The sequence below is a fragment of the Silene latifolia genome, chromosome 7 (assembly GCF_048544455.1).
Source record: "Silene latifolia isolate original U9 population chromosome 7, ASM4854445v1, whole genome shotgun sequence".
NCBI classification, from domain to species: domain Eukaryota; kingdom Viridiplantae; phylum Streptophyta; class Magnoliopsida; order Caryophyllales; family Caryophyllaceae; genus Silene; species Silene latifolia.
In genome coordinates, this window is record NC_133532.1 from 15,763,924 (window position 1) to 15,836,012 (window position 72,089).

At 35.5% G+C, this 72,089-nt stretch overlaps 5 protein-coding genes and 2 non-coding genes across 8 annotated transcripts; all 7 read right to left on the reverse strand.

Moving 5' to 3' along the window:
* Positions 1–6,057: 6,057 nt before the first annotated feature.
* LOC141591844 (putative inactive histone-lysine N-methyltransferase SUVR2) lies at positions 6,058–16,750 on the reverse strand. 2 transcript variants are annotated; one of them, XM_074412327.1, is made up of 11 exons: positions 16,533–16,750; positions 16,215–16,272; positions 14,672–14,880; positions 14,519–14,560; positions 13,646–14,171; positions 11,366–12,453; positions 10,915–11,174; positions 9,859–9,925; positions 8,443–8,493; positions 6,441–6,534; positions 6,058–6,355 (listed from the first exon to the last, which is right to left on the reverse strand). In XM_074412327.1, the coding sequence occupies exons 3-11, from the start codon at positions 14,852–14,854 to the stop codon at positions 6,327–6,329; spliced, it is 2,340 nt and encodes a 779-aa protein (XP_074268428.1). In that variant the 5' UTR covers positions 14,855–14,880; positions 16,215–16,272; positions 16,533–16,750; the 3' UTR covers positions 6,058–6,326. The 2 variants fall into 2 exon arrangements, with proteins under 2 accessions (XP_074268428.1, XP_074268429.1); XM_074412328.1 differs by having other exon boundaries at positions 16,529–16,612.
* Positions 16,751–31,243: 14,493 nt separating this feature from the next.
* On the reverse strand, positions 31,244–33,293 carry LOC141589778 (uncharacterized). Its single transcript, XM_074410402.1, has 4 exons — positions 33,084–33,293; positions 32,479–33,018; positions 31,401–31,659; positions 31,244–31,314 (listed from the first exon to the last, which is right to left on the reverse strand). Exons 1-4 carry the CDS (start codon positions 33,291–33,293, stop codon positions 31,244–31,246), a joined length of 1,080 nt encoding a protein of 359 aa, XP_074266503.1.
* Positions 33,294–33,519: 226 nt separating this feature from the next.
* On the reverse strand, positions 33,520–34,933 carry LOC141589779 (uncharacterized). Its single transcript, XM_074410403.1, has 3 exons — positions 34,745–34,933; positions 33,825–34,465; positions 33,520–33,703 (listed from the first exon to the last, which is right to left on the reverse strand). The coding sequence occupies exons 1-3, from the start codon at positions 34,931–34,933 to the stop codon at positions 33,520–33,522; spliced, it is 1,014 nt and encodes a 337-aa protein (XP_074266504.1).
* Positions 34,934–41,927: 6,994 nt separating this feature from the next.
* On the reverse strand, positions 41,928–42,019 carry LOC141593412 (small nucleolar RNA Z101). The gene has a single exon (XR_012521496.1). It is a non-coding gene; the product is annotated as a small nucleolar RNA Z101 (small nucleolar RNA).
* A 74-nt stretch (positions 42,020–42,093) lies between these two features.
* LOC141593415 (small nucleolar RNA snoR14) lies at positions 42,094–42,173 on the reverse strand. Its single transcript, XR_012521499.1, has one exon. It is a non-coding gene; the product is annotated as a small nucleolar RNA snoR14 (small nucleolar RNA).
* A 3,831-nt stretch (positions 42,174–46,004) lies between these two features.
* LOC141589780 (uncharacterized) lies at positions 46,005–47,366 on the reverse strand. Its single transcript, XM_074410404.1, has one exon. It carries the CDS (start codon positions 47,364–47,366, stop codon positions 46,005–46,007), a length of 1,362 nt encoding a protein of 453 aa, XP_074266505.1.
* A 52-nt stretch (positions 47,367–47,418) lies between these two features.
* Positions 47,419–48,545, reverse strand: LOC141589781 (uncharacterized). The gene is made up of 2 exons (XM_074410405.1): positions 48,517–48,545; positions 47,419–48,274 (listed from the first exon to the last, which is right to left on the reverse strand). Exons 1-2 carry the CDS (start codon positions 48,543–48,545, stop codon positions 47,419–47,421), a joined length of 885 nt encoding a protein of 294 aa, XP_074266506.1.
* Positions 48,546–72,089: the final 23,544 nt, after the last annotated feature.

Here is a 72,089-nt window from a genome sequence, read left to right on the forward strand (position 1 = left end):
ACACCTCCAGGAACAGACGCAGCAAGCGCTGCGCCTCTTCCAAGAGACGCAGCTCTTGCTGCGCCTCTTCCTGGTGTTCCCTCCATACGAGTTTTCAAAAATTCGTTATGAGTTCGTTGTTTATGGGCCCATCTTTGGTGCGCCTCTTCCTCGATGCCATTTTATCTTTTTGGTCCGTTTGACGATTATCTTTCGTTCAGACCCGCGTTTCCAAGCCAACAACAGACTGTTATACATTATTTATCGCTTCCAAGACTTTGCTTGTCACAATGAGCAGGTATTTCGACACGCCTTCATTATATTCCCCAGCGAGAGTAAGCGGATAGACTATCCCTCTCGAGACATGGAGATAAATTCCCGATTATGTTCGCCAACGAGATTTCACGACCGACAGTCACTTCCTCTCGAGACGTGGAGATCAACATCGATCCCGAATTCTTCCGAAGTTTGTTTGAAGCTGAACACGAGCAAATTTCCCCAGCAGTTCCAGACTGTGTCCTGCCGTCTTTCCTCAAAATCATTGTTTCCTTATAATCCTTCAAACACCAAGTTATCTTCAGACCTAAGAGTTTCGCCGAAGCGTCTTCAGTCCCGTTTCATCCAGAAGTCACAGGTATGGTCTCTTCTTATGGCTGTCGAGCCTCCTTACGTAGTCTAATGGACTTTAAACGACCCTCCCCGATAGTCGACAGACTCTAAAATGTTCCCGACGACAGGTCCTTGGCTCAGACCCCTTGAGCTGCCTCGCGTCACCATAGTCGTCAGGTTGTAATCTTCGATTGACCTGATGGCTATACTTTGACTTTCGCCTTGTCCAAGCCTCAGTCAAAGTGGTGGCTCTGTAGATACCTCATTTCTGCACCTCTCGCAAACCACCCGGTGATGATTAGGCCGCATGTTTGGTACGCGGAACGATTTGTGACAGTTCATAAGTTTATCGTCAAGTGATTACTCAAACACTAATGTCTACCTCTTAGTTGTCATCTACGCGCCGATACGGTCGTTTTGGCAGTAATTAGAGTACATTTGGAGTCCGGGCCTAAAACCGTCTTCATTTTCTGATAACCGTTAAATCCCGAGTCAGAATGTTTTGGAATATTCCGGATATTTCTATTCCATATTTTATAAATATTTCACAATCTTTATTCTTTGGTAAACAATTTCCCGTAATATTCATACAAGATATTAAGGAAAACCAAATTATCCCGTCCTTCCATAACTTAAACACGGAAATCTTTCTTCCGCAGGAGGAAACCACTTGGGAACAGACGCAGCAGGTGCTGCGCCTCTTCCAAGAGACGCAGTGACTGTTGCGCCGCTTCCCAGATCCTTTTCTGCGTATTTTTCGTATCTTTTTCATATCTTTCCGAGATTCACTTCCAAAGTCTCTCCGAAAACCCTATTCCTTCACGTGATTAGTATAAATAGGAGCCTTCGCTCCTCATATTTCTCACGCGAGTGTCCGCCCTTCTCTTCTCCCTTTGCATTCTAGACCTTTGTTCTTACTTTTTGGCGTCTACGTGCTTGAACATTCGACCACGTAAGCTCGGATCCTTCTGAGTACCAGCCTCGTTTGCATGACCGGCCAATTTGACCAACTCCACAACTAATCAACTTAATTAATCTAATCGTTTTTCCTCTTACGAGGGCACTTTCGTCTACATTCGAGTCGAGCATCACTAATCGATAACTTAGTTCATCTCGTTTCGTCAAACATGTAAGTCTGAGGGTGTAAATCTCTCTTTTATTTATTGTTCTTTACTTTTGTATCATCATTAATGTAAGGTTTACGTCGAAAACACCTCTTTAAAACCGATTTCTAAAACCGTGTTTAAAACCCTTTTTACAGATTTCCGAAGAGATGTATCGTCGAGAAAGGACGCAGCAATCGCTGCGCCTCTTCGAAGGAGCGCAGTTCCTGCTGCGCCTCTTCGTGAGGCTGCCGCAGTTCCTGCTTCCTTTCTTCTTCCTTCGTCCTCTGTAATTCGTCCACTTTTCTTCGTTTTCGTTTGCTTTCTTTAATTCTTTGATACAATAGCATAATCATCACACCTGTATATTATTGTTCATCATTAATACGTTTAATCCATCCTTAAAATTCGACTTAAATCCCTTATAATCTCACATTTGCGGGTTTTCGTCATTAAACTCAATCCGGGTTGTAGGAATTCGATTTGTTCATATCGGGTTTCTGGAATTCGATCTTTGATATATCTTCATCTGTCTTTTGTCATATTCGTCATTAATTTGTCGTTAATTCGTCATATTAAACCTATTTTGTTCACCCATGTCATTAATCAATCGTTCATTCATGTAAATAATGCGGCTTTAATCCATCTCATCCATGTTTTATTGCTTTTATGACCTTCATTCACATGTAAATAACGTGTTAATCACTTTCATCCGAGTAAGTATATTAATTAACCATTAAATTCACCAATTTACATTAACGATTTGCGTTAAAACACGGCCCAGAACTCACCCCTTGGAACAGACGCAAAGAATCGCCTGCGCCTCTTCCAAAGGGCGCAGTCCTACTGCGCCTGTTCCAGGTTGAATTCTGTCTCTGAACTCCGTTGTTGCTTGACCTAGTTTAATTAGTTTATGTATAATTGACTATTAACCGTATTATCACCTACTGACCTGTTCGTTGATTCTTTCTTTTATTATTTTTCTCAAATTATCCGTTTTAAAGGTATTTTCGACATAAATCGCTAAACCCGTTGTAATTATTGTATTTTTCATTATTGTAATTTTATTTATTTTATTTATCATATTTCTTGTATCATTTGTATGCCTTCACATGTAATTGAACATTAAATCCTACTTCGACATTAATTGTATGATTAAATTACGTGTTAACTGACTTAGTCTAATCTTCACATGCTAGGATTAAAACTTGGATGTTGCATTGCATGCATATAATCGACGATATATCGAGTATAGATGATGTCCCTAATCATTAGTAGAGGCCGCTATCGAGGCGGGCGGGATTAGGTGTTCGATTAAAAGAGCTTCCTAATACGTACTCTCACCCCTTACTCCAGATCTCTGTGAACATCCGTGTTCATTGGCATCCACGAGAGTCATTCTAGACATAGAATGCTAAGGGTAACGAGTTCTTGGTGTTCATGTCTCTGAGGGGTAATATCCGTATAATACCCTTAAATTATAGGACTATAACGTAAATTTAATATGCAATTTATTGTCATAAACGAAAAACAACAATGAAACGATAAAGATTAAGAATCAACCTCGGGTCCTTTGTAGTGCGGCGTAAAGAACAGAAATCAAAGTAGATTTCCTCCTAATCGTTGCACCCAAGACCGTCTGAGACTATGCCCTTGTGCTAGAATTACTCTCTAATTGACTTGCAATATTGAGAGAGTTGTTATGTGAGTTTTTCCGATGTGAGATCTGAATTTTGAGAGGCAATGTTCTCAAAACCCTAATAATTTTTCAAATGAATAACAATTAGGTTACAAAAGAGAGAGAGCTCTCTTTTGTTTACTTGGTTCGGCCAAACCGAGTGGAAGAGGGGGAAATGGGCTTTCATTTTCTCCTTATTTTAACTCGTGGTCCGATGCTAAAATGTATATGACGCGGTCTTTATTATAAATCGTCTTCGGTTATCGGTTATTAAAAATATCAACTAGTAACATGACTCAGTCGATATATTAATACTTGTCCGACAATGACAATATTGTATAATTATATTCAATATACATTAATTAAATATAATCGTTTATATTTAATTTACGAATTAACTGTTTAATTCGCCTTAGCCCATTTTATTTAATCCGTATTAAATAAAATATCTCAACATCGCATTTTGACTAATTACTAGTCAAATAACTCGGACTAACTGCTTAGTCAATTTTCTGGCATCAACATGACTGTATTTTCATACCGTCACATCTCTCAAACGTATCCTATAGGTGTGACTTTTAGGGACCAGTTGATCACCGCCATCTGTATGACAATAACGTCAAACTTATCTAGCAAGCCAACCGTTATTGATAAACGTGGACCAACTGATTATAATACAAAAGTATACCCTTTGATCCTTTTAGAGATTTAAATGTTATTGCACTACTTGTAGAGGACACCAGCCCCAACAGTCTCTACTTTGTGTCTTGACATGGCACGAGGTATTCGAACGGTTCCAATTTCCCATAAAAATTGGTGGCGACTCCATGCACAAAATGCAAACGCTTGTTCTCCTCCCAAGCGCCCCCGTGAGCCCATTGTCCACAGCCTCCTTAGAGCACCTTTGTTGGATTCCTCTCCTGTTTTTGGTTTAGCTAAGAGAATTAGAAACTCCTTCCCCTACTGGACTGTTGGTGGACATGGGTGCGATAATGTTTGCACTATCAAGTGTGATGCTGCCTGGAGGGCCGATAGAAGTTCGGGCATGGAGTGGTGCTTGTTTGATGGTAATGGGACCTTAAGGAATACTGTTCACGCTCGCTCGTTTGCCTCGTCTGCTCTGCATGCCAAAGGAAATGCAGCTATCATGGCACTCAAATGGGCCTTGGACGAAGGGTATCTTCATGTTAGACTTGTTACGGATTGTCTCATCTTGGTTATGCAGGTTCCTGGAGCGGAGAAGGCGAATGCATCTGTTAAATGTATTATCCATGATTTAAAGTCTATTGCGTCTCATTTTCATTGTTGCTCTCTTAGTTTCTGTCCTAGAGGGTGAATAGGATAGCTCATAATCTGGCTCAGGAAGCTCTTTTGTAAGCTATGCTATTTGTTGCTGTCAAAAAAAAATTGTTTTTATGTTCTAATAATCTCCTTTTATTGGAGTTCTTATGGTAGTCTTGGGGTGCGTTCGAGGTTCTTCGCTGGGAGATTGATTGGGGTGCGCTTTATAGTCGTATTTCTCAGTTTGCTTGGTTATTTTGGTTGTTGGTCTTTGGACTGTTTGGGTCGATCACCACGGTGTAGGAGATTCTTCTCCGCTGAAGACAAGCTTGTTCGGCTCGTTCTTCCCCTTTTCTTTCTACGCTCTTGTGGCGTAAGTGCACCTGGTCGGTCCCGTTGGCCTATGGGAATTTTTAGTAATGCTGTTGGCGTGGACTATTTTGCTCGTGTTCAAGTTTTTGTTCATCAGCCTCCCCTCATTGCCCTCGTTAATCTACTTTGCTTTATTGTATTTTTAGTTTTAATAAAAGTTTATGTAATATTTAGTTTAGGCTTCGTTGCACTAGTTTTGCTAGTCGGGCTTCTACTGCAACCTAGTCCAATAGCTTGTTTTGTAAACTTTTAGGGTACTATAATCACCCTTTTCATTCTGACAAAAAAATAAAAATAAAGAAACATTGAACTTTTTAAATAAGGCAAAAATGACTTCGCCCCAGAAATAATAGCGTAAAAGATGTGTTTGTACATCACGCATACGATTTTAGATATAATCTCAAAAATACTGAAAATAATCTTGACGAAATTGACCTCAGCCCTGATCCCAATAACAACAACCTTTATCGACTTGATTACATGATTTGATTCGAATGAACAAATTTAGATATGGGAGAAGAGAGAGAAAGGGAAGATCGAAAAGGTTAGGCGAGAATGCACGAGGCAGAGACTACCCATCCATCAAGAATTCTCCGATACTACCTGTGGTATACCGAGGCAGCTAACACTGGACAGTGCAAATTGGAAAGGAGGGTGAAAGGAAAAGGATTTTAATTTTAACGACCAGGATTAATCTAATTACCTCGAAAGAAACAGGTACTAAAGTCTCTTGAGAAGCCATTTGATCGTTTTGTACTACTTGAGAGAAGCATGCGTCCTTGCGTCCATATTCCCTTCACTTCATCGAAAAACAAGCGCAATATTTCCCTTTATTCATTTGAATTCGCTACATTTTTCAAAATCCCAAAACCTTTCTCAAATACTCGGTATTTTGAAAGATCATAGTGATTTCAATTGAATGCTCTTTTGTGGTACATACGAAAACATATAGTTGTGTGAACACCGATGGAATTTGACTAAAATCATGAGCATCATCTTTCATGACATTACCGTTAACTACCTTACATATACTAGTGGCCACAAAACAAGTTTTATGCACATAAAATATATGCCATGAGCACATGCCATACAATGCTTTACAAAATAGACAGCTTCTTGTGCAGTTATACAGAAGCATTACATGTCACCAGAGAGATATACACAAGTTCAAAATTCTACCATCTAAACACCATTAGTGAGTGGAAGCTCTAAAAGTTATGCTCCGACGATCCAAAAAAAAAACACTAGTCAGGTGTCAAAATGCACAGCACTTCTACCTTGGCTTTGTACGGCTAGTCAGATACTTACTGCAAGGTTAAGGCGGATCTAGGTCCTGAAATAAATCGGAAAGTGTCAACATTTGGGGACTAAAAATAAAAATGTCTAGGGAATAATGAGAGATTGAGAAAGATTACTACTTGAACGTTTCATGTTGCGGCAAAACTGGCTACCACATAGACAACTGAATGTTTTCATGTACTGCTCATTGTCATCAAAATCCACTCCATAATCCTGCAGGCATTTGAAGCAGGCGCTTATTAGTTACTATAAAACGTCCAAACAATTACTAACAATTAAGAATAACCCTACTCAAATTCTATTATGAATGGTAAAAACCAATGCTCAACGGCTAACCAAAACTAATCTTTTATTAAGGGAGTAGAACACGTTCAAACTTGGATAGCTAAAGTACGTCAAAGATGGCCAATAAGCACGTGTATGGTTTCATGCACAAAGAAAATCATGTATACTTTAATATCACAGTAAATACTTCATATTCCATAATCGAACTTGTCTGAAAAGGCAAATCCGAACATGACCCGAGAAACAAATTAACCCTACCCAACAACGACCTTGTTTGGACTTAACATTGGCATGACCGGAACCATCTGGACCAGAAATGACCGACTAAATTGACACAAAGTAACTAATTTGAAAGTTGAAACCCAATATGGTTAATACATGACAGAATGGCAAACTTGAAAATAACCTGATGATATCATGGTTCATGGCCCAAAACAAGCCAAAATGATGCGATCTGAACCAAGCCAAAGTGCAACACACACCCTGAAGTCCTGAACGACTGACCCAATACCAAATGACCCATTTGCAAGACTGCAAGTTCTACTTCGCAACTGAATCAGACCGCATGGAAGTTACTTATGCGGCAGCCATTAAATAGCTTTTGCTTTACTAAACCACAATTTCAAATCTGGTGGGTCAGTTATCAAATTTGTATCTCATAATCATAACCCCCAGCTTCAACGGCTGAGATTGTCTGTCTACATACTAGAGCAGTTAAGGCATTTGCTGAAGGACTAGATGAGAAATATCCATACAATATCGTTACTTCAAATCAACAATGTTTACAAGTAAACAAATTCTCAAACAAGACTACTTCAGGCCTTATAATGACTTGTACGGTTGTACCTTATTTAATGATAGCAAAAAGTGAGTTGCTCAAGTTATTATAAGACTATCATATGCCCTGCAACGGTCTTAAGAGGACCCCAATGGATACATTAGATTCTTCAAACATCTAATGAACCTAATATCATTGCTTCATACATGTGAACCAATATGCTAAAACCTGCCACATAGCTAGATAAATGTATATATGTGAACCAATACTTCATATATGTTGTAAACTTTCATCAACCAGCTCAATTGGCTAAACAAGTGTCATAAGATAGTACATAACACAGTCAGATAACTTTGACACCTAAAGCAGAAGCATGACTTGACATATTTCATTATGACGAGGAGATCTAAATCCACGGAAAAGTCGAGTGTATATCAGCTAGCAGCTAATGATATTCTTTTTCCCATTTCTTTTTTGGTAGGAACTAGCAACTACTGTGAAAGTCTTCATAAGGTATGCCTAGGCTGTCAAAAGTAATATCACATAGAATAATAACAAATGCATTAAATCTAATGGCATGAAAGACGGAAATGAAACCAATCCAAGCCCTAGCCAACTAAACAGAGTTTTGGCAACAACATTTGGTCAAGCATAAGCCATGTTAAAATGTGACGAGCCCTAGCCAACTAAACAGCATGTTCGTCTAACTTCAAATCAAATAATTAAATATAGTCAAAATCAAAATCGACACAAAAGGAATACTTTTAATTGGACGGCATTAAATCTAATGGCTTGAAAGACGGAAATGAAACCAATCCAAGAGATCGGAGTGTATCACCGCGATTCAGCGTAAATGCAAAAAGTCTTTTACGTTAAAAACCGTTTAGTTTGGGAATAGTAGAATAAATAACGTTGTATACAACATGAACCTAAGCACGGCTACCACCCATTATGGCTTCTTTGAGCAAGAAAGAATTTATTTTTATTTTTTTGCATAAAAAGAAAGGACTCTTCCTAAACGATTGATAGTGCATTCGAACGAAAACAAAAGTACATACCCATGTTAACTCTTCAAAAGCATTCACATCTCTGGTTGTAAATAATGCTATCTGCAAACAAGAACATGAAAAAAAATCCATGAATTATCTGCAACCCTGATATCAGATCCAAACAGCTTTCAAAAAAATAATTTTTTTTCAAAGAATGAATGATTCCTCAGTGAGTACTCCATCTATAATTACATGTTCATCCCATTTGACTTTTACACTTCCTCCTATGTCACACTTTGACCATATCTTTTACCATTTAGTTTTCTCCATCCAAATCAACTGTATACAATGATATTTACACAAATGTTACGGCCCAAGATAAAACTTGGACCTAGCTTCGTCCCGGCTTGGATGTATCCACTAAAATGTGCAACAATCAATATGAGCATTTAGGCAAATACTTCTACCTTTTCATCCAAGCAAGCTACACATGCTGTAGGGCTGGGGGCAAAGGCTTTTATGCTTCCATTATTATGCCAATTTTTTAAAATTTTCTTTTAAGAGGTTTTGGATTATATTTTTATCTTAAAATATCTTATATGACATCAATAATGCATTTCTTCGTCCTTTCACCTTTGCTAAAATAAGGTGTTAGGACAATTTTTCTTTTTTGATAAATCATAATGAAAATTTTCTTAAGACAAACTAAAAATGTAATATGGGTAATTCACTGGCCTGTCACGCTTCTAAGTTCTAACTACTCGTATCATCTCAAAAGCATTCATATTTTTCAACAATGTAAGGGACTAAGATCAAAGTTTTCGAACTTTGACATCAAAAAGTCAAAAGAGGGGGAAGGGGGGGGGGGGGGTTACATGACATTAAGGAGGGAGTAGATAGCAGAGAAGCTTCGACACTCCAGGTAGGTGGCGTGTCGAGTGTCGACACAACACTTCACCAGACACGAATACTCCACAGTATGACACGACTCCCGACACTTTTGCACAGTGATAGTCAGAAGTATTTCAAGGAAGATGGAGAAGAGAGAGCGAGAAAAGATGAAGAAATAACGTGGGGAAAGGTGAAAAGGATTAAAGAAGAGAGAGAAATGTGGGGAAATGTTAAAATATAAAAGAAGAGAGGCAGCAGTGCATATTTAATGGTCTATTAATCTATTTTATTTCCCCATAAAATTACTCACATGCAATTGAAAACTGAAAAGTTGGACTTTTGAAATAAATTTGTCCTTTCCCATGTAAAAAAAAATGATATTAATAAACTATATTTACTATTTGTTTGTAAGCTTTTAATTTCGAAGTGTCGTATCGGTGTCTCTAAAGTCGGTCAAGACACTTGTTTGACCGCATAGCCGTGTCACTTAAATTTTAGAATCACGTGTCCGACACTCCGATACGCGTCGGATACAACACTTCTCTGCCGAGTCTGAGTAACACAGGTAGATAGGAAGAAAAGCATCCTACATACATGATAGTAATGATGGCTAGGAGTCTCTACTTCAACTGGAATTTCAATTAAGTTTGCATCTGTGCATCTGTAAGAACAAGGAAAACCCATGAAATCAGAAAAGATATATATCCATGCAGGATGATATGCCGAACAATTCTTCGGCGAGATACTTCTAATTCGCAAACTCATATGGAACATCTTTTTACCTTTTGGTCAATCAAGTAATTACATACTCCGTATCTTTTGGCAAGCAATGAACATTATAGATATCGCAGTGCAGTTGTCTCGAGAGCAAAAATCAATAAGAATGAACATAATCACAAAGAAAGAAAGATTACTGACATATCCTAGCTAGAGAAAGTAAAATGCAGAACTACCAAATATTAAGGGTGTAAATATGCCAAGGCTTCTCAATGAGCTCTAAGAATCGGTTCGGTCAAAACTCACCTTGCTTAGTCAAAGAGGTCGAGCCCTGTTCCAGCTTGACCTAAATTTAGCCAAGCTCAACCTTAGTAATGGCAGATCAGAAAACCTTATTTTAGCTGCTTATTAACTTTTTAATTGATTTTGGGGATTCTATAACTATTATTCATTATCAATCACTCCCTCTACTTCCCTTATTTGCTTTTAATGGGGGTTAGAAAATTGAGATGGAGTTATGAAGGACAATAAATTATTTACATGAATTAGATAAAGAATGGTAAAACAAATAGAAAATAATGAATTAAACAAAACTCGAGGTAAGCTCAAGCAGAACTTGAGCCTTTTTAGACTCAGCGGTCGACAAACATTAAACTCAGCCTGAGGTTGGGCTGAGATTTCCAGGTAGGCTGGATTAAATGCCTAAGTACGACATATGTTAGAGACAACAAGAGCTTTTAGGGTACTAGCTGTTTTTCCACCAGTCTTATATTAGAAGTTAAACACGGAAACTTCATTAATAATTTATAGTTAGTTCAACATGAGCCATATAACTTAATTCAATAAAGTAAGAACCCAAAAGCAACAGACAGAGTAGAGCCATGGGAACCAGAATAACAACAATACAACTATACACAGCACTCGTAAAGATACCTGTGATTGATAAACCTCGCAACATTTCCATACAATGTGGCATCCAAGCAAAGAAATTCTTCCTCTTTTAATGCCCGTGTACCCCAATCGGTATCAAGTAGTAGTGAATATGAATGTTTGTCATTGCTTCTACTCAAATTTCTCTCACGAAGCTCCATCATAGTCAGTATTTCTCCGACAAATTCACAAACAAAGGCTCCTTTAGGGAGATTGTCCAATGCCCTCAGCCCCCAGCCCTTTCCTTCAGGAGTCCAGAACACCTACAAGCCAAAATCATTAGAAAAATGGAAATAAGACTAGTCGACAATGGAGCAACCCTACTTACACAATGGCCTAATTTATGAACACGTCATACAGCCGTACAAGCAACTTCACACCGCCAGTATAACTATCTACACAACTCTAACTTGGAATAAAATCATGAAACAAAAATAAAAATGAAAAATTTTACCTGCAAGTTACACCTTAGGCCTCCTTGTACAACTCGATTTCCACAATTTTGGCTGCAGCCACATTTAGTATAACATTCTTTCAGAAACTTCCTCTTCAAATGGCCCTTACATGGATCTAGTATATCCTCATTTTTAAATAGCTCTAGTTGGCACACCTCACAGAACGTCAGGTCATGCTTCTGGGGGTTCCGGACCAAAGAAACACACTCATTAAGAAATTGTTCCTTGACCAGACCGTCTGCTGTGTATGATAATTCTCCCCCATTGTGTCGTGCACAGTTGCAAGATAGGGATGGTGACAAACAATCGGCATGACATGAAAAACAACAATCTTGATCACCAAATTGTGCAAGAGAAAACTTCACATCAGCATTATCCAAAATGATATTTCGAGAAATATAATGGAATGTAGGTAGAAACTCGCAGTTAAATTTTTCCAAGGAAACCTTAACCATTTCTCTGCCCATTGTAATATCACTCGTATCATAAGGACTAGCAACCACTATGCTCTTGAGATTCATTTCAGCAATCGCATTTATTTCAGATTGCATGTCTATCTCTGGACTAGTAGAAACTAATGGTGGAGTCATATTATTCGCCAAGGTCCTATTATTTGTAACAGCAACATCACCACAAGCTTCTTCGTTTAAAGAACTACAGAGAGGAATGGTACTCAATCTATTATCCATTGAATCATCGACAATTTGGCCAAGCTCCTCAACACAATCACAGAACTGTTTCATCAGCTTTGTTACAGAAAATTCAGGGTCCATAATTTTGTAGGTTTTAAGACAGTTATCATTGACTTTCTTCAAAACTGCTTCCAAATCAGGCATGTGCATCTCATGTTCTTCGGAAACCGGGTTGCAGGTCAGAGATATCTGAACCTTTCCTAGAGTTGAGGCTGCAATGTTTAGTTTTGAAGAAGCTCTGTCAGAAACATCAACCTTTTGCAACTGCTTCTCTTGTGCAGTTGATGCCAATGATCCCATGCCTTCATCAACTCCGTCCATAGTCCTAGATCTTTGGCTATCTTGCTTACCAACTTGATTAGCAGATTTTGAAGGAGCTTTATTGTTTAAGGATTCTGCACAATCGTCCACAGTTTGTAATTTAAGAAAAAGAAAGGCTGAAGATGAAAATCAGAAAGCCTTACATTGCACAAATAATATCATTAAATGCAGAATTCGCATGCTGAAATAACGCTGATATAATATCACTAAAGACTAAAGATTAAAATCAGAAAACTAGTATGAAGAAATAGTGAAGATAAAAAAGTCATGGAGCCCCCTTTTTTTGAGCAAGCTTGACATTGGCTTTCAGACGCAGTTTCAATTTCAGTCTTCAAGTACATATCTATTGGTCTCAAATACACATAATGCATACATGTTGCTACTTCTCAGTCATTTTACCCTTGGACAAACATAAATGCAGTTCCAACTTCTATCAGATGTAGAGGTCAATTGCCGAATCAGAAGCACTGTCAGATTTGGCTTAACACGTCAAACTTGCCATTAGTCAAATGAATAGGTAGTTTGATCATTTACAGTGAAGGAGCCCAAAAGCACAAGTCGAACCAGTAGCACCATTGTGGAAGACATATCAAGCCATTTAATAATGCAAATTAACCACCAAATTTTTCGCATATCATCCTATTTCCAGTAACACCTAAATTTACAGCTTTTATTACAGAAAAAGTAGCCCTATCACAATGAGTCCATACAGCCCGGTGAATTGGAGAACAATTTTCAAGTAAGATTATGATCCCATTAACAATACAACATGAACGGAAAACAAAACAAACTAATATTTCAGTGATTCAGTAAAGACAATCATTTATATAATTATATAGAACCATCATAATACTTACTAATAGCTCTGAACCGTATTACCAAATTCGCTCGAACTACTCGCCAATCGCAAAGTAGTTCGTGTATTTCAGTATTTTTATCATGGATTCTGCTTAAGATCTATGTCTCACATACTCCACCAGATGCATATTGCATATCCGATACCACATATTTGTAGCGAGTTACGCCAGCGCCAGTTTTGAAAAGAAACAAAAGTACCAAGTAAAAAGGCCTTTATAAATGGGTGGCTTATTCAACAGCACCATAGATCAGATGGCAAAGGATAAACCAAATGAAAAAACATGGTTATACCAATTTGTCTGCTACATTCTAGAACTAGAAGCTGTACTTAATTAAATTATATGGAGCATCAGACACACTTGGCAAATAATTCCACAATCAAGAATGAACTACAGGATTGGAAGGTACCAGGAAGGACAACAGCAAGAGGCTCAATAGACACCACATCATCGGTAATTGGCTCATCTTTGGGTGTTATCAATCCGATCATTTGAGCCTGCTTTTGATTTCCATAAGTAGCAGTGCCTTGTTCAGTCCTTGACTCTTTTAGCCTCAATGCCTGGGAAGGTTTCTCCGATGGTTGTACTATCACTGAGCTAGGCTCGTCATTATGGGATGTAGCAGGTTCCTTCCCCTTGCGTCTCGGAAGAGATTGTGGTGAGACCAGCTGAGAATTGGCTCTTGTATTTCGTCGAGGGGATCTTATCGTAAGCTGAGCACATTGGCTAGGAGAAGTGTCAGGCTCCCCGGGCTCTGCTTTGGGTATCATCAAAGCACTACCGCCTGCTGTTGGGCTTAGTTGGCCATTGGAACCAGCGCCATGGCCTTGGTGTTTTAGACGCAACCTTTTCAAAGGCCTTTCTGGCTCATCCTGCATAGTTTCATCCGGTATAGAACCATCCTGCCAGACTGCCATCTCAGATGCTTCCTCTCGCTAATAAATAACAGTTTGAAAGATCAGATTAATCAAAAATAATACTAACTCCATCCAAATTTAGTCCCATTTGACTTTGGTGGTCACTCGAGGTCAACTTTGACTGTTAATTTCTCCAAATCTATACAGCATATAATCTAAAATTTGTCAATTTGATTTATCAAATCGACAAATTTTTCAAAAGTATTTACAATTATTATTAAAGTTTGAAACTATTCTAGGTCTGAGTCAATATCAATCGACCACCACAGTCAAATGGAGAGTAATATAAATTGAGTAGAAAGAATACATGACAACAGGAATAATTCAGAAAGCAGGTGCAAAAGTCGGCATAAAGAGCCACATACGTCAGCATTTTCTGGCTTCTTCTTCTTCTCTTTCTCAGCCATCTAACTCAGCATAAAAATATGAACACGTCAGTTCATGTAGATTTACTTGATGATAATTATAAAAAGCAAGGAATTTGAGGGGAAAGGTAGACAAAGGACTATAAAATACACCTCAGCTTCCTCATATTCAAATATAGCATCAGCAAGAACCCTATATTCTTCTGCTTCTATTGCATCCCAGTTCTTGTCAAACACGTTAAGAAGCTTTTTCAAGGCCGGTTTTGTTTTTTCTTGCGAAATCCCAATGGCCTTCATAGCAGCGAAAGCTTTTTTAACTCTAGGATTTGGTGCCATGTCTAATCACAAGATCTTTAATCCAACTACAAAATACAAAATGCAAATACTCTAGGTGTAAATATCAGAAAAGATACACAAATGTTTCTTTCAGAGTACCTATAAGTAAGAGAAAAAGTACCAGCAGTTGCTCAGGAAATTTAGATTATTCAAAAACGCTCAAAAAGATCCCTTTTCTCTAATTTCTATATTCAAAGTTTCGGGTAAGACCATCATGTGAGGTGAAGATAAGCTGTGACAAGGATCGAAGGGTCAAAAAGAGCCTTTAAATGTCAAGTTGAGAACCCATTCCAGTAACTTAAAACATAGCCACATAACAGCCAGTGATCTCAGCCTCAACAAGTATTCCAGGCACAGAACACTGCCAAAGCAAAAATCATAACATAACTTCTGCTACTTCAATGTTAATGGCTGCTATAGATCTTCTATGAGTTAAGGTTGGCCTAGAGAATTAGAAAGTAAGTAGGTTATTAAAATGTAGCACGATAATACAACTCCTCGGAAAACAAACAACATCTTTGCGGAAAAATAACCTTAAGGTATATTTGGGTAGCATTTGCGGAGGTAAAAGGTAATGGAGCATGTGAGTTTTCCTCTGTATCTTTCTTACTCCCTCCGTCCCGCTCATTTTTATTTTAGGATTGCATTTAATGAGCAATTTAATCCTTCACACTCAATTTGGTCCATTTGTCATTTAGTAATTGGTCTCCTACCCTTTCCTTGGTCTTTGTGTCAAAACAAAAGGTCTAATAGGAATAAATATAATAATTGGGCCTCAACCATCACCTTTGGGTTTTGGTTGAAATGGTTCATCTGTCAAGGACAACAATTGACGGGACAGAGGGAGTATTTTGGAGAGATTTGGACAAGACTCGGAGGTTGGAAAACTAATTTTCCCTCCAAACCCTATTAGCTACTCAAACAATGGAATTTGTATCCCTCTCTCCCTCCCCTCCGTTTCCCTCCACTTTCCTTCATCCAACAAGCCCTAAATAACAAAGATCAATGTTCCAAGTAAACAGCCAAAATGGTCCGCCCTTTCTAGACATGCCTACAAATAACAAGTACCAAGATTACAGCAATTCAACAGATTTTAACCCAATGCCTCGATCGGTAGGGCTAGCGCATTCGATAACACGACTTAACCATTTACTAGAAACACTAAGACCCATGATGAAAATCAGGACACTCTGCTAGTGAATGATACAATAAGTACAAAGATTCATTCAGGCATTTTAAAACCTTCAGACAAATTCTAAAGGGTCAAGAAATAATGAGTCTTTGACAACAACTAAAATCGAAATGTGTGAAGAAAACAACACTCCTACTGAACTTGATCAAAAAGTACAGATGCCCTCACTTGTATTTTCACAGATTGTCAGGACTACGCTTGAGTTCCCCAGAGCACAAATTTACGCCTGTGGTAACACGGAAAGTAATTAATTAGTCAATTGTGAGACGGTTTTACGCTAATATTTTATGTTCCTAGTAATAATTCAAAGTACCCATATGTAAAAACAACATGCAAACAAGAAAAAACAACACAATGTAAGAAAAAAAATGCAACGTAGAAAAATAAAGACAAATGGAGGTGGGTAATTAGTAAATACAGGGAGAAATTGAGAAGAAGAAGAAGAAGTTGACAAAAAAAAGAACTAAAGAAAAGAAAATTACCCACATTTGGGGGATTCAAGAGGAGAGAGAATGAAGAGTAAGGGTTTTGGGGGTTTGAGATACAGTAAAAAAATGAGGACTGACATACGGAGTATTTATTTGAGGGAATTTGAAAGGAGTGGTAGATTTATGTGCATCAATTTCAGATTTTGGATTTTTTTCTCACTGTGGAAATGGGGAATATTTGTTGTTTTTACTTCAAAAAGTTCAATGATTCAATCTATGGGTAGAAGGTTAAGACGCTTACTACTACTAAGAGAATAAAAATCTCTTAGTAATTTCCCGCCAAACTCCCCCTACTTTAATGGGCCCGTACTTTATGTACTTAAGTCACCACAAATAAGATTCTGATTAACGAGCTTGTGCTTTATGTATTTAAATCACCACAAATAAGAAGCTGAATTGAGCCCACTATCTAATTAAGAATATAGAAACATATTGATTTCCATTGATTACCACCATTCCAACGCATAACCAAAAAATTCTTTTGACTTTTCTAATTAAGAATCTTATATGGAAACAAAATGATTTCCCATTGATAACACCATTCCCACGTATAACCAAAAAAAATCTGACTAAGATAATACGGAGTAACAATCCTATATGGAAACAAATTGTTTCTACATAATTTCGTAGATCTCATTAGAACCAACCAAAATAGTTCCCCTTATTTCGTATATTATTTTGACCGTTTTTTATATAAGGCTAACAGGTTTTTTTAAGTATAATTTACATCTAATTTAATTTCATAAATTAGTTCCCCTTATTGATTTAACATTATAGTATTATTATTAACAGTTCAAAACAAGACTAACTTAGTTTCAACTATCTTTTACGGTAATAAACTTAATTTTTGTCCTCCTTCCTAATATTATATCTACTATATTATAACATTAACTTAAAAGTACCATATATTTTATACCAAAAACAATTTTATTGTATTTTCCTCTTTATAAACAAAATCTTCAAAATGCCGTGTTGTAGCACGGGTCCTATACTAGTTTATATAAAACTAGTTGAAATTTTTCGTGCGCAGCACGCGATATCGAACGTTATTTCTTTGCGGTTGTTTATATTGTAGTTATTTAAGCTACTAAATGGTCAAAATATTGACAATTTTATTTTATTTATATATAATTAAGCATACATAAAACATATATGGGATACATTGTACAATTATTGTATCGCTTATACCTTATTAACATTATGGATTTGTTACAGCGATATTTTTAGATTCCCAGTAGTCTCGAAAAGGCTACGGATACACAAGGTGTACAAAATTTTTCCTTCCTCTAATTGTTTAGATCTTTTAATATCATTTTGAATGATACGTAAAAGTTGTATTTCAATTACTCAAATAAGGTACTCCGTATAAATCTTCATATCTTATTAATTTGAACACTTTTCAATAAAGTTTATTTCTTTCCAAAAATTTATCTTATTAATTTTATATAAGATTAAGAAGTACGTTTGTGTAAGAACTTTAGGAATAGGAATTACAATTTGTTAGAATAAGAGGATAATTACAAATTATTTTAAAGTTTTATCCTTTAAGTTTTCACTTTTCAAATTTATAGATAAATTTTCTAATGGAATATAAAACTTTCATTGAATGCTTTGCTTATCACCCAAATATTTAGCTCAACGATTGTCATCACCTCATTATACAATGAAACTCCTCAAAACTGCAAGTCGTTTACCTTACTATGTTGTTTATCCCCATTGTTTATCTCCATATCAAATTAATAAATGTACAAACCCTCAAAACTTGTAGCTGTTTACCAATTTATTTGGACTTTTTGGTTAATTAAGGAGCATTAAAACGGTAGAACTGTAGAAGTGTCAAATTAACGGGAAGAGTTTCATCTAATAATGTAGTTCTATTTTTTAGATAAATGGAAAAATACAATAAAATATTACACCAATTGTGTTCAAGTAAAAATCAAAAAAAAAATGATAATAAAATGATAATTTTCTTTATGAGAGAGGTCTTTTATTGAGATTAATGAGAGACCATCTTTAATCAATTGAATCAATTAGGGCAAAAGGGGGTGTTAAATTTGCTAAATTAGGACGTGGGTTAGGGTTAATTTTGCAGGGTACTTGGTTTGTGCAAATGGGTTTCTCGTGTTTTAACGATTTGATTGCGAATAATTGTCATTTGCATAGGAAAAGTAGTCACGATAGGAGTTATCACTCTACTCTGAGCATGATATCAGTTTATTATATTACGCTATGAAACTGTCATTAAGCTAACTTGTATCCTGCCTGTGGCTGGATGCACTCTTGCAGCAGCACCAAATGCAAGGATCCTTTGCTCTGTACTGGGTAAAGAGCCTCTGACAGGAATGTAAGACCACTTCTGCATCATATATGTGTCCTATTATCCAACGCATTACAATAAAAACAGTTGGGATGAACGTGGCTGACATTTGACACGAAATTGGTACCCCTCTAAATGTTAGGGTTTTTTATATACCATTTAAATAGGGTTCACAGTTACGAAATGATTGTGCTATATTGCGTCGTGTTCAATAATAAAAGTTCCATGGAAAACGATTCGAAAGAATGGTCTTTCAATAACTTAGTGAGATACCGTTCTCTCTAATTATCGGTGATAAAAAATAAGTTGTGCATTTAAGAAAGGTCTAACTCTTGAAGTGATGACCTCCGAAAAAAGTCACAAATAGGATTATACATCAAGTTGTACCATAAGCATGTACAACCAAAGTATAAGAATCCGAGCTTATATGTATATTTTCTGAGCTAATTTAAAGTTCATGTTTTTAATGTGTAAATGGATGAGCTCAATACTTTCTAATAAAGCTCAAATTCTTTAACATAAAGATCGGATACTTAACAGTACAACATATACAACCGGTCGTATAGTCCATAAATTGAAAAAAAGTGTTGTAGTATATAAAAACTACTCATCATTAGTTAAAGTTTAGTATTTTCAAAACTAATTTTGAGTAGCCACATGTTCCCTAGACGTCTTTAAAGGCAAATCTCAATTAAAAATTAAAAACAAAGGATAACCACATAGAAGTATAGAACTAAGCATTAGACCAGTAATAAAGATCAAAAACCCCTATAAAGAGAGCAATTCCTAAAAATTGTCCGAGGTTGTTTCGAGTTACTATTGAAGAGACTATCATTCCTGGCCGCATACATAGAAATAATACCAATTGTTCAAAATTTGAATTGAACTCGAACTGCCTTGATGGGAATAATACAATTCAAATTTGTTACTAATATAATCCATATCCGATTTACCTCTTTAAGTACTCGTATTCAAACTCACTCTCAACACCATAAACCGAGCCCATTGCGGATCCATTCATAAGAGTAATCATGACCGAGCTTAATTCGTTCAAATTCTTTCATATTGACTGCAGAACAAAGGAAACGTATACTCGAAGTAGTAAACAAAAAGGAAACTGATATACAATCAAAATAATCTTATATGGAGTAATAAATAAAGGGAAAGGCAATATACCATGATATTTTGGGCTGGCAATTTAGCATGTACGTATGCTTCTGCAGGAGAGAAAAAAAACCATTAATACATCAATCATTAATACAAAATAAATAATATTATAAATACATCGATACATAAAAACAATAATAAAATTCTCTGGCTATTCGGGAAGGACTAATTGCTGCTCTGAAGGCTAATTATGTTCATATCTCTGTCTTCTCTGATTGTTTGCAGGTGTTATCTCAAGTTCTCAAACTTAATCAACTCCACCATGGAACCAAGACTATTATTGAAGATATCCTTAATTTGGTCCACAATTTCCATTGTATTTCTTTCTGTTTTGTCCCTAGAAACTGTAATATGATAGCTCATAGATTAGCTAAGGGAGCTATCCGTATGTAATATCTACTCGCTTTCCAATTGTCAAAAAAAAAAAAAAAAAAAAAAAACTCTAATGATCAAATAATGGAAAATAAAGCGTGAATTTTTTTTGATGTAGGATATAATGTGTGATGGTAAAAGGTTTATATACTCGACAGATGCTAAAATAAACCGGTTTGAGTCCTAATTAAATACCTTATTTATATTTTTATTATCTTAATATTTCTTATTATTTTATGTATATTTATATAGAATTTGCACAAATATTAGATAGAATTTGCACAAATATTACTAACTATACATAAATATTGGGATAATTATACATAATATTATTTTAAATAAAAATTAATTAGGTAGTTTTATAAAGTTGCAGTCTCTATAATTGCCTGAAAAAAGCCTCTATATATATATATATATATATATATATATATATATATATATATATATATATATGTGTGTGTGTGTGTATAGAGTAAAGTTCTCCTAAGTCTCTTACATCTATTGAGTCCCTAAGTCTTTATATGGGCCTTTGGATGAAGGAGATGGAGGGAGGAGATTACATCTCAATGGAGGGCTAGATATGCATCTAATCTAATTAGCTCCTCATTGCAATTAAGTTACTCCCTAATTCATTCATCCCTCATTATCACAAACTCATTCCTTCTCTCTAAATCTCACAATCTCTCCTTTTTCTCTCATCTAACAAAACCAAACAATTACTCAAAAAAAAACCCAAAATAATTACTCAAAAAAAAACCCCAAAATAACAATCAAAAACAAAACCAAAAAAAACCACCACTCCACAACCACCCGACCCCACCACTCCACAGCCCCACCACAACCACCCGACCCCCACCACCAGCCCACTCACCCCACAACCACAGCCCCACAACCGCGACCCCGACTCACCTCCACACCCCAACAACAACCCCCAGATCTGACTCACCTCCACCAAACCCGACAGCCTTCCTCTCCTCCCCTGCCGTCCACCAAACCCGCGCCTCATGACAACCCGTCTTTTGGGGGGTTTTTCAGATCTGTTACTTCTATGCTTCCTATCTTCTATTTCTCTTTTTTTTTATGAGAGGAGTATATAAGCTTACTAATTTGAAGTAGTTAAGTAGAGACTTATTATCTAATTTGATTCGTTGATCGGAAAGATGAATGTTGTTTAGTTGTTGACCAGATGAGTTAGCTATAAGCTTCCTATCTTCTATTTCTATTTCTCTTTTTTTTTTGGGTTGTCGAGTGCTGATGGTAAAGTTAACATTAGTTTGTTTTTTTCTTTTTGTTTTTTTTTTTAATTTCGGTTTTTTATTATTTTAGATCTAGTATGGTTGGTATTTATTTTGGTTTTTTATTTTTGTAATTACATATTATTTTGTGCTAAAATTATATATCTTGTTAAAAAAACCGTTTAGATCTTGGTGTTTAAATATTGTTGGTGTTTTACATCGTTTTTTATTTTTTATTTTCATTTTACATCATTTTTTACTTTAGATCTAATATTGTTGGTGTTTATCTTGGTTTTTTTACAAATCTCGCCTTGTTAATATCAGTTAAAATTTCACTTTTTTTTTTTGTTAAAATTACACCTTTTTTCGTTAAAATTACACTTTTTTTCGTTAAAATTACACTTTTTTATGTTAAAATTACACTTTTTTTCGTTAAAATTACACTTTTTTATGTTAAAATTACACTTTTTTCTATTACAATTACACTTTTTCTTGTTGGAATTACACTTTTTCTTGTTACAATTACACTTTTTCCTGTTAAAATTACACTTTTTCTTGTTGGAATTACACTTTTTCTTGTTACAATTACACTTTTTCCTGTTAAAATTACACTTTTTCTTGTTGGAATTACACTTTTTCTGGTCACAATTACACTTTTTCTTCTTACAATTACACTTTTTTTTGTTACAATTACACTTTTTATGTTAAAATTACACTCAATTCTGTTACAATTACACTTTTTCCTGTTAAAATTACACTTTTTCTTGTTACAATTACACTTTTTCTGTCACAATTACACTTTTTCTTCTTACCATTACACTTTTTTTGTTACAATTACACTTTTTATGTTAAAATTACACTCAATTCTGTTACAATTACACTTTTTCCTGTTAAAATTACACTTTTTTTGTTGGAATTACATTTTTTTCCTTTAAAATTACACCTTTCTACTTTAAAATTACATTTTTTTTGGTTAAAATTACACTTTTTCCTGTTAAAATTACACTTATCTCTATTAATGACTAAAGTTACACTCTTGGACTAAATTTAGACAGACTAATTTGGACTATTTGGACAATTTGGACTAACTAATTTGGACAATTTGGACAATATGGACTAACTAATTTGGACTATTTGGACTATTTGGACGAACTAATGGAGTTTACGACTAAATTGAATACAATATTTACAACTAAATTTGGACTAAAATTATACAATTTTGGACTAAAAATACATTTTTGGACTGAAAATACACTATTTACGAATAATTTTGAACTAATAATACACTATTTACGACTAAATTTAGAGTAAAATTACACAATTAGAACTAAAGTTACACAATTCATTTATTTTGAGTCATTTAGATTGTGCAATTCCAATCATTGTCCACTAAAGTGTAACTTAGTAAATTGATAGTCTGTGTATCTTTTATCATTTTATGAGTGTAATTTTAGTCCACAAAAGTGTAATTTTAGTCCAAAAAAGTGTAATTTTAGTCTACAAATGTGTAACTTTAATCCAAAAATGTATAACTTTAGTCTACAAAAGTGTCATTTTAGTCCACGGAAGTGTAATTTTAGTCCATAAAAGTGTAATTTTAATCCAAATTGTATAACTATAGTCCAAATTTGTGTATCCTTAGTCCAAATTGTGTAATTTTAGTCCAAATTGTGTAATTTTAGTCCAAATTTCTGTAACTTCAGTCCAAATTGTTCTAACTTTAGTCCAAAAGCGTAATTTTAGTCATTGAGAAGTCAACCTTAGTAGAGATAAATGTAACTTTAATGAAGACAAATGTTATTTTAAAGGAAAAAAGTGTAATTTTAACAGAAAAAAGTGTAATTTTAACGGAAAAGTGTAATTTTAACCCGAAAAAAAGTGTAATTTTAACAGAAAAAAGTGTAATTTTAACGGAAAAAAGGTGTAATTTTAACCAAAAGAAAATTTTAAATACGAAATTTGGCAAATATATATAACATGAAAAAAGTAAAAAATGAGATTTCATAACTAATAGATTTAGTACTATAATTTTAACCGGAAAAAAAAGTGTAATTTTAACACAAAAAAGTGTAATTTTAACGGAAAAAAGTGTATTTTTAACAAGGAAAAAACTGTGATTTTAACCCAAAAAAAGTGTAATTTTAACGGAAAAAAGTGTAATTTTAACGAAAAAAGTGTAATTTTAACCGATAAAGTAATTTTAATGGATCCTAAATCACACAATACCAAATGAAAATTTTAAATACGAAATTTGGCAAATATATATAACAAGACGGATATTAACAAAGTGATATCAACAAGAAAAAAGTAAAAAATGAGATTTCATAACTAATAGATTTAGTACTAAAATCACACTATAATTTGTAAGATTGTCAATAACCGGAAAAAAAAAAAAAAAAAGACCAAAACATCAAAATTGAAAAAAAAAAAAAAACAAAACGGAAATGGAAAAAAAAACGGGTCAATGAAAATTTATCTATTTTAGTAGATCTAAGATTAAAATTAAAAAAACTCACAAATTTAAAACAATATTATATAGCAAGACGATATAAGGAGAAAAATAAACAACAAAAAAAAAAAAAAAAAGAACACCCAAACATCAAATTTTAAAAAAAAAAAAAAAAAAAAAAAAAAAAAAAAAAAAAATTAAAAATGACGTCGGGCGGCGGCGGTGGTGGTGGTGGCGGTGGTGGCGGCGGCGGTGGCGGCGGCGGCGGTGGTGGTTTCCGGTGGGTGGTGGTAGGTGGATGGTGAATGAGGAAAAGATGAGTAAATGATTTATTTGGATTTTTTGGGTTTTTTATTTGTTTGGTTTTTTGGGTTTTTTTTTTCTTGGTTTTTTTGGAGAGAATATGGAGAAGTGAGATATAGAGAGAGAATGGGGAGATGTGATAATGAGTTGGTGAATGAAAGATGAGGAGGATTAATATAGTTAATGAGAAAATTAGAGGAATATGGCAAAATTAGAGCATTAACCTTAATTTTTGGGTTCTCATCTTAGCCCTCCATTTCCAAGATCCAATGGCCCATAATGGGACTTATGGACTCAAATGTAAGAGGAGGACTCATTTGATCTTTTCACTATGTGTATATGTATATATATATGTGTATATGTATATATGTATATGTATATATATATATATATATATATATATATGTATATATATATATATATATATATGTATATATATATATATGTATATATATATATATATATATATATATATATATATATATATATATTGATTGATTGATTGATTTCATTTATTTTGTTTCCATTTATATTTAGGCAATTACATAAAAATTAAATTATTTATTATTCAATTACATTAATGTTTGCAAAATAATTAACTTTTGCATCAAACAATTTTTTGCATCAAATTAACAAAACCCTAATTCAATTACACGTCTGACTAAATTAGGATTCATCCAAAAATTGAATTAGGGATCAAAACAATGAATTTTGTATAACATTTCCCCCCTAATTTAATTGTATTAATAAAATTATTGGTCAATTTTATCGAAATTGTTTATCTTTTTCGTCCTAAAATAAGTAATTCGAATGTAGCCCTAATCCAAAATCCAATTAAACAGAAAAATTGTTAATTCAATTGATGATGAACCCTAATTGAAATCGTTCTATTAAGAATGATGAAACCTAATTTATTTTTTGTGTGTATTTCATTGGTTGGTTTGGAATTAGGCGAAAAATTGAGGCTAAAAAAAAAGATATTAATATTGAGGTTCGAACCCCCGTTTCATGACAATGGGCTAAGTTAGTTTTTGCAAGTATACTTGTAACCAATTAAGCAAGGGGTATCAACACGTCAACTATACAATTTAATTGCATTTTATAGTGTGAAATAATCTCTATATATAAAATAGTCAAACTTTCGGAATATATTGCCTCGTTCATTATTGTTTGCTATTTGGGTGCCCTAAATTTCGGCCATTTTAATGTTTTATATTCATATTCTTTATTTTTGTAAATAAATTATTTAAGGAAGATTTTCTATACTATTTAGTTATTTAAATTAATTCTGAAATAATCTTATAATATTGTGTAATCTTATATTTTTTTATTTTTAATGGATTGTAAATTTATTCTTAATGATTTGTTTTTTCTTAAACGTGGGTATTATTTGTGGGTATTTTTGGAGGGAAAAAATGGAGGAAAAAAATGGAGGGAATTTTGAGTTGGGATTGTATTTAAGTTCATCCCTTTGCTCATTTTAACTTCCACAAAACTCATCCCTAATACACAAAAATTCTGAAAGCTTAACAAACTAACCCTAAATTACAAATGGATAACCGAGATGAAAAAAATGGCACAACTTATGCTACAAAATCGTGTGTTGGAGCATCGACTTGCAAATGAGAAGAAAGGTCGCGCACAAGATGTGTTGGAAACAAGACGGTTTATTCAAGCAATGATGGAAATTGTTCCACAAAAGCAATTTGAAAAAGCTCTTTATATGGTATCCCTTGCCAAAATATCGAGTACATATATGAAGAGGAGTTTAATGCGAAAAATGCTCCAATTCTACCCGATGACCATCTTAAATGGCGTCAAGTAGGTGACTTGGAGTATCTCCCCATGCCTGTTGTGGACGATGCAATAGTGGTTTGGGATGAGTTTGGTTATAATCGTGATCAACCTACACCTCCTCCTCCTCTCCATTTTGGATGGAGGTCTAGGGATCGATATCGATTGTCGGCACGCACTATTAGACGCCTCCAGATTTAGTTTTTTTGTATAGTTTTTGTTTACTTAGCGACCTTCTGCACATACCCCCCTTCAGCAACAGGAAGTTCATACAAGTCATCTACAACAACCTCATTTTCGACGACAGTATCATCGTTGCCGACACCCTCATCGTTGACGTCATCCTCATGGTTGTCGTCACCTCCAATGTTAACAGGTTCACCATCCACGCCGTCATCATATAACAAATCATCTAAGCTAAAGTCGTCAAAGCTAACAACCTCCTCTTGATCATCCCCGTCCAGTTGAACTTCCACGTTATTAACAACGTCCTCTTGATCATCCCCGTCCTGTTGAACTTCCACATTATTATGAACATCTTCTAAACTGATATTGTCAAGATCGTCTTACCAAGGCATATTAAGATCAAAATCCATCTTCAATAACTAATGCTTGTTTTTTTCTTAAAAAAAAATATAGTATCTCTTTGTTTTTCTCTTAACACTTCAACGTTAAGATACAAGAAAATAAAATAATTATACCAAAAAATCTCAACAAAAGGATATGATTTAGAAAATGGTATTAAAAATTATACTCGTATAATTTAAGAATCAATTTAAATAAATAAATGTAATTGTATATAAAAAAAAAATTCTTAAAATCATTTAGTTACCAAAAAAATTTAATATGAAAATAAAACAATAAAGGAAACAATAAAAGGCAAAATTTAGGGCAATATAATAGGAAAGTTTGACTATTTTATGAATTAAGATTATTTAACACTATATAATGAAATTAAATTGATTATTAGATGTGCTGATACCCCTTGCTTAAATGGTTAAACACCCTTCTAATGTATAATGCATCGCGTGTTCGGTTTTATTAACAACATTTTTGGTTTTTGTATTTTTTTCCCCTTTTTTTCCCCAAATTGCACGAATTAGGGTTCATCAGTACTTAACGATAACAAAAATCGAATTACATACTAGATCAATTTTACCAATTTCACGAATTCAATTACGGTTCACAATCATTTGATTAATCGAATTAGGGCTAAATTTATGCACCTATTGACGAATTAGGGTTCATCATTAATTATTCTGGAAAAAAAATCACATTCAAGTACAAAAAATTCACGAATTGAATTAGGGATGGTATTTAATTGCATGAATGATTTTGATTATTGTATATAGAATATTAATCAATTTTTTGTATCGAATTCAATTATGAATTGATTATTCGGATAAAAATTAGGGTTCAAATAATTAGGGGTTTTTCGAAAAATCATGCAATTATAAAAAAATGGTGAATAAATCCACATAATGTTAACGGAAATTTAGAAAACTAAATTGGAAATTTAGAAAACTAAATCAAATATAACAAAAATAACCATAAATAATGTTAACTAAGTGTAGTTAATTAACTAACTATATGTGTAAATGACTAACCTAACCCTAAACTAATCTAACCTAGTTTACCACGGTTTATGACGTGTCAAGCCACTATTGGTTTGTGTACAATTTTTTTGTACACTATGTGTATATGTATCATCTTCCCAGTAGTCTGCTGAAATTAAAAGAAGTTCAAGTTTAGGTGCTACTATTTTACTAAAGCATACATAAAACATATATGGGATATATTATACAATTATTGTATCCCTTATAGCTTATTAACATTATAGATTTGATACAACCATATTTTTTAGATTCTCAGTCGTCATCTGAAATTGAAAGAAGTTCAAGTTCAGGTGCTAGCGCCTCTCCGATGACTGAGTAGTATTCAGTCCTCAACGTATTGTAGTTATGCTTAACCAGTTGTAGTTCATAGTAATTAAAATCCAAAACATATAACTTATACAAATCATACAGAAATTTGATAGCTTTTTTCGCACAGTTCTGCTGAGATGGGCCTAAAAGTTTCGAAGGTGATCCGATAATTTTTAACATTTCTGAAGGCGCACCAAGGCCTTTTATTAGAACGTATGCTCTTTGTTCGTCTTCAGTTACTGCGCAGTAAGCAGCTTAAGTTGCTTTAGTATATCATTTAACATAATCTTTATGTTAACTTCAACTGGACGACGTTGTATTTCCGATGAATCTGAAGCAAATAACATAATAAAATTAGTGTAATTTAATATAAGATTTAATCAGTGTTATATATTGAACATAAACGTGAAGATGCGTGAGATAAATAGTAACGAAGTAAAACTAATTTAGAAAGTATAGACGAAAAATAATACCCATTACGATATGTCCTGCTATGCTTATTGATTTTTAATTGGCAATTCGATGATTTGTATTTATAGAGAAATTTAAGTGCATTCGAAATTAGTTGGTGTGTTAATTCGATTGCCATTTGGAATGCACGTGTCTGTTTATTGTTCTTTCATAAAATGACATGTTAAACAAACGTAATTTTTAGAAAACTTCTGTTTTTGTTTCTATGGAAACTGGATTTATATGACTATGCAATATTAACTATACATTATTTTGTTTGTCACTTGGACTGTACGCTTATGTTTATTGTTTTTTCATAAAATAACGTTGCAAGCAATCCTAATTTTTGGGTAACACAATTTTCGGATTTTTTTTGGGCAAAAAAAAGATTTATATGAGTCGATAATAGTTATGTCTATAGTATAGATTTTTCGGAGAAGATGATGTAAACACGAGTGATGTAGCAGTCAGAAAATGTTTTTTACCTAATAAGTATTGATGTACTATTTTTTCTGTAATTTTTTTATTGGTGTTGTTAATAGTTAAGCATGTGTAACGTATTCGAGTTTATTTTTTATAAAATATAATATAATATAATATTAAAATGCATTTTTTTTTTAAATTAGAGGTAAGCGTTATATATATTATGTTAAAATATTAGTAGTTTTAAAAATTCTGTTTAAATATTTTTTTTCTTTATTTCAACGACAAAAAAAAAGTCAGGGTTAATCGATATGATATACAAGAATGTTATTGTGATTGGGAAATATTAATTCTTTTTATGGTGTTGTATTCGTGCGTTAATTGTGTTTAACCAACTTATGTTTTCTCTTTTATGTTTTTATATCTCTACGGTTGAGAGATTTTTAACAAAATGTGTTACTTTAATAATTTTTTACAAGAAACAATATTTCATTTCATACATGTTAATACAACATGTAGGTAATAGAGCAAGTGGATTGATAGTAGTGTTCTTTAGTGGTTACATATAACCCTAAGATCTGAGGAAAAAAAATCTGTCAACTGTTACGGAATTACGACTCGGATCAAATATATACTATTATGACTCATTCGTCAAATCTGTAAAACGAAAACACTGTTGAAGCGTATTTTGCATATTAGATACCCTTCATTCAAAAAATATTAAGTACAGTTGGTAAAATCTGTTGAAAAAACAAAAAAGTGAAGGAAAAGAAATAACATCTTATTTAAAAGGTTATTTATTTACATAGTTATTTTTTGAACATGACAAAAAAAGGGAAATTATTTATAACATAGTGGATTTAAAAAAAAAAAAAACACGTTTTTTTATTTTACAAACCGAAAGGAAACAGTCTGCCGTTGAGAAAAAGAAACCATAAAATGTTTACAACTAATTTTTTTGAACTATACATTTGCTTCCGTAATTTGTTGGGGACTGAAACGCACATGCCCGAATGTACCGGATGTCTTGTATGAAACCATCTTTATAACGAAGTCTTGGTCCTTTGTTCTAGTAAGAGTTTCATCAATTACTGAACGTCGATCCTAAAATGATAAGATAATAGTAGAATAATGTTAGACTAAAAAAAAATAGTAATTTATTTTCATATTTTAGGTAAATGAAGAAATAAGAAAAGGCAAAAAATCTCTGTCGATAAAGGTGCAAGTTGGTCGACAGTTCTCTTTAGAATAACTTCAGCTAACGAATCATACAAAGTTATGCGGGTGTCGCCTGTGTCGTCGTTGAAAATGATTCGTAGAGCACATCTATTATAAATCAAGATAAAAATTGTTAGATTTCCTATATAAATGTAGAGTATCATTGTAATTAAGTTATTTACTGAGTTTTCACTTACGTCGACTTATAAATGCCTTCGTGTGGTGTCCACCAAGCTTCACATCTGAAGTGCTCACCGCTTTCGACTGTAGTAGAAGTTCTACACGTATTGCAGGAGTTGTATATAAAATTATCGGGATTTGTGATAGATGTTATCTTTCCTTTCACCAGTATAGTTTTGTTTGCCTACAAATTTATTGTTAAAAAAAATTAAACATATGGTAAAGACAAAATGTGACAAATTATATAGTTGAATATATTTACGTAAAGGATTAATTCTTGATTTGCAAGGGAGCTAATAGGCACAAGTGTTTCTAAGCTTTCTTCTGACGCACTCGGCTGTGTTGAACTTTCTCCGAAAACGTTTGCTTGAAAATTACGACGAAAATGTTGAATCTCTTCTATGTTGTTTGTTGCCCTATATTTACGGTACATTTTTGTTATTTTAAATCCGAACTACAAATGTATTTAAAAAAAAAACTACCAGATGCGTAAGTCCTCTGCGGCTGCGTCAGTGCTGTTTAATCTCAGAGCAGAAAATTTAGTCGTACCCCAAGATCCACCTGCGTATATAAAAGGTTATCATATGTTTCTCTAAAATCTATTTTACTACATATTATGTATATATACCTCTATATCTGGAAGCCTTAACACAAGTAATATGAATAACGGGTAGTGATTCTATTGTGCGTGCAACTTTTTCAACAGGCTCAAGAGCAAGGTTACGCCACGCAGTTACCACGACTGGTCTCATGCTGCATAAACAGTTTATTTAAATATATATTTATCTATAAATTACATTTTAAAAAAAGGCAAAAAATACAGTTTTTTGAAATTTTTTCTTACACTTGATCAACGATTATAATATTTCTTGCTTCCTATTCGTTGCCGGTTAATGTACTTGAAGCTTGTCTCAGGGGTTGAACATAAATTGCAATACCTAATAAATCTGAACAAAGGAAATAAATAATTGATAAACGAATTGCTTATAAAATGGAAAAGGTATTTAATTAAGGTAAGTGTAGAAATATATACCAATTTTGTCATTGCGTTCGAGATTTTCATTTGCAGAATTCACTGGTACCCAATACGTTCTTCTAGTTTCCGTAGGACCTAGGTCAATTATATGCAAACCTCCTCTTAATTGAATTTGGTAATTTTGATTGCCGAATTTAAATTGTTCAGGAATCATTTTGACAAAAGGATTTTTAATTTCATATTGGTGGCCTTCGTGTAAAATATCTTTAAAGTCACCAATATCTTCCTGAAATATTACATCGGGCATTTCTGTTCCCTGTTTCATAATTATAGATAAAAAATAAGTATTTATAAATATTTTTTTTCGTAAATGTACTTTTTTAGTATTGTGATACCTCTCTATCGGTAAACAGTAAATTTTGAAGTGTCTCATCTCCACGATATGATTTCCTTGATCCAAGTAGAGCCTCAAGTTTTACAACAACAGTAAAGTTCTTCGTACGATCTGTTACTGAGCCAAGAGGTATTCTTGGGGGACTCATTGTATTATGCAAAGTATGACTATTAAAGTAACACATGAATTATATCTTACAATTTTTTACAGAAAAAAATATAGCAAGCAGTTAATGAGAACATAAACATTACTCCATTCCTTATTTTTTTGGACATATGATTGGGTGAGGAAGTATTGTAAAAATGACAATAGATTAATTAGGACAATTATTTTAGATTTTGATAACTGTTATCGTATGTCTATTGGGCACATTTAATAAAAATCCTAATATATAAATATTTTAGATATATGTTTTTACTTTTTAGCACCAAATTTTTTTGTAGACTTAATAATACGATAAGTTTCATTTATGTATGTAGAAGTGATGTTAATTTGTACTTTTGAAATTAAAAATAACTTGGTGATAACAATAAGATTTTTCTAATATTTATTTAGAATAGCGTGTATTGAAATAATAATTTACGTAACAATGGATAAATGTTAAAAAATAAAGTATTAACCAATAATATATATATATATATATATATATATATATATTAATATTATATTACAAACAACAAATAATAATGTTGACATACGTATTTAGCCTAATCTTGCATTATTTAGTACTTCATAACATACAATATTCCTAGAACGTCTCCAACTATCAGTTAAAGCACAATGCGGCAGGACGACAACCGTGATGTCTGAGCTTTGTGTTGCTCTGGAAAGTGCTACATATAGTTGACCGTGCGAGAAAACAAGACGAGGTAGATATATGCCTACTCTATTAAGTGTATGTCCCTGCGATTTATTAATAGTCATCGCAAAACTTAATTTAATAGGAAATTGTTTTCTTATGAAGTGAAAAGGAAACTTATCGGTAGGAGATGGTTGCAGTGGAATTCTCGCTATGAAAACTCTTTGTCCCTTGTGATGTTCCACAACAATTTCAGCATCTATAACATTTCTAGCAAAGGCTCTGCAAATAAGTTGTGTGCCATTATAAAGGCCAGAAGTAGGATCTAAGTTTCTCAACAAAATAACAGGACAGTTTCTTTTAAGGACCAATTCATGTGGTGGAAGACCGCTAGGCTGTAGTGTATTAAGAAATTTTGTCGGATACTGTTCCATTGCAACATCTGCAGCCTCATCGAAGCTTTTGTAGGTAAATGCTTCGCCCTGTTGTCGAGAAACTAATATGGAATTTATTGCTCGTGTATCATCATTTTTTGAGTCAGTATTGCTCTTCCAGTAATCAACGATGGATTTGCAGTAATAAGATGTATATCAGGATAAACTGCAGCAATAAGTCGATCAATTAGCACATTTTCTTCTGTTTCAGATATAACAATCGGTCTTGGTAATTTGATATCTTTTCCATTTTCGTAAGGAGGAGAACCATCACCGACGCGTAGAACGAAGTCGCTAAAAGCAGGATCACGCATAGCTCGCATATTTACAGTTATGTAATTTTTCAAGTTTTGGCCACAATGAAGACATAACAAAACTTGAATTCAGCGCCTCATGTAATGTACTTTTAGGTATAATAGGTAAAACTTGGCGGAAATCTCCTCCAAATACCACTATTTTACCACCAAACAACAGGTTGTTTGAACAAACGTCACGCAGCGTGCTTTCAAAGTATTCAATTGATTGTCGTTTGGCCATGGGGGCTTCATCCTAAATGATTAACTTACATGCACGGATGAGTTCTGCCAAAGAACTTTGTTTAGAGATTTGAGAACGCTGGTTTTGTTCTATATCAAGAGGAATCTTGAATCGATAGTTTGCAGTTCTACCACCTGCGAGATTAGCAGCTGCAATACCAGAACTCGCAACAGCAGCACAAATAATTCCTTTAATTCTGAGATTTGCAAGGAGTGTTGCGTACAAAAAAGTTTTTTCCTGTGCCTCCTGGTCCATCTAAGAAAAAACAACCTCTTGCATTTTCTGTAACGCGTCTATAAATTATTTCATAAGCATACCGTTGTTCATCGTTTAACATGTTTACAACTTGTATGTCTTCAGAACTTACTGGAATATTAAGCTCTTCCTCAATTTCTTTCGTTTTTAAATGGCATAAATAAATGTTATCGAGTTTGAGATTGCCAAAATCAAAGGTATTGAAACTATTACCCATTGATTCAAGTATGCAACAAATATTTGCAAGAGTAAGCTGTAATACCTTATGTTGTTGAGTAGGAAAATTGTATGCGTAGTCCTCTAATAGCGAATCATAGTATTTATCCCACATCAATCTAGGATTTTTGGGCTTACAGTAAATGAGCAAAGTTGTAAACAATCTGCGAAACGCTGATGGCATCTGATATCTAACAGCCTCCTCTAAGCAATGTTCAATAGAGTTGTCTGCTTCAAGCAAACCACGCTTATACGCAGATTCTCTAAAAGAACCACAAAGGACACCATTTACTGAACGGAGATCTTCAAAAGACTTGGGCCCACGAATGTTTGAGAGTAGAAGACGTAAGTAATTTCGTTCTCCTTCAGAAGGATTTGCATAAACCAAGCGGCCTAGGGCAAATCCTTTTTCTCGGCGACTCCAAAATTTGTCCTTCCTTCGATTATGCCAAACATAAAATTCTGGAAGCTGATTATATAACAACGTCTGAGAAAAAATATCATTTTGGTTTTGCTAAAAAAAAAAGGCTGTTAACATTGTTCTTTTACGAGCGTCGTCGTTCAAAACGTTCCCAAGGTTTTCTCAAGGATGAAAACTCACAGTTTGCATGTTTGGTAAGTATACTTGTAAAGGAACAACGTTCGGATGTATCTCATTCATGTGGAATCCAAAAATCCTCCTTGCTGCTTCTGGTGGTGATATCCATCGAGCAGACTAGTAGGCTGTGATCTCATCAAACGATAACTGTTCTCTAGGATCAGTTACAGCAAATGATACGCGATCGTGTCCCTTGTATACGTACTTGTACATATACTTTACTGCTTTAAATGTTGAACATATCTCCACGTTTAGATGGCAGTCGTACTTCGCTAACAAATACGGATTGTAAGGAACAACCCATCGATTGTTAAGTTGGGATCCACGAACAGTTACACAAACACTGTACGCCGTCATCGATACATGGGATATGAATTGCGACCGCAGAACTCAAGAGGATAATGGTTTTTACAATGACCATTTTTCATGCACGAATTTGTAGGGTTGTCTTCGCCACATGGACCATGCATCATTTGACGAACGACCGCATAAAAAAGGTGAGGATTTTCAACAGCATCAGGCAGTTCGGCGGAAACGAATTCATCATATTGATCAGGTGTACGTATTTTACTATCAGAATCTAAAATGATTAGGAAATGTGCATGAGGTAGACCTCTTTTTTGAAATTCCATAACATAAATGTAACCTGCAACATTACCAAATATCTTACGCACATAGATGTCTTTCTTTAACTCAATAAGCTTTGAACGGAAAATTCGAGAGAGAAGATCGGGTCTATTATGTGATTCCTCAAAAGGTGATAATTCTCGTTCAATTTCGGGCCAACGTGGGTTGCACATAATGGTTAGGAATATATCCGGCTTTCCATAACGTTGTACAACCGTCATTGAACAAATATAACAGCGCCGGAAGTCACGATCACAGCCGATGAAGCTCGCGGACAGTATAAAACATGTACCAGTGTTACCACCACGTGTTTGACCAGCAGCGTAGCTATCAATAACACCTTGGTACAAATCAGCGCGAATCACATTTTGATTATTCCTTATGTAATCAAGTCGAATTGTCTCAATTTTGATATACATATCTACTATATACTGTTGGAGAAGTCCACTTCTTAATAATATCGAAGAGTTTGTTGGACGAATTTGTAAGCGATAGCAGTAGTACTCTCTACATGATACTTTTTTCTCCGATTCAGAAGTTCCTGCAACTGCAAGTAAAAATACGTTGTAGCCTCAGCATTAATGTAAAAACACAGAAAATAGATATGAAAGCATAAACCTTATTCTTCGTTATCAAGTAAATCTTCTACATTTTGTATAAGGACTTCATTTATTGGAAAAGTTGGGGGATCAGGACGACGTCTAGGGTTGCTACTAACTCGATAGATACGTCTATGCCATCCTGTTTCTCCGAAAGGAAATAAAAGGGATACTGTAAAGGATCATAGCAACCGTAGTAGTGTAATATTCTATGGCTTGTTCCAGAAGTTGCATATATGATGATTTCATGTCGAGGAGGTTCTGACGAATCTTCATCGTCAATCCAAATGGCAGCAACTTGCGATGTCGTAGGGGCGTTGTGAGTTCTTGCATCGGATCTGATTTTATTACAATTATACTCTCTTCGTCTATACCAACGTCCCTTACTGATCTAAAAAATTGCTGATAGGTCCAAATTATATACATTTTTACCCCAATATTTAGCTCCATTTTATATTTATTATGCACTAACTTTAGTGTTAATGAGCTAATATTTGCTTTTTAGTTCCATTCGTATGTTTTGTCGTGTTTTGTAGGTAGATAAGATTTTAGGAGCTTAATTCTACAACATTTGCATGTACTACCAGCATGAGCTAAGTAGATAAGCTAAGGAAGAGAATGGACCAACATGGAAGATGTGCATGGACTAACAATGCCAAAATGATGGACCAAAATGTAGATGTACAACAAATACAAATGCAAAATGAAGCCTACATTACAAGTCCACAAAATTCTACATAAGATGCTCAACTTAAGATGCTCTTAGGATTCTCATGGGATGTAAATTGAGTGATTAACCAAAGGCTTAAAGATGAGATTAATGGCTCACATGAGATTCTCTAGGCAATTACTCAAGCAATTAAGAGAAAATATTTGGGGTTGACTCCTTGTATTTACCCTAAGTTTCACTCCTCATTTCCTATATAAAGGGTGTAGACTTCAACAGTACACACCATCTTTCTACACAATTTCTCATAATTCTCTCTAAGTTTAGTAGTTAGATTAGTTTAGTTATTAGTTTAGTTTAGTTTAGATTTAATTTATGTTAATTACATTTCCTATTTACATTTCAAGTTATAAAACAATTTACATTTACAAGTTATTTATATTACAAGTATTGTTCTTCCATTTCCATTTCCATTTCCATTTCCAATTGCAAGGTAATTTCTAATTAATATTTTCATTATGTTTTCATTTATCATTAGTTTAATTTACATTTCCACCATGTTAGAGTAGTTTCTTTTGTCTAGGGAATAAAGGGAGTCATGCATAAAAAGTATTTGTAAAATGTTAAATTAGGTTGATATAATATTGTCTAATTGTTTCTATCACATGTTTGCACCTTAATGTTTAATCTTTGTTTAAGGCCTTACTCATAGATTAAGTTTGTTCATTCGTTCTAAAAGTCGAGAGGCATGGAATTGAATTAGACTATGCATGTGTAGTAGGACGACCTAGTCATGGACGAGAGTTTTTCTAGGACCCGGTCTATGGTTGACACTAATATCGTAAGGTGGGTGTCTCTAAGCCTAAACAATTAACGTTTTATCAACTCCTATGTTTAATTTAAGCATTTACATAATTTTCATGTGTGGCCCGACTTCCCTAGACTCCTTTTATCATTTAATTTATTATTTTCTAATCATCAAACCAATCAACAAACCAATTCAAACGATAACCGACCTCAAGGTAAAATTCACTCCATAACAACTAATTAACAACTCTCGTCTCTCTGTGGTTCGACCCCTATGTACTACATTCATCTGTTTTGCTAGGGTATAAATATTATCTTTGCATAGGTGTGCGATAGCCTATCAATTGCGTGTAGGGATTAAGAGCTAAATTCTCATCAAAATACGTACAACATTCTGCTCAATATCTGCAGAAATCTGGAGTCTTTGCCATAATTCTTGGTCTGTATCTAAGAAATACAACTGTATATATCTAGGCCGTTGTTCATTTGGCAGGATATCATTAATGAAACGATATACTTGACCTTGGACTCTAAATGTATAGATCCCTCGATTTCTCTGCGCGAGTTCACGGTTTTTTTAACTCCAAAGGATGTAAAAGCGAAAGAACTATTGTATAACATAATATATTTTCTGAAATTTTGTGATGCTGCATCGTTTGATAGGAAGAACATGCGGAGGTCAGTTGGCATCAAATTCTGAGCAAGACATATATCTCTTTGGCAGCAACAAAAGTTTTTTGATTCATTTTTGAAAAGTTTAGCGCCGCAGTGTGTACATAATGAAGGCAAAGGGAGAACGCGTGGATGATCCAGGGGGATTTGGAAAACCTTTAAATGTGTTAACAACATTTAAATAAAATTAGATGTGCAATGTGTAATTTGTCTGAAAAATATTTAAAATATTGGCAGAAACGAAGACGCTATATATATTTACTGGTAAAAATTTTTACCCTTTGGAGAAGTAGCTGAAGAAAGCGACCGATTTTTTTTTGGGGATGATTTGTACGGGAGCACGAAGCGATGTGCTTCAATAGATTCATGTTGTATAGCTTTTGAGGAGAAAATAAATACTCCAGGTAATATATCAACTAAAATATGTAAAACAAACAAACATAAGAACTAAAATTTAAAGAAAAAGGAAATATAATAATAAAGAAGACAGGAAATCTGTAATTACTGAAACAATATTAATGCATCAATCATTACAAATGAAGTTGTACATTATTAAGTTTTTTTTGTTTCCCTTTTTTTAAAAGTTTAAACAGAGTAATTTTAAGTCAAATTTAAGTCGAGTTTATTAGGCTATACAATTCTACAAACATAACATGTTAGTTAGTTAGATAGATAAAATTTAATAATATTTAAAAAATGTGAAATAGAACGAAATTGCTGAAAAAAGATTTAAGGCGTAAAACGTATAATGTTAAATAATTAAGTTATATGAATGTAAAAAGAGTTTGCAAAAAATAGCAGACAAAGTAAAAAAATTTCTCTTTTTTTTTAAAAAAAAATATTATGGAAGCATATGTAAACAAATTATCTATGACTTCTATATTTTTTGTCCTTTTTTTTCTCTATTGAAACTCTAACATAACAGGAAAATGAATTACTAAAGTAGGGTGTTACCGGATTTTTGAAAAAAATGCATTTACGAAGGATATATTACAGAATTTAAAAAAAAAATTACTTTCTCTTATATAGGCATTACTAAGGCAATATTCATCATTAGATGAAGGATTACAGAATGTTATAAAAAATATCTACTTTCGCTTATATTGGCATTGCGAACGCAATGTTCATCATTAGATCAAGTATATAAAATTCTATTATATTTAAGAAAGTTGTTATGTGAAAGAAATTCTGAATTTGTGGAAAAAAAATATAAAAAAACAATTGTGCAAAACGATATATAATATGTGAACTTTTAAATATTTCTTATTACTACTATATCAAAAAAGTTAAATTTAAGTAAACGTCAAAGTGTAAGTGTATGCGTTTAATAAATTAGGGGAAGAAAATAATTTTGTGTTTTATTTACTTACAATTTAAAAAAAATGACATTGACATTGCCAAGAAAAAAAAATTATAAAAAAATTCACAAACAAACTAATGTATTTAAATTTATATTCATTTTATAAAGGTATGCATATTTAAAATGAAGCGTCCATTGTTATATTTTCATTTTTTTGCCATTGAAAAGAAGTAATAAAATGTAAGAATGCGTGAAACAAAGTAAATCTAAAACTTTATGTAAATGAACAAAAAAAAAAATTTACATTCCTAAAGGAAAAAAATATTCGTTTTCTGTCTAAGGTAGGACAATTTTTTTTTAAACTACGACTACCAATGTAGAGCTTTTATAGATAACATAAAATGGCAAATTTATTTATAGAGTTAGTAGTTGCCGGATGACAACATCTGTTTCTTTGGAAAATTTTTTGGTATAAATATTAAAGTATAAATGAAAATGCATAACGGCTAGAAAACGTACTGATATACAGGGGGATAAAAAAAATATTATGTAGAAATGTCGCTACGATACAGTGCAAAGTTAGTGTCAATTATAAATATAACCTTTTTTTCAAAAATATTTTTTTTCGTAATTCTTATATCCGAAGCAATAGGGCAATCTTTTATTTTAAAAATAGAAAAAAAAATAACGAATTTGCTGTTTAATACATAATTTAACAGATTTATTAAGAGTCGAATTTTTTTTTTTTAAAAAAAGCCATTAAATAATAAAATTACGCATAGTTATCATGTACATAATTTTTTTTATTTGTGTTTTTAAACTAAGTAAATTTAAACGGTCGTAAATCGTAAATAGAAATTAAAAAAACAATTTATATAACCAGTATAAGTAAAAGGCAAAGTCGAACTAATAAGATAAATCTATTACGTTTAAATGATAAATAAATAATATAAATTCGTAATTGTAATTACACACATATCTGAATAATTTTGTAGAGATTTTGGAATTGTTTGACGACAAAAATATGTACAATTTGCATTAACAAATAAGATGGAGTACGTATAACTTTTATATTAAATATTGAATATCAATAATATCTGTAGCCTTTTAATTTTATTATTTCAGTTTAGTTTTTTTTTTTTTTTTTTTTACATTTAAATGCGTAAACATTAAAGTATACACACACACACACACACACACACACACAAAATCTCATAGCTTCAACAAAAAAAAAGGACGACGCGTAAGGAAAATATAACGCTTACACAGAAACGTTGGCACCTAGGTGAGTAATTTAACATGGTAACAATAGAAAGTTAGAATACAGTTACATCTAATTAATATGGTAATCCCATTAAACAAAAAATATTACTAAATAATGTAAAAAACAATCTTTCTCATACTAACCTTCAAATTCCCTTGAAAAGTTACAAAGTATTTCTTCTTTGTGTAGGTTGATCGTTTACCAGTTATTACCTGCAAAAGTTGTAGTTGTTATTCATGTACAGTACGAAAAAAAAATGTGAACATATAAATGAAGTTATACGCTATAATTTTTTTTAATTATATACTATATACATTATCTAAATACAATTTAAGTGAAAAGGAAAGCTATATTTAAATACAATTACATGCATATACTAACCCGAAATTATAGACAGACAACGTCGCGGTAACATGTACCTCTTCCTAACACTAACAGTATATACTAAACCATAAAAAAAATTACAGAATTTGGAAATACTTTTCAGATATAACAGAGACAGAAAATCTAGAGAGAAGAGAAATATTGTAAAGATATTTGCTGTAGTTATAAACCGAAGTGAATCTTAGGTACTTGGGTATTTAAACAAAGTATAGGTTGGAAGAAAAAATTTGGTTCCTTTATCTTCACAGAAAAAAAAATTAATAAAAACCGAACAAATGTCCTACGCTTAGCTTAACATGCATATGTATGTCTATCAAACTACAGCTAAAATGAAGATAGTAACAAAACAAAATATGCATGTGTGTACATGTGTAGCAAAATTACAATTTTCACTCTATTTTCACCTTTTTCACTTTCTTTTCACTTGCATAGTATGTCAGAAGTTATTAATGCATACATATCCTTTAATTTTTTGCATTTCAGAGTGCCACAAGACAAGTGGCAGTAGACAACAAAAACCAAAATTGCTCTATTACAAAAAAATTGCGAAAATTAGACGGATAGAAATAAACAATTTCACATAATATTAAGTAGATTTATTTCTATTCCGAATATGTTACCTTATATCTTATCCATTAAATATTTTCTATATGTAACAAAAAAAATTCTCATTGAAGACGAACACAATCCGTCACAATCTAAAGACGTATAGTTCCCCTCTCACAATATGCAATTGCCATTATGCATGGGGTGCTCCATTTTCCTACCAATTGCCCTCCAACTTGTGAAAGATTCGGCTAAGATAAACAGTTTAGTGCATTTTGTTTGTAGTTTTATATAAAATCGTCTTACACAGGAATTTTTAATGATAGATAATAAGGGGTAGTTCAGTAATGGCAGTAATTATATTGGTTCGATTTAGTCAGCGATTGTCATCAACTTTACTCAGAAGAGGGAGCTTGTTATCCACAATCCCTTTATTATAATGTGTGAGACTGTCTCATATGAGAATTAGTGTCGAGAAAATATGAAAAGGGCATCAGTTCTCCAAGGTGATAACATCAATGAAAAGTTCAGACGCAAATTACCCATTTGAAAGATTGAATTTCATCATATGCCCAAATTTATTACGTAAATAAAAAAATCAACAAAAAATAAATAAATTTATTATAATTTTGGAAAAAATTTAGTAAATTGACGATCAGAAGCTGTCGAGAATTCGTAGACTCATCAAATAAAATTCAGTGAATTGAGCTTGAATTTTATCGTCATTTCGTCCTAATTAATTTAAATCTGATAATGTAGAAAAACCCAAAAAAAATGAAATTTAAAAACTTCAAATTAACCAATGAAATATATGCAAGAAAAAATAGACAAGGTGGTTAATGGGTTTCGGGTGTAACCCTAATTTGATTTATTTTTTCAATTTCTGGAAATTGATTTGGGGAAAATTATTTGATTGATCTAAGAAATCAAAGGTGAGATTTGTGAGGGTGATTATAGCAGCGATAAAATCAAGAACAAAGAAACAAAACTTAAGAATTGAGAATACTGTAATAAACAACCTGATTCGATATGCTAATACCGTGTCCGAATTTCAATAAACATAAAGTTACACAGCATTACAACCTATAAGGAAGAGAGGAAGACGGAAATAAAAATTACATGAATTGGGAGAACACTGAAGAGGAATTAGTCGGTGTTTGACGATTTACTTATAAGAAATTTGGATGCAATATTTCATCAGATGATATTTCTTATATCTTATAAGAATTTTGGATGAGCAAAATTACAATTGAAATCAAAAGAAAAACATTAATATAGACTAAAAACTACAACAATCAAAACAACGACCCATGAAATCATATTCTTCATTATCCGAATCCAATCAGCCGTCTCTGTCTCAAAAAGTTTCTTGCATATCGTCATCGATGTCTTCCATATCATATTCGTCGGCCATATACTCAGCTTCATCCATACGAAGATGCAACATCCTGCAACATCGACGGCAACTAAGACGGTGGAGATGGCGACGGTGTGGTATCGGTGGTGATGGTGGTTAATGGGGTTGGGGTGTAACCCTAATTTGAGTTTTTTATTTCAATTTCTAGAAATTGATTTGGGGAAAATTATTTGATTGATCTAAGAAATCAAAGGTGAGATTAGTGAGGGTGATTATAGCAGCGATAAAATCAAGACAAAGAAACAAAACTTAAGAATTGAGAAATATTAGTAGGTGATAAAGACACAGGATAAGAAGGACAGAAGAAAAAGTTGTACTGGGTGGCTTTTTTGTAAAATATGACGTCAGTGAGGGACAGAAGCAGGTGAAATTGTGTGTCAGACAGCCATCCTCTTTTTTTATAAGATATAAGAAAAAAAACTTGTTCCTTTATTACTAATAAATGTGTCATCTTTTTAAATAATAGGACTTTCTCACGGTGTGACACGATCTTACACAATAACTACTGTTTTTATATTGAAGATTTTTAGATGGAAAATGAGATAGTGACACTAGTCGGCACTCACTTTTTATACCACTAAGGGTGTATTTGGATTGAGAGATTTGGAGGAAAATGGAGGAGAGGGAATTTGAAGGATGAGAAATTCATTACTCCCTCTGTCCCGATCATTTGTTGTCCTTTTTAATTTTTGGTGTCTCAGTCAATTGTTCTCCTTTCTATTTTAAAAATGAACTTGATGAGCAATTTGATTATTCACATTCAAATTGGCCCTCTCCTCTTTCATTGGTCTTTGTACCAAAACTAAAGGACAACAATTGACCGAGACAGATGGAGTATTTGGTTTGCAAAATGAAGGTTGAGGGATTTGGAGGGAAAGAGAAATAGATCTAGATCTCTCAATTTCCCTCCTACAAGAAAAATTATTTCTCCTTCAACATAGACAAGATTTTGAGGGAAAATCACCTCTTTCATTCTCCCTTCCCTTCCCTTCCCTCATTCTCCTTACCCTCCCTTTCCCTCCACTTTTGATATCCAAACAAGGCATAAGGCTATTTTAGTAAATTATCTTTCATTTTCATTTCCCTCAATTATTTATTGAATTTCAAATTCATTTAGTAATTAAGGGTAATATTGGAAATGTAATTATTATAAAAAATTCATGAACATTTACTGGTGAATCACGAGGAATTTATTGCATGTGTGATGAGTGGCAGATTAACATTCTACACACTAGAATAATTTGAAAGGCAGTACGAAAGGCAGATGTTAAGAGAGAAAAAAAATCAAAACCCAACGTTCATGATATGTAGTCAAACCTCTGGTACTAAATTATAATTAGTGTGTATATATAAATATATTCAGAAAATTTTGATTTTAACACTCGGAAGTGATGAAGGTATTATACATGTCATGTCTCAACGTCATTTTAAACTCTAATAGGTAGATAAATTCACATCGGCAATAAGATAATAAGGTAAGTGTGCATTTAATTTGGTTGCAAATTCCATTTTTATCCCTATAAGTTTTAGCGTCAAACTAAAGTATTCGATAGAATTCTAACTAATTTTATGTGTCGTGCTTTTTCACTTACGCATTTTACTCTTTTATATACGTTTTTTACGATTTTACCCTTGTCTTATCTCCCTTACTCAAAACCAATACTACTTACTCCTTCATTCATATCTCATCGACAACCCTCCTTCTACCATTTATCCAATTTTCAATTTTACCAACACATTATATCTCTACATTTTTCCGGTCCCTTCTTTTCTTATCAGCACTCAAAACAAGAAAAAAAAAGAGTAACCCTTGCCAACATCATTCACCCAATCTTGTGTCACTCATAGCCTTGTCGAACCACTTCTTGAACCACGATTGTTGGTTGACCGACGACCCCCGTCCCCTATCAAACATGTTGTCCACCTCTACCGGACAATCTAATGTCACCTTAAAACCCCACCCCTATCGGACCACCTCTTTGTCAGACGAATCCAACACCTTCCTCTAGCGACCCCACCCCCTGCTATCTCTTTCGCCCAACATAACCTCTGTGACCGCCTTACCACCACCTTTAATTGGAGAAAAACCCCATTTTATAACAGGCCTTAGTTCAAAACTATAGTTAACTCAATGAAAAAAAGTTTGTGCGATCCAATTATTAAAATGGAGTAAGTAATTGTTTATGTAATTTATATAGTTAGTACTCTAAAACGAATGCAATGACCTCCTAATAAGGATTAACATAGGAAATAAGTCTATTGGTGTCATGAATTTTGTAACCATATTTTGTGAAATTGTTGGCAATTTGGTATGTCCAATAATATTGTATTACGCTATTAAATTCTTCTAACTAGTAATTACATTACTAGTCTAGATCACTAGTCTAGATCACTAGTCTAGACCCCATGAGAATGTACGGTTTTTAGATTGTAATGTATTTCCTCCATTCAACTCCACTTTACCACTTTCTTTTTTCACGTTTGCCAACGCATGTTTTACGCGTTAAATATCGTTAGCTACGTATTTGCAAAAATTATAAAAATTAGATATTTTTAATGTACTCGGAAAGACGAATCAAACAAGATACCACATGAATATATTTCCACTTATGTATCAAGAAAAAATCGAAATTGAATACACAATTGTGAATAGTGTACAAAAGTGAAATAGGTAGAGTGGAGTTGAATGGAGGAAGTATACAGAAATTAGTATTTAGTAATTAAATTATAAATTTAAATTTTAGTGTCTACAATTATTAATGTGTCGTATTAAGAAGTAGAAAAGTGAAAGTTGAACATTTATACACTTAAATATGCCTAAGATTAACATTTTAGAATGGACCCAGTCAGGGGCGGACCCAGGATTCGAAATAAGGGGTAGCGAAATTTATTTTCCCATAATTGTAAAAAAATGAATACCACGAGATAATAAATCTAAGTCATGAATTCCAAATTACAAACTTAAATATTAATCTAATTGTAACCGGCGAGTTCTCATATTTTAAAAATGGTCTACGAGTTCTTCGCCACTAATCTTACAAAATAAATCTCTCTCTATAAACGCAACCAAATTGTCATTTAACAACTCATCTCCCATGCTATTGCGAACTTTATTCTTTATATACGTCATTGCTGAGAAAGCCCTTTACACAGTTGCTGTCGCCACAGGAAGAACCAATACAAGCTTGAGAAGCAAGTAGACCTTTATGTGGACCAAATATTTTCTCGTCTCAACAAGCTTCATGGAAAGATCGTTTAGACTCTCTAAATTCCAAAATCTGTCATCACTTCGAACATCTTCAACAAAATTTCCATGTTGATATTCTAAATGTTGTAAATCGGTACTTGAAAATTCACAAGGATAGAAGCGAGCAAGTCGAACCAATTTACCAATATCAAATGCAGAAAACTGATCTCTAGGATGGAAGCATGACATAAAAATAAGCATATCTTTGCTTCTCTCATCAAATCTATCATCAATTTCTTGCACAATCTGATCAATCAAACTCAAAAACACGTTGATTCGAAAATGATGTAGATTATCCACTTGTTTCTTTCCGCGCCTGTATCTCCTCGGAACCACATACATATCACTCATGATAGCAACACTGATTTCATATTTTTGACAAAATGATGTCACCTTTTCCATGTGAGCAATCCACCCATCTTCTCTAATCTTCTTTAAATTCTTTGTTGTCACATCAACAAGAGCTATAGCATTCACAATATCTTGATCTTTCTTTTGTAAAGCTTTGCTCAATGTATTAGTAATCCCAAAAATAGTAATCATCAATTGCCCAATAAATACATAATCAAATGTTCGCATAGTATATGCAAGACTCTCCACCTTTACTAGCTTACTTCCATCACAAAATTGACCAATGGCATCAAGAACATCAAGAATGCTAGGAAATAAATCAAACACACTCAAAATGGTTTTAAAGTGAGATCCCCAATGAGTATCACGTGGCCTACTTAAACCTTTCTCTTGATTTAAGCCACTTCTAGATACAAGTTCACCCTTTTGTAATGCTTTTAGAATATTTCCAGCTTGTTTTTCTCGGAGAATATCTTTACGTTTACAAGAACTTGCAATTACATTAAGTAAAGTGGCAAGGGAATCAAAAAGGACACTACAATCAACATTTTTCTTAGTCACTGCAACAAGTGTAAGTTGAAGTTGGTGAGCAAAATAATGAACATAATAAGCATAAGGAGACTCCTTCATGATTAAGGTTTTAAGACCATTAATTGAACCTCTCATATTACTAGCACCATCATAGCCTTGACCTCTAACACTAGAAAGAGTAAGAGAATTTGCTCCAAGCAACTTTTCTATCGCAGCTTTAAGTGTTAAGGAAGTAGTGTCACCCACATGCACAATACCCAAAAATCTTTCTTTCACCTCTCCTGTTTTATAATCAACATACCGCAAACAAAGAGTCATTTGTTCTTTATCAGCTATATCGGCTGACTCATCGGCAAGTATACCAAAAAAACCCACCATGTAGTTCTTCTAAGACTTTCTTAGTGGTCTCCTTTGCGAAAACACTAACAATTTATTTTTGGATTCCAGGTGCTATGAGAGTACAATTACCAGGTACCTTTTTATCAAAAAGAGCTCGAGCCACATTACTATCACGCTTTGCAAATGTTTTCCTAAGCTCTAGGAAATTACCTTGGTTTAAGGATTCATCACTTTCATCATGACCACGAGATGCCAACCCTTGTAGAGTAATGAACCGTAATGCATTTATTGCAGCTTCCAATCGAATGCGATAATCATTTTTAGCTTCTTTGGTGTAATTTTCAAAGCAACACATAATAGAAGATTTTTGTTTATTAAAAACATCAAAATTCTTCATGGCATTATTATGAGCACTCATATGATTACCAACATGTTTATTAAATGCATCCGTTTTGCTCCAAGTTCTGAACCCCCCATTCACAAATGCCTCACCACCGGATATGGATTCACTTTTGAATAAATAACAAACAAAACAAAATGCCGCATCCTTTTCTTTACTATACTCCAACCAAGGCTTAAACTTATCAAACCACACAACAACAAAGTTACGCTTTGTCTTCGGAAATTTGTGATCACGAGGTTGGCATGGACCTCTTCGAACATAATCTCTTCTTATTATATCACGATCATTGATGTGGAAATCTGTTAAATTTCTCCTTAACCCAGGATCGCGTGGAAGAGAAATAACATCGAAATCGGTCAACCTATCTAAAATTGGCTCTTTGGAAAGATGGGAACTAGTACCTATTTCGGTATCACCATGTTGGGGCTCTTCAATTTCAGTTGGTTCATCTAAGGGGCTTGAACTCCGGTGATTTTGTGCATCATCATTGTGATGTTTTTTCGGGAAAAAAATTGTAATAGGCGTCGTATTAGTTCTCTTTATTCTGAGAATTTTATATTAATCGTTATTATATATTCAAGTTAACAATTACTAAAATTTAATCATAAATCTATAATAGCTAAATTCTATTAACATTATCCAAGCTTTTACAAAAAGACTTGGTTGTTCACTTGTACTTTTCTACAGAAAGATCAAAGTATGACCAAAATAAAGAGGAAATTGTTTGACTAAACTCTATTATAGGCACAACTTTTGGTGGAAAGTTCATAGAGATTAGAGTAGTACTTTTCAGAAGAATCAGAACCATTAACCATACCCACGCTCTTTCTCCTTTTGACTCAATTTTTCAATTTTCATTGCTGCAACTTTTACTCCTAAATCATACTCTCTTTATATCTCTCTTCATTTATTCAATTAAACAAACTACTCCTCAAATTACCCATAAATCGTTATTCCTCTATCATAATTCATAAATCATAGATTTTATTAATCATTCGAATTTCAACTATCCGAGTATTCAATCTGTGCTAGTTTATCATATTTATCATATTTATCAAATCATCTATCTTACTACTCCAAATTAAATCACAACATTAATTTAATTTCAAAAGAAAGAGTTCATAAATCATAATTACCTTGAAACAAAGGAGGCTAATCAGCTTTAATGGCGACTATCAATTTCACGGCGCGTTGGCGGCGGGATTTGGGGAAGAAGAAGAATCGGGCAAGCAAGAAGCAATGACGGTAACTCGGCAAGTACTAATTTCGAGGAGCAGTTTTTTTTTTTGGAACAAATAAAATAAATGATATTGTTAAGTTTAAAATTTGGAATATTTTGTATTCGTATATTGGTTGAGTTAATTTAGGAAACACAACTATTTTTAGGGAGATTTAACTTCCCATATTACAAATTTAATAGCATAATTATAGCATATGGTTAATTAATGGGGTTGCAAATAATTCTTTTCTCAAAAAAAAAAATTCAGATGGGCTAGCAGTTGCTACCTGTTGCTACTCTCTACGTCCGCCCCTGGACCCAGTAAACATGATCCTATGTAAAGGAGTCACAGATTGACATAGCACAAATTTTAACTGCCTATTCCTCCTCAAAGATTTCATAAATAAGATCAAAATCACAAACATGAGAAGGGAGAATTTTCTGTTAAAAGTGGATATGTTTTTACTCTTAGGGAGTATCTAAATATTTTCGCTTCAATTAAGGATCAGAATAGCATTGTTTCCTCTTCTAAAGCTTTCTGTAAACGGAAGCTTTGGTAGCTTAATGGCCTTATACTTGGAAAATTTTAGTTTGGAAAATTCTTTCCGATACCCTCCCTCTTGGTGATGAGTTTGCTCGAAGAAATATTTTTATGGACTACAACTATTCACTATGGAAAGATTCAAACTCTGTCGAGTCTCTTAATCACCTTTTTAGAGACAGTGTTGTGGTGAAGAAATTATGGGCTTTTTATCCGTTAGGCATTAATGCGGATTATGCGAATTCTGTTCACTTTGCTAATTCGCTTATCAACTGGTTCTCTTATTTCTCTTCCTTTGATGACTCTTCAACACCAACTAGTTTGTTCCTCTCAGATTTATAGAGTATTTGGTGTACTAGGACTAACATTATTTGTAGGGGTGACACTTTGTCCGTTGATCACTTCTTTCATCTACAATTTAATTCCGCACAATATGCTCCTTCTGCTCTGAATCATCTAAGTTCTCTCGTCTTGTTTGGTCGGCCGGGGGAGGACGATGATTTATGTGCGCTTAGGGAGAATATTCGAAATAGCATCCCGTTTCATTTGATGGGTGCTGGCTCTAATTTTTAGGTTATCCGTGCTAAGGTGGAAGTTGGGTTCATTCTCCTCATGCCTCGTGTGGTTGGGTGGTTTATGGGGGTAATGGTGTTTGTCTTAATAGATCAGCGTATGGTTTCTTAGTTGATACGGATTTACAAGCGGAAGCCATTAGAATTTGTGACCTTCATACATGGGCCATTAGCTCCAATTATTTGCATCTTGACGTATCATCTGATTGTTTACAAATTCTGCTTCAAATTGCAGGGGTTGAGCGTCCACATCACAAGACCCTTGGTATCGTTAAAGATATCAACCTTTTGCTTGCGTCTTTTCACTGTATTTGCTTTAGTTTTATTCCTCGTAGTTTAAATAAGGTTGCCTATAACCTTGCTAGGAGTATTATGGGTTTGTAGCACTACTTATAGTTTTACAGCTGCCAAAAAAAAAAAAAAAAACCTTACCAGGACACATATGCTAACTTTCATGATATGGTGCAATTTCAACATTTTGTTATGAAACTAACAACGAAAATGACATATTCAAGCATTCATACTATTAAAAACTGAGTACGGAAACCCTACCTTTTAGCAAATCTCCACAAGCACAAGCACAATACTATAAATCCTATTCTATGAAGTCTCCACCCTCAATTAACCAACTAATTCCTATCACAATAGGTTCCTACAATAATAATACATATATAATCCCTTATTACAACTATATAATTACACAAATCCCCAATTAAAACACTCAAATGACAAAACCCCCAAATTATAGGGCTTGGGTAACAACAAAAGAGATTAAAAGAATACATAAAGACTCACAAGCTGAAAATTAAAAGACAAAGAAAAGACGGACGATGATGTTATATCTTCAAATCCAAGGTTGAATCTTCTCAAAAGATGATAAGAATTTTCTAGAGAGGGTTTAGCGAGAGTTTTAGGGTTTAACGAGAGAGACAAAACACTGTTTATGGCCTTATGATGTGTGACACCCCGCGATAAAGTGGAAAATATAACTAATAAATTAAAGCGGAAATTTATGAGATTTTAAAAACTTTTTATTACAAGTTGAAGATTAACACGCGGGTGCCAAAAAAAAGTGAAACAAACACTACAATAGACAAACTTAGGTTATTACAACCCAAGTCTAGAAAGCGGGGAAAAGATATCCCACGAATAAACAAATAAAGGGTTTCTAAACTAGCAAACTAAGGTCCAAGGGTTTAGTTCTCGCTAGCCCACACGTCTTCCCCACGTAAGCATCTGCACCACCTGTCATTCATGTAAACATGAACGCCACAGTCAGTGGGGAGTAACTCAGGGTTCTCCCAGCCACAATATGTCGAAACATAGATAAACAAGAACATATTAGAACATCATGAATATAACTATTTGATGCAAGCACTCAGACATGAGACTAACATTCAAAACATGCGTAGTCAATCATAGATAAGGCATATGATACATCCAACTTTGAAAACCAAACCACATACAATACATGAAATAGGACTACTAACATCACATAATAAGCAAAGCATCCGGCTCAGAGGCTACCTTTAAAGCATGTCCGAGACACAAGTCCTTAAGTACCTTGGCTCAGCGGTTACCTTTAAAACATGTCCAAGGCACAACCTCTAAAGTATCTGGCTCAGCGGTTACCTTTAAAACATGTCCAAATACTACAAACAAGTGTCCGACTCAGAGGTTGCCTTTAAAACATGTCCGAGACACAACATATAAAGTATCTGGCTCAGCGGTTACCTTTAAAACATGTCCAAATAATACAAACAAGTACCCGACTCAGAGGTTACCTTTAAAACATGTCCGAGGTACAACAAACAAGTATCTGGCTCAGCGGTTACCTTTAAAACATGGCTAAATACAACAAACAAGTGCCCGACTCAGAGGTTACCTTTAAAACATGTCCGAGGCACAACAAATAAGTATCTGGCTCAGCGGTTACCTTTAAAACATGGCCAAATACAACAAACAAGTATCTGGCTCAGCGGTTACCTTTAAAACATGGCCAAATACAACAAACAAGTGCCCGGCTCAGAGGTTACCTTTAAAACATGTCCGAGGCACAACAAACAAGTATCTGGCTCAGCGGTTACCTTTAAAACATGGCCAAATACAACAAACAAGTGCCCGACTCAGAGGTTACCTTTAAAACATGTCCGAGGCACAACAAACAAGTATCTGGCTCAGCGGTTACCTTTAAAACATGGCCAAATACAACAAACAAGTGCAACAAAAAAGCACAACAAACAAGCACATAGAACGGGATTATTAATGTCACATTCATACTTATGGCTTGCATCTCACCATAAGTACGGATGAGAACATCAATCCCGACGACCTTATCGCAACTAGAGGGCCTATGGCTCACCCCTAGTATCCGATAGGACCGTGACTCAGGGACGGGATGATTAATGTCATATTCATACTTATGGCCTGCATCACCATAAGTACGGATGAGAACATCACTCCCGACGTTTATACCGCAACTAGAGGGCCTCAGGCTCACCCCTAGTATCCGGTAGAACCAAGACTCACACAACCGAACAATACTAGACATTATCAAGAATATGACCCTTTATAAATAACTATTTAATAATAATAACTCCTACTTGTCTTATATTAATAGATACTCCATTTTCCAATTTAACATGCCGGTTAAATAAAATATAATAAATAATAATGAATAAATTTCGTTATATGAAATTACGGAATAAAATGTGACCAAGTCCAAGTGACTCATTTATGAGCCCAATAATTAAATCATGTGACAAGCCCAATTGACTTAACAAGTCAAGTCCAATAGATAAGATGCAACAAGCCCAACTGAATACATAAGTAAATGAACGACATTAACTAATTACGTTATATAAAATATGAGACGGGAATTTAATTATTCAAACGAAGCAAAGTTGGCACCAAAAGTCCCCATAATATAAATGTGGCCCAATAACTTAATCATGTAAACCCAACTAAATAAGTATGACGAGTCCAATTAAATTAACGATTCAAACCCAAATGAATAGATATGACAATCCCAACTTACTAAGTATAACTAGTTCAATTCCTTAACCTAGCTAGCCCAATTTATCCAACATTACTAGCCCAATTACCAAGATCAAATGAGCCCGACAACTAAGTCGAATGAGCCCAACAAAATAAATGTGTGAGAGAACGATATTAACGAATTACGTTATAAAAATATGAGACGGAAATCAATTATTTCAAATAAACCGAACTTGCGCCAAAACCAACTCGACCCACGACCCTAGTGGCCGTTGAACAACCCCACGCCTATCACGACGAGCCAAGGACAGCCCAAATTCGTGACCACCCTACACCTAAGTTTCATTTGTAAACAGGACGGAAGTTAGCAGTTTACACTCACCCAAACAAGCTTCCCATACCCGTCCAACACGGTCCAAACATCCACCAGGCGCCCCACCTATACCGACCTGGTACTAACCCACAAATCCGGCCACCCAACACGCCCTACAGCAGACCAAACAGCACATATCACCCTTGTTCCGACTGCCCCAAATAGAGGACAGGACCGTCCCAAAAACAGACCATTACCAACAACGATTCAAGACAGAAATTCGAGCATAGCAAGACGAAACCTCCATGTAAATTACACAAATGAAAATAAGCATAAAGGACACACTTTAACACGAAAAGGGTTTAAAAACGAGTTTAGGGGGGAAAGTATCGACTCATTGTCGAGTAACCTATCACCGTTACCTATAGCTCTCGAATTCCGAGTAAAAAGGTCCATAACAAGAGCCTATCCTCAGTCTTCAACTAAAAAGGAGGAAAAACGAGTAACATGGGTACAAAACCGAGTTGTCATTTAAGACGGTATTTTCGAACTTCTACAAAATCAAGACTTTATTACCTTAAAAGAGCGAGGAAATGACGAGGAAGCTAATGGTACAAAAATAATGGAGTTTGGTTGAGAAATAAGGGAGAAATCTTAGTTTGAAGCTCGACAAAAATGGCGTAGTACGTAGGGATGGCAGTGGGTCGGGGACCCGACCCAGACCCTTTGGGTCGGACCCTAATGGGTCGGGTCTGGGTCTGACTTTTTGAGACCCGAACGGGTATGGGTCTTAATAATATATTTCGGGTCTGGGTCCGGGTCTGATTTATTGGACCTGGACCCGACCCTGACCCTGACCCTAAACCCGTATAATTTTAAAAAAATAAAAATGAAAACTTCAAAGTAATAAACAGGCAGACGGGTTCCATTTTCCATTTTGTTTCCTCTCATTCGTCTCATCCCTCTTTCTTGTTCTAACCATCACATTGTTACATTAGCACACATCTAGGTAGCACCAAAACGGACACAGACACGGATACGGACACGACACGGACACGTGACACGGCATCCCATGATATTTAGGACACGGGACACGTTATTTAAATTTAATAATATATATATTTTTTAGTTATAAGCGTTTGATTTTATTTTTGTAAAATATTTGATATTAAATTTAAATATTTAAGGTAAAATTTGGCATTGATTATATAACTCGTTTTCATTTCCAACCAAACCTATATTCTAATCAATCTCTTTCGACATCTCATTTTTCTTCTAAACAACATCATTCACCTCAAATAATGTCAAAATAACAAGGACACGCGTCGGACACGTGCCCAAATACCATGGACACGCGTCGGACACATGCCCAAATAAAAGTAGGAAGTTAGACACGGCTTTATAGGTGTCCGACACGTTTAGGCGTGTGTCCGATGAGTGTCGGTGTCGGACACGAGACGTCTGATTAAGAGAAGTGTCCGTGCAACCTAGGCACACATTAGTCAAAACATGCTTCATTACCATCTTTCTCCCTTCATCTTTTTTCATCTCCTTTTATCTTTCCTCTTTTTACAACCTACCTGAAGCCGCCACAACCAGTTGAACGACGCCCGGTACCGGCAACGACAAGCGACAGTCAGCAACGATGATCGACGACCCGACGATAACGACGTCCTCCTCTTATCTTGTTCAATTCCTTTGTCAATTTAATTAATTTAACTCTCTAATTCATCCCCCTTTTCTAGGGTTTTTTATCTCTTTTCAATTGATATCTTGGTATTAGATTGTTGATTTTGAAAGGTTGAAATAATAATAAACTACATGATTTGAAGTGGTTGATCTTTGTTTGCACAGTGAATGTTAAAAAGGTGAGCTTCCAGATCTGAATTAGCCGTGGCTTTTGAGCTTTGATAATATATTAGATCTGAATTTTGAATTTGTCTAAGACCCGTGGGTAGACCCGGACCCGACCCGGACCCCTTGGGTATGGGTACGGGTCCAATTATTTTAGACCCTTTAGGGTCTGGGTCGGGTCCGGGTCCAATGTTGGGGGTCCGGGTCTTGCCGGACCCGACCCAGACCCGACCCATTGCCATCCCTAGTAGTACGGTTGTTTGTGGTTTGCTGCTGATGCTTTTGTTTTTCGACATTAAGAAGAAGAAGAAAAGGGAGTAAGAGGTGGGTCACGGCACTCATATAATAACAATAATATCTAGTAACAACAACAATAATAATAATATATAATAATAATAATAATAATAATAATAATAATAGTAATAATAATAATAATATATAAATATATAATAAAGAGATATTTTAAAAGTAGAGTGTAGGATGTTAGGTGGGCGCGATGTGTTTTCGAATTCTGGTTGGTCCGGATCAAAGTAGGTACAAAGTGAAATGTGACGGTCTATAACTAGACGGAATAAGGTCTCGAGTTTAATTTTAACTTGAGACGGAAACCAATATTATTACTGTCACTATTATTATCCGACCAAAAATACGATACATATATTATTATATAAATCATGCCTTAAAGATATAATTTAATCGTACGTATTTTCATATAAATGAGCTTTTATATAATACGTTTATAAAAATCGTTTTTGACATAAAATTAATTAGATTGAACAATTCAAAAATATATAACAAAATAATTAATCGGTTTAATAAATTTTAACTGTCAAAAGGGGAAATTCGCGGGTGTTACATGATGAGTCATAATTATATACATGTTTATGCCTCCTCTTAGTTACTTTTGATATGGTTTTCGTGCTAGTTTATATTAATTACATGCTTTTTATGCTAGAATGTCGATACTTCTGTTGTTTGGTGTTTAATGCAGGAATTATGCATTTATCGAGCAAAGGAATGAAATGAGCACCGCGGAGTGGGCATGCAGGAATACACAGAGCATGACACGAGAATATAGAAGAGTAAAGGAAGAGAAGTGAAAAAGACAACACGAAGAAAAAAGCTGAAATGGGAAGAATACTCGATCTAACCTAAGCACACTCGATCGACTGGGAGTGTACTCGATCGAGTGCACCTAAGCTCGATCGAGTACACATCAAGCTGAGACTTTCGCGCAATTTCCTTAAGTCGGTTACACTTCATTATAAATATCCAATTCGTACCCTATGTTATGTTTACGCTTCTTATTTACCCTAGAAACTCTCTTAAAACCCTTAGTTTAGTTTTATTGCTATTACTTTCAGATCTACAACTCATTTTATCTTAATTTGCTACGGTACTTAATCATTCTTCAATTGTTATTCAATCAAGTTTATTGTAACACCCCTAATTTCCATAATATAATTCTATAATTTATTTTCCCATATTTTATATTTTATTTTCCGGGAAAATATCCGTCTTTTATCTTTTGGGCTCGTTGGGCTCGAAAAACAATGAAGACCCGTTTCTCCTTTGGGTCTCACGTGAATCTTAGTGTTGATGGGTGAGTTTTGGGCCTAAACCTAGAATAAACCCATGAGCTTCTCTATAAATATGAAGGGAAACCAAACCCTTGCTCTTCTTTTCTCATAATCTCACAAAACCCTAAACCTAATTTATCTCCTCCTCTCTTCCTCCTTGTGCCGCGCGCCACCCTACCTAGGGTTTCGTACCGTTCTTCCTCTTCCTCCTTCCTTCATCGTTCTTCGTGCTTAGATCGATCCTACTTCTTGGATTTATCTATCTTCTTCGTAAGTTTTTATGTTTTCGCATAGTTTTATAGTTTTTATAGTTTTTATATATATAGTTAGTGTATTTATTAGATTCGTTATCTTTGGCACGTGGATGATTTAATGAAGGCGTGGAAGTTGCTCCTGGAGAAGACGTTTATATCGTTGAAGACGATCTTTAGGATTATTTGCTTAATAAGGTAACTAGGTGTTTTCTTTTAATTGTGTTTATGCCAATTGATGTAATTAATATGATTTAATGAATGTTTTGTATGATTAGTACATGTTTGATTGTTTATTATCATGTTAATTATGTTTTCACGCGTTTGTATATGTTTTAATGTATTAATTGTGTATCGTATGTTGTTTATGTGTTTATTATGGGTGTCATGAGCGTAATTAGGGTTTCCGAATCAAACCCTAATGGCGGCATGATAGGCGGCCAAGAGTGCTCCCCAAAGTTATAGCTAAAGCTAGTATAACATTGATGATGATTCAAGTGTTATAGCTAAAGTTAATACAACTTTGGGTAGTTACTCTAGTTATGGTTGAGGCAACTATAACATTGAAGTACGAGATAAGGTTATAGCTGGAACTAATATATCCTGAGATTTATGGCTCAAGGGTATGGTTGGGACTAGTATAACTTTGTGTTTCGTGCCAGGGTTATAGTTGAGGTAAGTGTAACTTCAAGTCGTATATGTTGAAGTTATAGTCGAGGTTACTATAGCCTCGCATCCAGAGTTTATGTTATGGTTAGGAATATTATAACATTGCATGGTTAATGTTAAAGTTATAGCTGAAGTTACTATAACATTGGTTGCTTATACTTGTTTCATGTGTTAGGTGATGTTGGTTATTATTATATAATTGTTGCATATATCTTTGGTTACTCTTGTTCATATGATAAGTAGGATGGTCGGTTATACTATCCTATGAGTTGAGTCGTGATGTTGTTCACGCATGTTAGTACTGATCGATTATCGTGCATTTGTTTGTTGGTTGGTTTGAATAGATGGCGGTAGTATCGATTATATACTATCGGAATGAACTAACGCCACCCGTTGATGCGGGATTTATTTTGGTCTATGTTCGGGGTGGCAGATTCGTCGATTATACGTTCGGGTCCCGAGTGTCGTTCGATGTACGATTATTGCATCGAGAGGTCCGCCAGTCTTAGGCATATAGGCGGTGGTGATACGCTATACATAGTACCGTGGAGGCGGTGGTGATACGCTCCACACCGATGGAGGCGTGGTGATACGCTCCGTCGATCGAGGGCGTGGTGATACGCTCGACAAGTTAGGAGGCGTGGTGATACGCTCTAACGGGCGTTCGCTCTATTCGCTATGCTTTGTTGCTAGCTTTGTGCCTTCACATTCGTGGATTGTGTGTTACCGTATTCGCTATGCTTTGATGCTAGCATTGTGCCTTAAGTTGTTAGAGGTCGTGTCCTACTGTGGTTATTAGCGTACATGGTCTAGTTCTTGCATATGGTTTAGACTTGCATGATTCCGTCTAAGATTGATAAGTCATGGTAAGCTTTGTTGGGTTTTTCATGAGTATAGATGATCTCACATGTTTACTGGTTTTACATTTCATTTGTTAATGATTGTTGGTTATATTCAGTTGTTGTAAACATGGTGGGAGAGCATCTAGTTACTCGACCGAATTGTCGACCCCCTTCTCGGGTTGTTCGGTGTTCTTTGTTTTGGATGATATCTTCTTTGGGAAGTTCGTAAGCGAGACGAATAATAAATTAGGATTTTGCTTTATGCTTTAAGAACCTTTGAATAATGTATTAGTTTGTTTTGGATTTAGTAGCGAACCGGATTGGTCAGGTGTTTCCGCCACCTTGACCCTTTTATCAGTATCGTACTCTGATATTTACTTTATATTACGTTTTTCTTTTGTTTTATAATCCGGGTTGTTACAGTTGGTATCAGAGCGAACACGCTCCCAACTCTCGCTTAGTTGATGACTAAAATAAGTGACCTAGTTAATGAGTGAGAGTAAATGGGGTAGAAACCAATAGGATTGGTTGGTTTTTCTTATGTTTGTAAAGTGTATGAGTAGTTGTTTGGAGTGGTACTTAGGTTCTACCACTTATAACGAGATTTCGTTCTTGCAGATGGTGCGTAACAGAAATGGTGAGTCTGATGCAGATCGCATCAGGAGACTTGAGGCCGCTTTGGCATCTATGGCCGAAGGTTTCACCAATCACCTCAACAACAACAATAACAACAACAACCACAACAACCATCCGCAACCGACTGTGTTTGATCGCTTTGCTCGTCACCGACCTCCGACTTATGATGGTGCGAATGACCCTACTGCTTTGGAGGCTTGGATTCGAGAGATCGAGAAGTTGTTCCTCGCTACTGGATGTCCTGAGGATCAGAAGGTGGATATCGCCACCTATTATCTGAAGGACGAGGCCGACAACTGGTGGGCTCTTGCTAGAGCTGGTTTGGAAGTTCAGCCAGGATATGGTTGGGCTCTTTTCTCTGAGGCTCTGAAGAAAAGGTTTTATCCTGAGGAGATGCGCTGGCAGAAGGAGCAGGAGTTCCTTCGTCTACAGCAAGGTTCCATGACCGTTGAGGACTACACCAACAAGTTCGTGAAGCTGTCACGTTTCGTCACTTCTGTAGCTATGGACAAGGCTTCGAGGACTCGTCGCTATAAGAAGAATCTAGCTCCTAAGGTCCGGACTGCTATGTCTGGCATTCCTTCAACTTCTTTCCAGCAGGCTTATGATCGTGCTCTTAGCATCTATGATTCTGTCCTTGCTACCGAGGCTGAGGAGAGTGCGAAGAATAAGTTCATGAAGAGGCCTTATGTTGCTCCCAGTTCTTCCCGGAAAACAGTATGAGGCTCGTCCGTATGCTCCGCGTGATCAAGGTCAAGCTAAGAAAGATATGGTTTGCTTCAAGTGTGGAAAGGCTTACCACCCGGGTAAGTATTGTGAGACTGGTAACCCGATCACTTGTTTCACCTGTAAAGCTCCGGGACACAAGGCTGTTGATTGCCCCCAGAAGCCAAAGCTTGATGCTCCTAAGGCTGATGCTTCGAAGACTGGACGCGTGTTTGTGATGAGTCGTGCTGAGGCAGATGCTAATCCAGATGTGGTTACGGGTACCTTTCTCGTTCATTCTTTATCTGCTTTTGTTCTTTTTGATACGGGTGCATCGATGTCTTTCGTATCCGAATCCTTTTCCGTCCGTGCGGGACTCTCTTCTTCTTCATCCGTTCATACCTCTATATCCCTTCCTACGGGTGAGATTGTTTCTTGCTCCGTTCTTTTCAAGGACGTACCTGTCAGTATCGCAGGGGCGATCCTTCCTGCTGATCTCGTTCAATTCAAACTCGGAGAGTTTGATGTGATTTTGGGTATGGATTGGTTATCTCGCTATGACGCTAGGTTCCTATGTCGTGATCAGAAGATCGTGCTTAAGACTCCTATAGGTTCGAGAGTTTCTTATCAGGGTGTTAGGGTTACACCTACGGTCAAGTGGGTTTCTGCTATGAAGATGGTTAACATGGGTAGAAAGGGTCATCAGATCTATCTGTGCAGTGTTCATGGTGTTTCAGTTGAGCCAAAGTTAGAGGAGATCCCTGTGGTTAGGGAGTTTCCGATGTCTTTCCGAGGATCTACCCGGTATTCCTCCTGAGCGAGATGTAGAGTTCTCGATTGAGTTGCTACAGGAACTGGTCCCATTTCAAAGCTCCTTATCGTATGGCGCCACGGTGAGTTCTGAGGAACTTAAGAAGCAACTTGAGGAGATGATCGATAAGGGTTTTATTCGACCGAGTGCTTCGCCGTGGGGTGCTCCTGTTTTGTTCGTCAAAAAGAAAGATGGTAGTATGCGTTTGTGCATTGACTACCGTGAGCTGAACAAGGTTACTATCAAGAATAGGTATCCTTTGTCGAGGATCGAGGATCTGTTTGATCAGCTCCGTGGTGCGAGTGTGTTCTCGAAGATCGACCTGAGGTCAGGTTACCATCAGATTCCAGTTAGGAATGAGGATATTCCTAAGACTGCCTTTCGTTCGAGGTATGGCCACTATGAGTTCGTGGTAATGCCGTTTGGCTCGACGAATGCACTGCCGTTTTCATGGATCGGATGAACCGCACTTTCGCCGAGTATTTGGATAAGTGTGTCGTGGTGTTCATAGACGACATGCTGATTTACTCGAGAGATGAGGTGAACACGAGAATCACCTTCGTGTTATCCTGGAGACTGCGTAAGCGAAAGTGGTATGCCAAGTTCTCAAAGTGCGAGTTTTGGTTAAAGGAAGTTACCTTCTTGGGTCATGTGATATCTGGCGATGGAGTTATGGTTGATCCGTCGAAGATTCGAGCCGTGGTCGATTGGGAAAGTCCAAGGAATGTAAACGAGGTTCGAAGTTTCCTTGGTCTAGCTGGGTATTATCGTCGGTTTGTACATGATTTCTCTAAGATCGCAAGACCGATGACCCAGTTAATGAAGAAGGAATCCAAGTTTATTTGGACTGAGGCTTGTGAAGCTGCCTTTTAGGAGTTGAAGACGAGGTTGACTCTTTGCCTGTGTTGACTCTACGAGAAGAGGGTGTTGAGTTCGATGTTTTCTGCGATGCGTCAAAGTTTGGGTTGGGTTGTGTCTTGATGCAGAAGGGTAAAGTTGTGGCTTATGCTTCCCGACAGTTGAAAGTTCACGAGATGAACTATCCGACTCACGATCTTGAGTTAGCAGCAGTGGTGTTTGCGCTTAAGCTGTGGCGGCACTACTTGTATGGAGTCTCTTGCAACTTTTATACGGATCATAAGAGCTTGAAGTATATCTTCACCCAGAAAGATCTTAACATGAGGCAGAGACGTTGGTTGGAGTTGCTTAACGACTACAAGATTGAACTGCAGTATCATGAGGGTAAGGCAAACGTGGTTGCCGACGCGTTGAGTCGCAAGGTGTGTCATGCTATGAGACCGGTGTTGGTGTTACCTGATGACTTGAGTCGAGAGTTCTAGAAGATGAGCCTTGAGGTAGTTCTTCCTGGTGCTTTAGATCTGAGTGCGATGGTTGCTGAACCCGAGATCCTTCATGAGATCCGAGTTAAGCAAAGAGAGGATGAATACTTAGAAGGAGTTCGAGTCGCTATAAGCGAAGGACGTGCCAAAGACTTCGACGTTGGACCTGATGATGGTCTACGATTCCATGGTCGTTGGTGTGTGCCTAGCTGTGAGATCTTAAAATGTAAGATTCTCAAGGAGGCTCATAGTACTCCCTATTCGGTTCATCCTGGTGGTGATAAGATGTATAAGGATCTGAAGCTAAAGTTTTGGTGGCCGGGTATGAAGAAAGAGATCGCCGAGTTTGTGAGCCATTGCTTGGTTTGTCAGAAGGTTAAGTTCGAACATCAGAGACCTGGTGGTCTACTACAACCTTTGGAAATTCCCACATGGAAATGGGATTCGATTTCGATGGACTTCGTTATAGGTTTGCCGAGGTCGCCGAGAGGAATGAATGCGATTTGGGTCGTGGTTGATCGTTTGACTAAGGTAGCGCATTTCATTCCGATGAAGGAGACTTGGAGTCTCGAGGAACTAGCGAATGCTTATCAGCGTGAGATCATTCGTCTTCATGGGGTTCCTAAGGATATCATCTCCGACCGTGATCCAAGGTTTTGTTCTCAGTTTTGGAAGAAGTTTCAGTTGGCTTTGGGTAGTGAGCTTAAGATGAGTACGGCTTTTCATGCTGCAACTGATGGTCAGACTGAGCGTACGATTCAGACGCTTGAAGATATGTTGCGAGCTTGTGCTTTGGAGTTTCAAGTTAGTTGGGAGAAGAGTTTACCGCTTGTGGAGTTCTCCTACAACAACAGTTATCAAGCTAGTATTCAGATGGCTCCGTTCGAGGCACTCTATGGAAGAAAGTGTCGTAGTCCTTTGTGTTGGGACGATTCTAGTGAGGCTGTCGTTCTTGGCCCTGAGTTGGTTCAAGAATCGATTGAGCAAGTGAGGTTGATCCGCGAGAAGCTTAAGGCAGCCCAGGATCGACAGAAGACGTATGCAGACTTACGGCGTAGGCCGATTGAGTTTGAGGTTGGCGATAAGGTTTTTCTTAAGGTTTCGCCGATGAAAGGTGTTAAGAGGTTTGGGCTTAAGGGCAAGCTTAGTCCTAAGTACATTGGACCGTATGAGGTGCTCGAAAGAGTTGGCGAGGTAGCCTATAGGTTGGCTTTACCTCCGAACTTGTCGAAGGTTCACGATGTTTTCCATGTGTCGCGATTGCGTCGTTATCGCATGATGATCCTTCTCATGTTCTTGGTGATGTTATCGAGGTTGAACCTAACCCGACTTATGAGGAACGTCCTGTTCGCATTTTGGAACGTCGGGAGAAGAGGTTAAGGAATAAGGTTGTACCTTTGGTTCGGGTTACGTGGAGAAGTCGAAGTTTGAGCAAGAGACCGGGAAACCGAAGCGTCTATGCGAGAGAAGCATCCACATCTTTTCGAGTGAGGTAGTTCTCTTATCAAGTTTCGAGGACGAAACTTCTTTTTAGGGGGTTGGATTGTAACACCCCTAATTTCCATAATATAATTCTATAATTTATTTTCCCATATTTTATATTTTATTTTCCGGGAAAATATCCGTCTTTTATCTTTTGGGCTCGTTGGGCTCGAAAAACAATGAAGACCCGTTTCTCCTTTGGGTCTCACGTGAATCTTAGTGTTGATGGGTGAGTTTTGGGCCTAAACCTAGAATAAACCCATGAGCTTCTCTATAAATATAAAGGGAAACCAAACCCTTGCTCTTCTTTTCTCATAATCTCACAAAACCCTAAACCTAATTTATCTCCTCCTCTCTTCCTCCTTGTGCCGCGCGCCACCCTACCTAGGGTTTCGTGCCGTTCTTCCTCTTCCTCCTTCCTTCATCGTTCTTCGTGCTTAGATCGATCCTACTTCTTGGATTTATCTATCTTCTTCGTAAGTTTTTATGTTTTCGCATAGTTTTATAGTTTTTATAGTTTTTATATATATAGTTAGTGTATTTATTAGATTCGTTATCTTTGGCACGTGGATGATTTAATGAAGGCGTGGAAGTTGCTCCTGGAGAAGACGTTTATATCGTTGAAGACGATCTTTAGGATTATTTGCTTAATAAGGTAACTAGGTGTTTTCTTTTAATTGTGTTTATGCCAATTGATGTAATTAATATGATTTAATGAATGTTTTGTATGATTAGTACATGTTTGATTGTTTATTATCATGTTAATTATGTTTTCACGCGTTTGTATATGTTTTAATGTATTAATTGTGTATCGTATGTTGTTTATGTGTTTATTATGGGTGTCATGAGCGTAATTAGGGTTTCCGAATCAAACCCTAATGGCGGCATGATAGGCGGCCAAGAGTGCTCCCCAAAGTTATAGCTAAAGCTAGTATAACATTGATGATGATTCAAGTGTTATAGCTAAAGTTAATACAACTTTGGGTAGTTACTCTAGTTATGGCTGAGGCAACTATAACATTGAAGTACGAGATAAGGTTATAGCTGGAACTAATATATCCTGAGATTTATGGCTCAAGGGTATGGTTGGGACTAGTATAACTTTGTGTTTCGTGCCAGGGTTATAGTTGAGGTAAGTGTAACTTCAAGTCGTATATGTTGAAGTTATAGTCGAGGTTACTATAGCCTCGCATCCAGAGTTTATGTTATGGTTAGGAATATTATAACATTGCATGGTTAATGTTAAAGTTATAGCTGAAGTTACTATAACATTGGTTGCTTATACTTGTTTCATGTGTTAGGTGATGTTCAGTTATTATTATATAATTGTTGCATATATCTTTGGTTACTCTTGTTCATATGATAAGTAGGATGGTCAGTTATACTATCTTATGGGTTGAGTCGTGATGTTGTTCACGCATGTTAGTACAGTCAGTTATACTGTGCATTTGTTTGTTGGCTGGTTTGAATAGATGGCGGTAGTATCAGTTATATACTATCGGAATGAACTAACGCCACCCGTTGATGCGGGATTTATTTTGGTCTATGTTCGGGGTGGCAGATTCGTCGATTATACGTTAGGTCCCGAGTGTCGTTCGATGTACGATTATTGCATCGAGAGGTCCGCCAGGTCTTAGGCATATAGCGGTGGTGATACGCTATACATAGTACCGTGGAGGCGGTGGTGATACGCTCCACACCGATGGAGCGCAAAGTGGTGATACGCTCCGTCGATCGAGAGGCGTGGTGATACGCTCGACAAGTTAGAGCGATGGTGATACGCTCTAACGGGCGTTCGCTCTATTCGCTATGCTTTGTTGCTAGCTTTGTGCCTTCATTTACATCTTGTGGATTGTGTGTTACCGTATTCGCTATGCTTTGATGCTAGCATTGTGCCTTAAGTTGTTAGAGGTCGTGTCCTACAGTGGTTATTAGCGTACATGGTCTAGTTCTTGCATATGGTTTAGACTTGCATGATTCCGTCTAAGATTGATAAGTCATGGTAAGCTTTGTTGGGTTTTTCATGAGTATAGATGATCTCACATGTTTACTGGTTTTACATTTCATTTGTTAATGATTGTTGGTTATATTCAGTTGTTGTAAACATGACTGGGAGAGCATCTAGTTACTCCCGACTGAATTGTCGACCCCCTTCTCAGGTTGTTCAGGTGTTGCTGTTTTGGATGATATCTTGCTGGGAAGTTCTGTGCGGCGAGACGAATAATAAATTAGGATTTTGCTTTATGCTTTAAGAACCTTTGAATAATGTATTAGTTTGTTTTGGATTTAGTAGCGAACCGGATTGGTCAGGTGTTTCCGCCACCTTGACCCTTTTATCAGTATCGTACTCTGATATTTACTTTATATTACGTTTTTCTTTTGTTTTATAATCCGGGTTGTTACATTTATTCTATTACTTAATTACTAGTTTAGATCCCGCACAATAAATGCGCGGTATTTATAGAGTTTTTATTTCTAGAAAAAAAAAATTAACTATAAAACTAATCAAAAAAATTGAGTAATATCAAGAAATGTGTATATTTTTAAACAAAATTAATGAAATTGTTTACAAATTTTTTATTAGCATATCTTTTAGGTACGATTTAGTATACAAAGAACGAATTTTTTATCACAAAAATCTTAGAGACAAATTTTAAATAAGGGATTATATCAAAATAGGAAAGTAAATAAGGGATTATATCAAAATAGAAAAGTAAATAAGAGATTTTATCAAAATAGGAAATGTGCTTTAGGCGGGAAAACTTGAAGCTTTTCCTATTCTTTTAGTATATAGGGGATTCTTATTCCATGCTCTTAATTATGTCTTCTATTATTATTGTTGTTGTTATTCCTTCTATCATGAGTAGCTAATCGTTTAATTTAGGGTGAATTGAGATCTAGGTTCTTAAAAAGGGATTATATTAATGAATTGATAGTTAAAATAGCTTCTTTGTTGTTGTTCAGTTATTGTCTTGAATCTAGTTAATTAGTTTCTGCAGGATTAATTAATAAGTATTACAAACTAGAATTTTCACCGACCGGGTTAAGACTAGTATAGGCAACGATAACTGAATAGACTGACTTAATGATAGCGACCGCATGTTAAGTTTAGATCTAAAAGGCATTTTAGAATCGACCGATCATATGACTTTAAACAACATAAATTGCTCTATCAATGAATTAAATCACACCCAGATAACTACCTAGTAAACATGATCCCTATACTCTTTTACTTATTGAATTCGTCTTTATTTACCTCGCAATTAGTTGTTAGAAATCAAACAAACAAACCCTTCAAGAAATTGATTACCTTTAAGACAAACTTAAATATTAGCAAATAGAACAATTAACTCGCCTCCCAGTGGATTCGACTCTTTCTTGCCACTAGTTACCAGTTATTAGTAGTTTAGGATTTATTTTGATAGGTCAACGACTGAAAATAACCATATCACCTTATATAGCACTCAACCAAAACATGGAACTAGATCCCGAATTTTTTGGGTCTAAACCGTACCGGAGAGCACTCGGCCCAGTGCGCCAGCTAGGGCAGAGTACGGATCGGATATTTGATCTAAAGTGCTAGTTCGGATCGGATATCCATATTAGAAATCCTGAAGTTAGATATCCAATATCTAAACCAAATGTCCCGGATATCCAATGTTCGGGTATCCAAAATAATCGGATCGGATGCGGATATCCATCTGATATCCATACTTTTGAATTTACTTTAAAATTAAGTTTGAAACACGATTATATTCATAGTTTTACATGATATTTTCTTTCGTATTCTTATTCCAATGTTCTCGCTATAAAATTTAAGTACCACCTAGATATTTCTCTAATATTTTAAAATTAATTAAGTTATTGTATCAAATAAAATTTTATTTTCTTGAAATTATACTAGAAAACTATAGTTTCGGATCATATCGGATATCCAAATGTTTTAATTCTAATATCCATATCCAAACCAAAACCAAAGATTTCGGATCAGATATCCAAACCAAACTTAACTTTCGGATCGGATATCCAAAAATTCGGATCAGATTCAGACCGGATATCGGGTCAGTTTGGATAATCGGATTTTTTGCTCAGCCCTGCCGCCAGCCACTCGAACGAGTGCCACCTAGTTAGACCCTGAGTCAAACCCAGAACACACTTAGCCCATCACACTCGGTCGAGTACACTCCCTTACTCGGCCGAATACTTCATAAAACTCAGGGGTATTACAACTCGACGGAGTGGGGTTAGTTTAGCGGGCTTTAATATAAGAAGTCGGGAATAGAAATAATCGAGACCAAATTCATTTATACACCTCCCCTAACCCAATAACTCCTTTAAATCTCTCTAGACTCTTTATAACCACCTTCCATAGAGGATAAACAATTGGATTTGGGATCATACATCTTTCCTAGTCTCTCTCATTGCCAATCTACCTTGTAAGTTAAAGTTTATGCCTTTTATCAATTACTCTTGGTTAAACCCTAGGATTTAGGGGAATATTGGGGAGATTATTAATTAGAATGTTTTAATTAGGGATTTGAGTAATTAAAGGAAAGCAGTAGAGGACTCCGTCAATTAGATTGTTGTAGGACCTGTGGACAGCGGGGGGCCCACGGGGGCGCTTGGGAGAGAAAGAGAAACAAGCGTTTGCATTTTGTATGGAGTCGCCACCAATTTTTATGGGAAATTGGAACCGTTCGAATACCTCGTGTCATGTCAAGACACAAAGTAGTGACATGAACACTAAGCAATCGTTACCCTTAGCATTCTATGTCTAGAATGACTCTCGTGGATGCCAATGAACACAGGTGTTCACAGATATCTGGAGTAAGGGGTGAGGGTACGTATTAGGAAGCTCTTTTAATCGAACACCTAATCCCGCCCGCCTCGATAGCGGCCTCTACTAATGATTAGGGAAGTTATTCGTACTCGATATATCGTCGATTGTATGCATGCAATGCAACATCCAAGTTTTGATCCTAGCATGTGAAGATTAGGCTAAGTCGGTTGACACATAATTTAGCATACAATTAATGTCGAATTAGGATTTAAGTTCAATTACATGTGAGAACATTCAAATGATACAATAAATATGACGAATACAATAAAGAAAATTACAATAATAAAAATTACAATGATTACAAATGGAATAGGCGATTTATGTCGAAAATACCTTTAAAACGGATAATTTGAAAAAAGAAAAAAAGAGAATGAATAACGAACAAGTCAGAAGGTGATAATACGAATAATAGTCAATTATACGTAAGCTAAATAACTAAGTCAAAGCAACAACGGAGTTCAGAGGCAGAAATCAACCAGGACAGGCGCAACAGAGCTGCGTCCCTTGGAAGAGGCGCAGCAGCGATTTGCGTCATTCCTTGGCTCGATTACCGGCCGTGAAGCGGAATTGCAAGTTGTTAATATTCGTTGGTTAATTTAACGATGGATTTAAATTATTTACTCGGATGAAAGTGATTAATAGGTTATTTAACATATGAATGGGTCATGAAAACAGCAAAACATGGGTGAGACGGAATTAAGATGGATTAATTACAGGAGTGAACAATATTAACAAACCAAACAAATTAATTGGATTAACTAAACATGATGAATTAATGAATAAACATATGATGATAAACAGATACAAATATACCAACGATGAATTCCAGAAACTCAATATGAACAAATCGAAATTCTACAACCCGGATTGGATTTAATGACGAAAACCCGCAAATATGAGATTATAAGGGATTTAAGTCGGATTCATGACGAATTAAACATGTGAATGAGTGATAAACAATATACATATGAGATTATCATGCTATTATAACAAAGAACTAAAGAGAACGAACGGAAAAAGAATAAAAGTTGACGAATTACAGAGGACGAAGGAAGAAGAAAGGAAGCAGGAACTGCGGCAGCCTCACGAAGAGGCGCAGCAGGAATGCGCTCCTTCGAAGAGGCGCAGCGATTCTTTGCGTCCTTTCTCGACGTTTGTCTCTGCGAAAATCCGTAAAAAAGGTTTTGAACGTGGTTTTAGAAATCGGTTTTAATGAGGTATTTTCGACATAAACCTTACAATCGTGATACAATAATTAAAATACAATAAATAGAAGAGAGATTATACACCCTCAGACTTACATGTTGACGAAACGAGAAGGACTAAGATATCGATTAGTGATGCTCGACGCGAATGCAAAGAAAATGCCCTCGTAAGAGGAAAACGATTAGATTAATTAAGTTGATTGATGTGGAGTTGGTCAAATTGGTCGGTCATGCAAACGAGGCTGGTACTCAGAAGGATCCGAGCTTACGTAGTCGAATGTTCAAGCACGTAGACGCCAAAAAGTAAGAACAAAGGTCTAGAATGCAAAGGGAGAAGAGAAGGGCGGACACTCGCGTGAGAAATATGAGGAGCGAAGGCTCCTATTTATACTAATCACGTGAAGGAATTAGGGTTTCGGAGACTCTTTGGAAGTGAATCTCGGAAAGATATGAAAAAGATACGAAAATTACGCAGAAAAGGACTTGGGAAGAGGCGCAGCAGCCACTGCGTCTCTTGGAAGAGGCGCAAAGACTGCTGCGTCTGTTTCAAGGGGTTTCCTCCTGCGGAAGAAAGATTTCCATGTTTAAGTTATGGTAGGACGGAATAATTCGGTTTTCCTTAATAACTTATGTGAATATTACGGGAAATTGTTTACCAAAAGATAAAGATTGTGAAATATGGAATAGAAATATCCGGAACATTCCAGAACATTCTGACTCAGGATTTAACGGTTATCAGAAAATGAAGACGGTTTTAGGCCCGGACTCCAAATGTACTCTAATTACTGTCAAAACGACCGTATCGGGACGTAGATGACAACTAAGAGGTAGAGTTTAATATTTGAGCAATCACTTGACGATAATCTTACGAATTGTCACAAATCGTTCCGCGTACCAGACATGCGGCCCAATCATCACCGGGTGGTTTGCGGGAGGTGCAGAAATGAGGTATCTACAGAGCCCCCACTTTGACTGAGGCTTGGACAAGGCGAAAGTCAAAGTATAGCCATCGGGTCAATCGAAGATTACAACCTGACGACTATGGCGACGCGAGGCGGCTCAAGGGGTCTGAGCCAAGGACCTGTCGTCGGGAACATTTTAGAGTATGTCGACTATCGGGGAGGGTCGTTTAAAGTCTATTAGACTATGTAAGGAGGCTCGCCAGCCATAAGAAGAGACCATACCTGAGACTTCTTCTCGAGATGCTTCCGGAGGTGCGTAGGAGCTAAGGTTGAGCATGGGAGCTAAGGTTAAGACCTAAAGGATATATAAGGATTGTGCTTGTGGGGCCCTAAAGGAAAGCATCGACGGGAAGGAGGCCAAATATAAGTTCAACTTAAGGGTAACTAAAGCTTGAGTATAGGAACTCTATTGGTTTGGGAACTTCTGGAGAACGACACCTTTGTCGAACTCCGCGGGGAAACACGAAATATTGTGAGTAGCAGGACACAGGCGGGAACTGCTGAGAGAAAACTGCTTGGGTAGTCTTCGAGAAATAATTGCAAGTAGCAGGACACAGGCGGGAACGGCTGAGGGGAAGTTTGCTTAGGTAGATGTTAATCCTCATGTCTTGAGAGGGACAGTACGTCCGCTTACTCTTGCTGGAGACATGATTGGGAATCATTCTTCATGTCATGAGAGGGAAAGTGTATCCGCTTACTCTCGTCGGGAAACATAATGAAGGCGTGTCGAATTCTGTGAAGGAATAAATGCTCGTTGTGACAAGCAAAAGGTCTTGGAAAAAATAAATATTATGTAACAGTCTACTGCTGACTTGGAAATGCGGGCCGGAATGAAAGAAAATCGTCAAACGGACCAAAAGGATAAAATAGCATCGGGGAAGAGGCGCACCAAAGATGGGCCCACAAATAACGAATTCATAACGAATTTTTGAAAATCCGTATGGAGGGAACACAAGGAAGAGGCGCAGCAAGAGCTGCGTCTCTTAGAAGAGGCGCAACGCCTGCTGCGTCTATTCCCCAAAGTGTTATTTCTGCGTGAAAACGCGATAATCAGAAGCTTATGTTCATTATTTCGAAACACAAATCACACAATTTCTCTCTCAAATCTTCACCATTTCCGCCAAGGTTTGATCCAAAAGCTTGCATTAATTATGACTAATCGAGGTATGTGTCTCATTCTTGCATTAATCGTCTATATTTGTCCAATTTTGAGCCGAAAAAATTAGGGTTTATGACCCATTTGATCGAAAATTTGGGGCTTTTCCCCCAAATGCATTTGCCTTGTCAAATTGACATTAGAAATGGATAATTGGTAATATTATGAACATAACCATGTATTTGTCTCGAATTTTCGTTGAGTTTTAAGCCTTTGAATGAAATTTGAGACGGTTTCACAGCTAAACCGTAAATTGCTTCGAAAATAGCCTTAGGATTGCCCATTTGCGATGAAAATTGATATTTGGGATCCTTGAACGATGGGTAAACTTTCTACCATCTCGGAATTTTGGTTTGTGATAGCTTTTTCAGGACACTTTTCTAA

What these genes read in the sequence shown, in the direction of transcription:
- LOC141591844 (XM_074412327.1), bottom strand. Translation starts at nt 14,854, where the DNA reads ATGGCACCAAATCCTAGAGTTAAAAAAGCTTTCGCTGCTATGAAGGCC. An exon ending in GCGAGGTTTATCAATCACAG is followed by an intron (nt 9,926 to 10,914) that starts GTATCTTTACGA and finishes TTGTTCTTACAG; the next exon opens with ATGCACAGATGCAAACTTAA. An exon ending in CCGCAACATGAAACGTTCAA is followed by an intron (nt 6,356 to 6,440) that starts GTAGTAATCTTT and finishes GATTTATTTCAG; the next exon opens with GACCTAGATCCGCCTTAACC.
- LOC141589778 (XM_074410402.1), bottom strand. Translation starts at nt 33,293, where the DNA reads ATGCGAGCTATGCGTGATCCTGCTTTTAGCGACTTCGTTCTACGCGTC. An exon ending in GGAGACGTTCTAGGAATATT is followed by an intron (nt 31,660 to 32,478) that starts GTATGTTATGAA and finishes ATTATGAAACAG; the next exon opens with GGAACAGAAATGCCCGATGT. An exon ending in CGAACGCAATGACAAAATTG is followed by an intron (nt 31,315 to 31,400) that starts GTATATATTTCT and finishes TCCTTTGTTCAG; the next exon opens with ATTTATTAGGTATTGCAATT.
- LOC141589779 (XM_074410403.1), bottom strand. Translation starts at nt 34,933, where the DNA reads ATGACGGCGTACAGTGTTTGTGTAACTGTTCGTGGATCCCAACTTAAC. An exon ending in ACGATCGCGTATCATTTGCT is followed by an intron (nt 34,466 to 34,744) that starts GTAACTGATCCT and finishes ATTTTTTCTCAG; the next exon opens with ACGTTGTTATATAATCAGCT. An exon ending in ATGTTAAACGATGAACAACG is followed by an intron (nt 33,704 to 33,824) that starts GTATGCTTATGA and finishes TGCAAATCTCAG; the next exon opens with AATTAAAGGAATTATTTGTG.
- LOC141589780 (XM_074410404.1), bottom strand. Translation starts at nt 47,366, where the DNA reads ATGGTGGGTTTTTTTGGTATACTTGCCGATGAGTCAGCCGATATAGCT.
- LOC141589781 (XM_074410405.1), bottom strand. Translation starts at nt 48,545, where the DNA reads ATGGTTAATGGTTCTGATTCTTCTGAAAA. An exon ending in GGTTCTGATTCTTCTGAAAA is followed by an intron (nt 48,275 to 48,516) that starts GTACTACTCTAA and finishes TAAAATTCTCAG; the next exon opens with AATAAAGAGAACTAATACGA.